At 44.2% G+C, this 72089-nt stretch overlaps 1 protein-coding gene across 1 annotated transcript; it reads left to right on the top strand.

Moving 5' to 3' along the window:
• Positions 1 to 30881: 30881 nt before the first annotated feature.
• Positions 30882 to 46147, top strand: LOC116511780 (parathyroid hormone-related protein-like). Its single transcript, XM_032221969.1, has 2 exons — positions 30882 to 30994; positions 45742 to 46147. Exons 1-2 carry the CDS (start codon positions 30888 to 30890, stop codon positions 46145 to 46147), a joined length of 513 nt encoding a protein of 170 aa, XP_032077860.1. The 5' UTR covers positions 30882 to 30887.
• Positions 46148 to 72089: the final 25942 nt, after the last annotated feature.

The following is a 72089-nucleotide window of genomic DNA, read 5'->3' as shown; positions in this document are numbered from 1 at the left end:
TCTCTGGGGCAGCCCCTCCAATATTGGAACATTGCTATCATGTCTCCCCTGGTCCTTCTCTTCCCTAGACCAGCCATGCCCAGTTCCTTCAACCATTCATCGTATGTTTTAGCCTCCAGGCCCCTAATCATCTTAGTTGCTTTTCTCTGCACTCTTTCTAGAGTCTCAAAATCTTTTTATAGTGTGGTGATCAAAATTGGATGCAGTACTCTAGGTGTGGCCTTACTAAGGCTTTATAGAGTGATATTAGTACCTCATTTGATCTTGATCCAATTCAGCTATCCAGGTGGCTGGGAAATTCTGGGTTGAAGTCTACACATCTTGATATTGCAAAGTTGAGAAACATTGGCATCAAATTTGCTGTTATTTTCCTTCTGTTATCAAACCTATCTTGATTTGGAAACTCTTCTAATCTTGAGCCTCTTGGCAAGATGGTCATTCTTAATCCACCTTGCTCTTGCTTAAAGAGCCGAGGTGGCGCAGTGGTTAGAGTGCAGTACTGCAGGCCACTTCAGCTGACTGCTAACTGCAGTTCCGCGGTTCAAATCTCACCGGGTCAAGGTTGACTCAGCCTTCCATCCTTCCGAGGTGGGTAAAATGAGGACCCAGACTGTGGGGACGATATGCTGACATTGTAAACTGCTTAGAGAGGGCTGAAAGCCCTATGAAGCGGTATATAAGTCGAACTGCTATTGCTATTGCTATTGCTTATTCAGATGCTCCCCTATCAAGTCTTTTTATCCCTTTATGCTGAACCTCAAAAGTACTAGCTACCCATGGGGGTAACTAAGACGAATGGGAAAAACCATCGCATGATGGCAGCTGTCCAGTAAAAATTATAATCTATGAAGATGCACGCTGGGATTCATAGCGTATGTTTTTCGATGGTTACAATTTTTCCAAAATTTGCTCGAGACAGAGAGCTTTCTATATTCAATCACTGTTTGGAAACATTTTTTTTTTCATTTCTACTTGGCGTTTGGAGAACGAATGTAATTTACATGCAAAACTCCACCCTCCTTCTCTATCCACCCAGTCCAAGCCAAGCAGGATCCTGGTGGTCCCCAAAATGTCTTTCATTGACTGTCAACATCCAAAGATTGATGGGGTTTACTAATTCCTCTTTTTTTGGTCCAAAGGCTTTTCCACCTCCGAGCACAAATTATGGGCATGACTGATGACCAATCAGAGCTGACCGCCCCCCCCCTGACCAAGTCAGGAAAACAACATTTAGTTCATGTTTTCTTTATAATCCAAGCAGCAGGCAAGATCTGACTATTATGTTCCTCCACCAGTTGTAAAAATGTAGAATCTCTCAAAACCTCATTTCTCATCTAAAGTAACTTTCTTGCAAGTCAAGCTGGTAAGCATCTCCTTGAGGTGTTGGGGTTTTTTTTGGGGTGGGGGGGCAGAAGAGAAAATTGTTTCTTCAGCTTCCTAGCCAATTATTAGAACCTCTTATGATCTAGGATTTCTTGATGGTTGACCCATTCAAGAGTTACCATATTTTTGGGCGTATAAGACACTCCGAAGTATAAGATGCACCTAGCTTTTGGGGAGGAAACAAGGGGGGGAAATCTCCCTCTGCCTCCCAGCATTTGCCTCCTTGCAACAAACAACAAACATTCCAGACGATATACACTGTTTGTGGTGTTACATGTCAAACTATACTTGTACAGATGCTGTTAAAATTGATGTGGCTTGCTGGAAGTATACATTATTCTCTGCTGTTTAAAAGAAGTTACAACAACACTGGGCCTCTTCAGATCAAGCATTTACTTTAAAAAGCTTCTTCATTTTATAAACTCTCTAGAAACAATAATAAAGCAGTCTTTAAAAAATAAATCTAATCATTTGAACATTCTATAGGCATTTATTGTTATTGACTTACCTCCTTGCAGCAAATAGCAAACAGCCTGATTAGCACAAGGGGAAAAAAATCTGCCTCTGCTTCCCCAGCAATTTGCCTTGTTCCAGCAAACAGCAAATTTCACTTTCAATTTAAGCATGGGCCCTCCCGATGATCAGCTGTTTAGGCTGCAGGATGCCATAGCCCACCTCCTCAAGCTCCATTTTCCTTGTTTGCTGCAAGGAGGTAAATTTCTGGGAGGCAGAGGCTGAAGGGTGGGGGCCAGTGGGTGGGTGGGGCTACATTCAGTGTATAAGACGCACCCACATTTTCATCCTCTTTTAGGGGGGGAAGGTGCGTCTTATACTCTGAAAAATACAGTAATACCTGGATTTTATTATCATATGTGGTGGACATGTGGAGAAGCAAAGAAGTATTGGACAAAAATAAAGATATGGGTAGAAAAGATGATAAAATAATGTATTGAGTTTAAACCAGAAATATGTTTGTTGGGGATCTTGTCTGAAATATGTTTGTTGGGGATCTTGTCTGAAACATGTAACAAAGAATATATATACATACATACACACCAGTGGTGGGATTCAAATAATTTAACAACTGGTTCTCCATCATAATGACCAGCTGGGTAGTCGGGACTCAGTGGTGATGTGACCCTGTGGGTGTGGCCAACTCAACATCATTCACGTCGATGGGCGCTTCACCTTAGCTGTTACAATGTATTAAGGGTTAACCGAAGAAGAAGTTTCTGTAAGCAGGGCAACAAAGATCAGGCTAGAAACAACACCAGAATGTTTCCTTCCTTCCTGCCTTCCTTACAGGATTAACCCTGTAGAGTGGAAAAAAACAAAAGGAGATTTTTTTTTCCCAACAACCGGTTCTCCCAACTGCTTGGAAAGTTAACAACCGGTTCTCCCAAATAGGTGTGAACTGGCTGAATCCCACCATTGATACACACACACATACATACAATATATAATTATTCTTGTATTAACAGTGGCTAGAATTGTATTTGCACAATATTGGAAAAGTGAAGAGATTCCTACTGAAGAGAAGGTGATTAGGAAAATATTAGAATGTGCAGAAATGAATAGACTAATGCTAGCAATTAAGGAGAAGGAACAAACTGGGAAGCATTTTACCAATGGTTAGAGAATAAAAAAGGAAAATGAAATAAATGAAGAAGACAACAAGAAGACTAGAAAATACCGTATTTTTCGGAGTATAAGATGCACCTTTTGGCCTCAAAAAGAGGCTGAAAATCTGGGTGCATCTTATACATCAAATACGGCATTTTTGTCTCCTGAAGCCCCACCCCCTTCACCAAAATGAGCCATGCATATCCTTATGAAGGCTTTCAGAGAGCTCCTGGGGGCTGGGGAGGGCAGAAATGAGCAAAAAACGGGCCGTTTTTGGGGGGCAGCCCCCAGCAGCACTCTATAAGCCTCCATAAGGCTATGCATGCATACATTAAGATAGAGATAAGAATAAACTGATAACATGAGTATGATGAGAATATTATTATTGTATTTTTACTAGAAGATATGTTATGAAGGAAATGAAAAGTTACACAAGCTGTATTGTTCAATGCATATAATTTGTGGAAGGATGTTGTACATAAATATTTGTACCCAGGCAACACCACTGCTTAAGGAGATATAAAATGTTTATATTTTTAAAATGGAAAATTAATGAAAACCTTTTTTTAAAAAAGAGTCGATTTGGTCTAATTATTTGGGAGATAAGCCAAGATTAATTAGAGCCTATCTTATCCACTTTGGTGGCAATGGCCAAGATTGAGTAGATGCTACCTTACCAACCTTGTGGCAATGCCTCATAGAGTCCCATCTGTTGTATTCTGCTTGCTAAGTTATTGAAACTGGTAGTTTTTTAATTAAGCAGAAGTAATGATTTCAAAACTAGATAAGTACCTACTTTTTAGTAGATAATCCCGGTGGTGCCCTCAGGTTGAGAAGCTAAAATTAATTAGAGTTTTACATTTTGTACTTTTACAAATGTACCTGAAGATTTTTTTTTAATGTAGGTGATGTATCATGCAAAAAGAAAGCAGCCTTCTTTGATATTTAACTATCCGTATGTCAATTTTTATAGAGAACTAGTTGATAACCTGGCACTGCCCAAGTATTTATTTAGCTCGACCCTCCTTCTATGAATGCCGTAATTTCTAATGTTGGATTTTCCCCCTTACCAGAGGGAGCCCCCTTGTGGAATACTGTGAAGTCATTACCATGGCAACTCCACTGCACTGTAAAGAAACCATTTTAAGGCAGTACAGTAGAAGCCATTTTAAGGCACGACAAGCTGTATCTTAACAAAACCACACAAGTGCAACTACAACAAATTGGTTGTTTTGTTACCTTCCCACCAAGGTGGCTCCTATTTTTTCTACTTGCATTTTTTTTACATGCTTTAGAACTGCTAGGCTAGCAGAAGCTGGGAGAATTAACAGGAGCTCACTCCATTATGTGGCCCTAGGGATTTGAACCACCCGAACTGCCGACCTTTCTGATCGACAAGCTGAGCGTCTTAGCACTGAGCCACAGCGTTTCCTGTGAATCAGTGGTGGGTTTCAAAAAATTTCGAACCTACTCTGTGGGTGTGGACTCCTTTGTGGGAGTGGCTTGCCGGCCATGTGACCTGGTGGGAGTGGCTTGCCGACCATGTGTTTTCTTTCCCCCCCCTCTCTCCTTCCTTTTTTTCTTTCATCTCTCACTTTTTCTCCCTTTTGCTTTTTTTCTTTCTTTCTTTTCTTTCTTTCTTTCTTTCTTTCTTTCTTTCTTTCTTTCTTTCTTTCTTCCTCTTTCTCTCTATCTTTCTTTCTCTTTCTCTCTCTCCCTCTCTCTCTGTGTGTGTGTGTGTGTGTGTGTGTGTGTGTGTCAGTGATGGGTTTCAAAAATTTTTGGAACCTCTTCTGTAGGTGTGGCCTGCTTTCTGGTGGAACCTCTTCTAACCAGTTCGGTAGATTTGACGAACCAGTTCTACCGAACTGGTGTGAACTGGTAGGAACCTACCTCTGCTGTGAATCAAACTTATGAAAAGAAAAATTGAGATCGTGTCCCCTTTTCTCTTTAAATAGTTTGTATCAAACAATTAGTGCAAAGGAGATTTTTTTTAAAAAACAAAACAAAACCCAGAGCTGTTCAAAACTAGATGGGGGTCGAAAAAAATATCAGGCTCAAAGGATAAGGATCTGCTACGAATGCAGAAGCATCTCTTGACATAAACAGGTGCCAATTTGCATACAACCCACAGGACTGAGCTTGTATGCAGACCATAATCACTGAAAACAATAAATTAGACTTAAAACCACAGAAAAAGAAATTAAAATCCAGTGCGGTTGTTAGCTAACGTTTCCCAATCCCTTTAGCATATGGACAACCGTTGGAACAGGTGTTACTTATACCCATGTGTTGCCTGCAAGATCTTTCTTCCTGCAAATTCCAGCTTTAAACAGAGGTGAAGGGGAATCTTAGTTCTTGGTTTCTCACCTCCCAGCCAATATAATATAATATGCCTCTTTTTCTTCTGGAATTCTCTTACAGTGACAAAATATTTTCTTCTTGCATCGCCACTTTCTCCAAAGTCCCTGGCTAAAATAACATTGTTATAAAGCTCCCAAATCCAGCCTACCTCTTATCAAGTATATTGATTTTCATCAACCGCATGGTTATTTAAAAAAAAGGAGTAAGTGGATCCCATTGTAAGGGACGCGGTGGCTCCGTGGCTAAGACGCTGAGCTTGTCGATCAGAAAGGTCAGCAGTTCAGCGGTTCGAATCCCTAGCGCTGCGTAACAGAGTGAGCTCCCATTACTTGTTCCAGCTTCTGCCAACCTAGCAATTTGAAAGCATATTTAAAAAATGCAAGTAGCAAATAGGAACCACCTTTGATGGGAAGGTAACAGCGTTCCGTGCCGCTTTGGCATTTAGTCATGCCGGCCACATGACCACGGAGACGTCTTTGGACAGCGCTGGCTCTTTGGCTTAGAAACTGGGATGACCATCCCTCCCTAGAGTTGGGAACGACTAGCACATACGTGTGAGGGGAACCTTTACCTTTTACTTTAAGTGGATCCAGGCTCCACCAACATGTTTCTCCTCACCCACCCAACTTCTGCCTTAGTTTACTTTATTGTCATTGCACCTTGTACGATGATATTAAATGCCATCTTCAGTCTACATCATAACTATAAAAATAAAAACACAAACACACCTCCTTCGCATTCTATACAATTGCATTGAAAACCCCCTATATTACATTAATATTGCACTACACTGCAGAATTCAATATAGTTGCTGCCCTGGGATAGAAGCTGTTTTTCAGCCTGTTTGTCCTTGTTTTTATTAATCCTGTACCATCTGCCAGATGGTAATAGTTCAAAAAAAAGGGGGTGGCCAGGATGAGATGGATCTTTAAAAATGTTTTGAACTTTCTTAAGGCAGCGGAGCTATAAAGCTCTCCCAAAGAGGGGAGAAGGCAACCAATGATCCTCTGGGCAATGACGTTGACCCTCTGGAGCGCTCTCCTATCTTCCCCTGTGCAATTGGCAAACCATACACAGGTGCAGTAAGTTAAGATACTCTCTATGATGCAGCAGTAGAAGGACGACAACAGTTTTCCATTCAGTTGTTTCCTGAGAAGTCTCAGATAATATAATCTCAAAATAGAATAGAATAGAATAGAATAGAATAGAATAGTATGGAATGGAATGGAATAGGATGGGATGGAATGGAATAGGATGGGATGGGATGGGAAGGAATGGAATGGAACGGAACAGAACAACAGAACAGAATAGAATAGGAAAGTATGGAAGGGAAGAAGCTAAAGAAGAAAGGAAAAAAGAAAGAAGACAGAGAGAGAAGAAGAGAAAAAGGGAAGAAGGGAAAAAGATAAGAAGGGAAAGAAGGAAAGAGAGAGAAAAAGAAAGGCTTGACTAAAGAAACAGGACATGTTAAATCAATGACGAACAAACCAGAATTTTCAGAATTCAAAGGTAGGCTAAGGCCAGTTCATTCTTTAAATTATAGGAAGGCTGATTATTCTGACTGATGACTAGCAAAACAAAAACAAGAAACCTTTGGGAAGAAGTCCATCAATCATTCAGAAAGGAAACAGGGGTTTAGGCCATTTGTGGGACCTTGCAACCTTCTTTTGAATGGTGATGACAGGATCCTGTTACTGCCTCCATCCCTTTGGTGGTGGGGTGGGGGGCATGAAATGTTGACACTGGTGGAAAGCGGGTGGTGCCTGTGCTTTAATGCTGCAACATCACTTGGGTTAGTTTGAGAGGTCCCCTCCACTTCCTCCATGGACGCTACTGGAGGGGATCCCTGGATTTAAGTGAGGACTGAGTGGTCATTTATTTGTGAAATCTTCTTTGTTAATTTACTTTGTCAAACATGTACAAGAGAGCAGGTATAAGTATAAACAGGGATATGGACACAGGAAATGAATACATATAGATGGGGACAATAGGACAGAAAGAGAAGGCAGGCTGGTGCACTTCTGCACGCCCCCTTTACGGACCTCTTAGGAATGGGGTGAGGCCAGAGGTGGGTTCCTGCCAGTTCTAACCTCCTCTACAGAAGAGGTTCTACAAATCTACAGTGCTGTTTAGAAACAGGTTCCAGCTCCCTCCCCCTGCCCATCCGCACATCATCAAGATGAAGAGCGAGAGGATTCTGGGAGAGGAGAATTCAAGTGAGGCCTGCATAGGCCAATCTCTCTTGATGAATGAGGATGGCTGATGGTGGAGAGGGTGCAATCTTGCTCAAGTCTACCCCGTAACTCTTTTCATTTCCTGTTTTTGGGACTTAGCTATCAGACGAGAAGTCAAGAAGTCATCGGAAGGTCTTCAGCCCAACACATGCACAAACAATCATCCTCAAAGTGGTTGGTGATATTTATTATAAAATAAAGCCTAAATGCAAAAGGCCTTTTAAAAAACTTTTTTTTAAAAAAAACCTGCAGCTGTAAAAGCAGTTTTAACTTGCATGGTATCGGAGGAATTAAGCAATAAAAACAGCTGTAATGAATGAAAAACAGCCCAACCCATCTGCTTGGTTTATGGTTTCCTATAAAAGGCTTATACAATGTTGTTTACGACAGAAGTGAAAATTAGGCAGAGTAAATTCCCTGATAGAGAAGATTTTAGAATGTTTCTTGAGGCAGGGCAGAGGTGGGTTCCTACCTATTTGGTCCGGTTTGGTAGCCACTCCGGCGGACACGTGGCCATACTGCTTCTATCCTTGGCAGCGCCATCTTGATTTTCCATTCTGCACATGCACAGAACAATCTTCATTGGAAACAATGTAATTTGTATTCCTTTTTAAATGTTGTGCGCATGTGCAGATCATTTTAAGTGCAAATGTGCGCCTGTGTAGAGCGTGCGTCTGGTGTGTGCACAAGGGAAGCGATCGCGCACATTGGGGGGGGGGCAACATTTTTTGGGCCCCGAACCGGTAGTAATGGCGGCCGGAATCCATCACTGCTGCAGGGGTGTCAAACTCAAGGCCTGTGGGCTGAATTGGACCCACAGGGTGCTTAGATCTGGCCCGCGGGGCTGCCCTGGAAACAGCGGCCCCTCCCTGCGGTGCCTCTGCCTGTGAAAATGGAGCTCAAGGGGGCCAGGTGTGGTTGTCCCAGGCTCTGTTTTTGGCCATGACAGCCTCCTGCAGCCCTCTGCCAGAATAAAATAAAGGTCAGGGGGTCACACATGCCCCCCCTTGAGCTCTGTTTTTGCTGACAAAGGGCTGCAGGAGGCTATCATAGCCAAAAACGGGGCCCAGGAGCCCATTTCCACGGGGGGAGTACTTGGTCCCTCACAGGCTCCCCTGACATGAGTAACGTCATGCTGGCCACACCCCTTGTTCTGTATTAGTTCTGTATTAGAACAGTGAGGCAAGACCAGAGGTGGATTGCTGCCAGTTCGGCCTGGTACGGACGTACTGGTAGTGGCCCGGAGCAGCTGAGAGCGTACCGGTATGGTGGCTCTTTTGGCCCACCCATCTGCCGACGCTCTATACCTGTTTTTATGGCAAATGGCAAATTGTGCACACATGCACAATGTGTGGTGCCGGTGCGAGCCCCAACCATCAGCTGGTTGTCACAGGGGCTGTTGGTTGTGCGTGCGTGCACAGAGCAAGTCAAACGCATGCACGAACAGGACGTGCGAGCACGTGAACAGAGTACCTGTAGTGACAGTAAGAGCAACCCGCCACTGGGCAAGACAGCTTTAAAGGCTAACAGATTTATTTCAGCTCTCACATAACATGGCTAACAAGATGGCTGCTCCGCTGACAACAACAACTTGTTGTTGCTTTAACTACCCTGACATCAACTGGGAAACAAACTCTGCACCAAGTGGAAGAGCCAACAGGTTCCTAACAAACCTAGCAGACAACTTTGTTTCCAAAAAAGTAGAGAAGGGAACAAGGGAATCAGCCATATTGGACTTAATTCTCACTAACAGAGAGGAAATGATAGAAGGTGTTGAAGCCACAGGAACCCTGGGGGCAAGTGACCATGCAATATTGGAATTCAACATTATGCAAACACAAATAGTAGAACAAAGTCAAACTAGACTCTTGGACTTTAAGAGAGCTAATTTCAATAAACTTAGAGAGAGCTTGGGAAGAAGTCCATGGATGAGAATTCTCAAGGGGAAAACAACTCAAGAAGCTTGGGAAATTTTGAAAAATGAGATTACAAAAGCCCAGTCTAGCACAATACCAATGAAAAAGAAAAATAACAGCTCCCAAAAGAAACCAGCATGGCTGCATAAAGAACTCTCTAACAAATTGAAAGACAAAAAAGATAAGTATATCATCAATGATTTGGATGAGGGAATAAATGGGGAACTCATCAAATTTGCAGATGACACCAAGCTGGCACTCCAGAAGATAGGCTTAAGATACAGAAAGATCTTGACAAACTTGAATATTGGGCACTATCTAATAAAATGAAATTCAATGGTGAAAAGAGTAAGGTTCTACATTTAGGCAAGAAAAATGAAATACACAGCTGCAGTATAGGTGGTACTTTGCTCAATAGTAGTAACTGTGAGAGGGATCTTGGAGTCTTAGTGGACAACCATTTAAATATGAGCCAACAGTGTGCAGCAGCTGCCAAAAAAGCTAACACGGTTCTAGGCTGCATAAACAGAGAGATAGAATCAAGATCAAGTGAAGTGTTAATACCACTTTATAATGCACTGGTAAGGCCACACTTGGAATCCTGCATCCAGTTGTGGTCGCCACGATGTAAAAAAAATGTGGAGACTCTAGGAAGTGTGCAGAGAAGAGCAACCAAGAGGATGAGGGGACTGGAGACCACTGTTCCCTCTAAGGTGCGCGCCTGCGCGGCCGCGCACATGAAAAGAAATCCCCGCGCAGCAGTTTCAACTGCCGCGCAGAGATTTCTACCAAAGCAAACGTGGGGAAGTCCTTTGCAGGCGGCTAGAACTGGCCGCCCGCAAAGGACCTTCCCAGACTTGTTTTGATGAGCCGCCAGTCCTCTTGCTTCTTCTCCTTCACCAGCAAAGCTCCCGCTGGCGCCTCCGCCCATGGCAGTGGTGCCTCTCCCTCCACGCGGAGCACCTGAGCTGGCTCCCGCGTTATCCCTCCCCCTTCCTCCTCTGCCGTGCTTTTGAGGCCGCGGGAGCTAGTAGGAAAGCGGCGGAGGTGGAGGCGGCGGCAGGGGTAACCCAGAGCAGCTGACTCCACTCGGAGCACCTCAGCTGGGCTCTGGGTTACCCCTGCCGCCGCCTCCACCTCCGCCGCTTTCCTACTAGCTCCCGCGGCCTCAAAAGCACGGCAGAGGAGGAAGGGGAGGGATAACGCGGGAGCCAGCTCAGGTGCTCCGCGTGGAGGGAGAGGCACCACTGCCATGGGCGGAGGCGCCAGCGGGAGCTTTGCTGGTGAAAGAGAAGAAGCAAGAGGACTGGCGGCTTTGAAATGCAACCCCCTGGTCCCGCCGGCCGCGGATTTGATTCGGTGTAAGTGGGGGCCGAACACATGCTGAGCCGACTTTGCGCAGTGAGGCGAAGTAATTCAACCCCCCCCCAAAGAACGTGTGTGTGTGTGTGTGTGTGTGTGTGTGTGTGTGATGAGAGAGAGAGAGAGAGAGAGAGAGAGGAGAGGAGAGAGAGAGAGAGAGAGAGGAGAGAGAGAGAGAGAGAGAGAGAGAGAGAATTGGATCAAAATTGGTGGCCAAAGGAGTGGAGGGAGGGAGGGAAGGGAGGAAGGAAGCCCTGCCCCCTGTGAAAAAAACTGAAGATGGAGCAGTGAATGAATAAACCATAAAAGCAACAAACAGTTAATGCGTAAGTAAGCTGAGGAGCAAGTTCTCAACTAAGGAAGAAATATAAGAAAGAAATATAAAAAGCTCAATATGCCAAACACTTATTTTAGTCTTCATTTAATTACTGTATTGTAGTCTGATGTAACATCTTTTTAAAGTTAACGTTAGTTAGAAAAGATAGGGTACAAAACTTAAATAATAAAAAAATTGTACATTCATTTTGAAAAATAAATGCAAGACTTGATTAATTTCATATCTTTATTTAAAATAGTTTTGGCATGGCGTATGATTTTATTGACTCAGTTGGAAATGATGTGGCTGTTGTATCTGATTCTGAGGTATATATATTCTTAAGTAACATAACATATAGCATATTGTCCAAACTTGCTAGACTATTTAATTGATCTTACTACTTTAAAGGGGGAGAGTTTCATGATAAATTATTTTATTACATTTATGTTGCATTTATATATTATATTTATTACATTTATATTCCACATTATATATTTGTATTGTTATTTTAGTGTATATTGTCAATTTTGATAGATATTATATTGATATATCAATACTGATTTTAATCATACTAAATAACAATTACTGCTATTATTTATCAGCATTACATATTTACAGTTTTTAATATCGAGTTAGTCATATTTTAGAATAATAGCGTTATCTTTTAATAGGATAATTGGCAAAATCTAATTCACATGTGATGGGTTGCATTCCAAAGGAATGTGAGAGGACAGGTTGCCTGCAAAATGCCAGGACCCAGGACCCTGTTGGTGCCATGTCTCTCTCTAGCCAGTCTAACAATCTAAAAGCTGAGCAGAGAGCCTTTTTTTTTTCAGGGTGAGCGGAAAAGTATAGTCTTTGAGTGGCACTTTTCATGCCTGGCATTCATCAGGCTGAAATCTCGCTCGCAATTGGCGCTTGACGCTTGGTATGTTGCGCAAATGTCCAGCAGACGTGACAGCAGTTCAAACTGTTGCTCTCTTAGGTGCTCAGGCATGAAACTGTGCCGCTCAAACACTATGCTTTTCCGCTCACACTGAAAAAAAATTAGAGGGAACATTGCTGGAGACTAAAACATATGAAGAACGGTTGCAAGAACTGGGTATGTCTAGTTTAATGAAAAGAAGGACTAGGGGAGACATGATAGCAGTCTTCCAATATCTCAGGGGTTGCCACAAAGAAGAGGGAGTCAAGCTCAAATGAAAGATATTAACTTTTCTTTAAAGTTTATTTTAGAATATTTTTGTTAAGATTTATACCTGTATTGGTTCTGGGAAGCGGGGGGGGGGGGGTGGGGGGGAGGGTAGGAGGAGGGAAGTAAACATTTGTAAAAGTTTTTTTTTTTCAAAATTTTCAATAAAAAAAAGAAGAGGGAGTCAAACTATTCTCCAGACTATTCTCACCTGAGTGCAGAACAAGAAACAATGGGTGGAAACTAATCAAGGAGAGAAGCAACTTAGAACTGAGGAGGAATTTCCTGACAGTTAGAACAATTAATCAGTGGAACAGAATTTGCCTTCAGAAGTTGTGAATGCTCCAACATTGGAAGTCTTTAAGAAGATGTTGGATAGCCATTTGTCTGAAACAGTATAGTGTTTCCTGCCTAAGCAGGGGGTTGGACTAGAAGACCTCCAAGGTCCCTTCCAACTCTGCTATTGTATTGTATTGTATTGTATTGTATTGTATTGTATTGTATTGTATTGTATTGCATTGCATTGCATTGCATTGCATTGTATTGTATTGTATTTTGTATCCACTCCACTCCACTCCACTCCACTCCACTCTACTCTACTCTACTCTACTCTACTCTACTCTACTCCATTCTACTCTATCCTACTCTATTCTGTCTTTACTCCAACGTGTGCTGCTCAGAGTAGATGACAAAACCATGAAATGAAAGGAAAAGGAGGAGGAGGAGGTGGTGGAGAAGGAAAACATTTGTATTATTGTTTGGAAGTTATAAATAATTCCTGAGCAAGATGTTCTCCTTGGTAGTTATTTCTGCTCCTGGCTCTTGATATGTTGGAGAATCTGTCTATTTGGCTGTCCCTTTGGTACTTGGAGATCCAGCATTCTAGATCGGCAAAAGCAGCATGAATGAAGACATGAAGCAGCCTTCGCCATGCCAGAAGGAATACAAGTGGTCCCTTTCACGGCTGTAATGAACTCATTAATTATGTCAGCAGCTCAAGTGATGGATCTCCAAGCGCTTCACACAGCCTTTGCTACCTTCACATTTCCAAAAGGAGGTCTTCTCGCACAGATGTTGCCCGACACAAACAGCCCTATAGATCCATCGATTCCTCCTTCAATTCCTTTTTTTTTTCTTTTGCTTTGCCTTTTAATAAAAAATAAAAATAAAACTCCAACTCCCCAGAAGTTGACCGTTTCACTGCCTCCTGTGTTGGTACCATGATGGCAATTGAAACGAACTACTTGGATCCCCCAAATATACCACAAATCACACACATAAGGCAATGCCTTCAATAGGTTGCTTTCATTTTAGTTAAAACTTTAGCCTGAGCTCCTTTCCAATATTTCAAGGTAGTTTTTAGCACCTTCCAGCAGCATTTTTTTTCTTGATGTAAACATTCACAGATGTTTACCTTCCCAGAGGCTTTGCTAAAAAAAGACTCTTATATATGAGCTAGTATCTGACCTTCCCCGAGCTGAGAAGGAATTCAATGTTTCCAGGAAAACTGAGGGGGGGGGGAAGCCAACTCTATTTTCAATTAGAAAGGGAGATAAGTTGTTCCATTACCTGTTAGTTCTACTGATTTACAGCAGGAATACTACAGAGCTCTTTCTTGCTGTAGTGCAGCCTGTATTCGGAGACTTCAACTCGTCCAGAATGCAGCCGCGCGAGCGATTGTGGGTGCACAATCAGTTTTGATCGCCACGATGTAAAAAAAATGTGGAGACTCTAGAAAGAGTGCAGAGAAGAGCAACAAAGATGATTAGGGGACTGGAGACTAAAACATATGAAGAACGGTTGCAGGAACTGGGTATGTCTAGTTTAATAGAAAGAAGGACTAGGGGAGACACGATAGCAGTCTTCCAATATCTCAGGGGTTGCCACAAAGAAGAGGGAGTCAAACTATTCTCCAAGGCACCTGAGGGTAGAACAAGAAGCAATGGGTGGAAACTAATCAAGGAGAAAAGCAACTTAGAACTGAGGAGGAATTTCTTGACAGTTAGAACAATTAATCAGTGGAACAACTTTCCTCCAGAAGTTGTGAATGCTCCAACACTTGAGGTTGTTAACTAAATGTTGGAAAACCATTTGTCTGAAGTGGTGTAGGGTTCCCTGCCTAAGCAGCGGGTTGGACTAGAAGACCTCCAAGGTCCCTTCCAACACTGTTATTCTAAACTCAGCCTATGTCAGATATCATCAAGGATTCTATGTCCATCCCATGAGAGTTCAGTTTAAAGTCCTCGTAATCAAACTCTTGTGACCAAATACATTTTTTACTCCTGCGGTGCAGCCCACTCTTGTATCACTGCCCATTACTGAAGCAACTCAGTTCATGGCCTCAGCAGCCAAGTCCCATCTGTCAACATTTGGGGCCTCCAACAATGCCAAAGCTTGCCAGGATGTTATTACTCTCGTTTATTGAACAGGCTTATGTATCCCAGAAGTCCAGAGATGAAAAATAATCAGCGAACACAATTTTATTACAAAATATGGGAGGCTAATAATATGCAGGACAATCAAATAAGAACTTGGCAATTGAGCGCAAGGAACTTAGAGCAGGACATAGAATAATAGAGTTGGGAGGAACACTGGAGGACTCAAATAGGAGATTCTATGCCACAGGTGTCAACCTTGATCGTGTCAAGGTTCAGAGGTGGGTTCCTACCAGTTCGCACCTATTCAGTAGAACCAGTTCATCAAATCTACCGAACCGGTTAGAAGAGGTTCCACCAGTGGACCCGGAAAGCAGGCCACACCTACAGAAGAGGTTCCAACATTTTTTGAAACCCACCACTGGACGGTGGGACCTATTGTGGGATGGGACCTATTGTGGCTCTTTAGGTGCATATCAGGAAAAAAAAAACCTTTCTGTGTGCAACTCCATCACGTAATGACTCTATAATCAGAACTGCAGAAAAAACAATGGCTACCAACCTGCCTTCCATTGAGGACCTGAGCAGTGGTGAGTTTCAAAAATTGTTCGAATCTACTCTGTGGGTGTGGCCTCCTTTGTGGGAGTGGCTTGCTGCCCATGTGACCAGATGGGAGTGGCTTGCCGCCCATGTGACCGGATATGAAGATGCCGATGACACTTGTCAGAACCACCTTAAATTACCTCACACACAGCACTGGCAGGCATAAGAATATGACGTAAACTTGTTTTTTAAAAGGCATCTTTGGTTTGCGTTAAAACAACTTCAACACACGCAATGTTCTGATTGCACCACAAACGCAGAAGTCATCCTTACCTTTCACAGAGGCACTGAGTTTTATAAATATGAGCATGATAGTGTAGAATAATCATATCCAAAGACCAGTGGTGGGTTTCAAAAAATGTTGGAACCTCTTCTGTAGGTGTGGCCTGCTTTCCGGGTCCACTGGTGGAACCTCTTCTAACCGGTTCGGTAGATTTGACGAACCGGTTCTACCGAATAGGTGCGAACTGGTAGGAACCCACCTCTGACCTGTATACTACACGAATCAAAAAGAGGGCTGGGAAAATATCTACAGATCCCTCGCATCCTGGGCATAAATTGTTTCAACTTCTACCCTTAAACAACACTATAGGGCACTGCACACTAGAACAACTAGACACAAGGACAGTTTTTTCCTGAATGTCATCACTCCGCTAAACAACTAATCCCCACAACACTGTCATATTACCTACTAAGACTGTATTACTATTCTTCTTCTCATCTTTCCTAATACCTATCTCTTTTCACTTATGACTATAACCATGTTGCTTGCATCTTTAAAAATTATATTGTTGTATTTGTTCCTAGTACCACTTGATTGCTTATTAGTAACCTATGACTAGCAAGAAATATTGTATTTGGGGTGGGTTCCGGCAGGCGCTACTGCTGATTTGCTTGTGGGCGTGCTGTGGGCGCATGCTCAATGCATGCTGCGTGTGCATCGGCAGGGCAATAAAGAATGTTCTGTGCATGTGCAGAAGCGAAAAAGAAGATGGCGGAGCCTATGGCACTGCCCGGAGAACCGGTTCGGGGGCGTGGCAAGCTTGGGTCGTTGCCGGTTCCAGCAACCCATGCCACCAATTTGCCTGAACCAGTCCGAACCGGTAGGAACCCACCACTGATTGTATCTTCTGATTCTTATGAATGTATTTTATTTTCCTTTTATGTACACCGAGAGCATAATCCACCAAAGACAAATTCCTTGTGTGTTCAACCACACTTGGCCAATAAAGAATTCTATTCTATTCTAAAGAAATAATCTAAAAGCACAAGTAAAGGCACAAGTAGTCGTGGGTTTCAAAAAATGTTGGAACCTACTCTGTGGGTGTGGCCTCCTTTGTGGGAGTGGCTTGCTGGCCATGTGTTCTCTCTCTCTCTCTCTCTCTCTCTCTCTCTCTTTCCTTCCTTTTGTCTCTGTGTTCCTTTTTCTTTCTTTCATCTCTCTCTCACTCTTTTTCTTTCTTTCTTTTTTTTTCTTTCTTTCTTTCTTCTTTTCTTTCTCTCTCTCTCTGTGTCAGTCTGTCTGTGTGGGGGGGGAGCAGTGGTTGGTTTCAAAAATTTTGGAACCTCTTCTGTAGGCGTAGCCTGCTTTCCGGGTCCACTGGTGGAACCTCTTCTAACCGGTTCAGTAGATTTGACGAACCGGTTCTACTGAATAGGTGCGAACTGGTAGGAACCCACCTCTGGGCACAAGGATGTATATGGGGTACATCACACACTTTTCCAAGGAAGAAAAAAAAGGACAGGCTATAAAATATAAAACAGCGCTCGAAACTAAATGGGAATTCAGTGCTAGCCCCAGTGAAGGAAAGGCATTGTGAATCAGCCTCGACAAATTTTCAAATTGACCTTACGATCAAATCCCGCTGAAAGGAACAATAAAAATATATAGCAAAGATTGTAATGCACATTGACACTATGGAAACTTCTTGCAGCAGCCATGCTTCCCAACCTTGTATTAAAACATTTTGTAGAGACCGAAAGCAGCACAAACCACTAAAATTAATTGCTTGTTTAGTATTCCGTGAGCTTGGAAAAAGACTGATGGGCTTAAGGAAGAACTAACACACATCCATGCCATCAACAATAAAAGGGAAACTTCGTAAAAACACTCACTTGCTAATCAGTTCCATCACTTCAAAACATTGCATTGTTTGTGATGTGACATTTAGCCAAGTCAGTTTAAAAAGACACTTCGATCGCTTGTTTTCACTCAATGGATCTCAAATGCCCTTTGGGGGATCCAATTATACAGGGCCACACATTCATAGGGCTAGGCCCGAGGAGAGGGGAGCGCAGACGGTACATTGTTCCAGGTCCCATGGAGCTCAAAGGAGACCCATGAAGGGGAAACTTTAATTTAATAAAGCCAAATTTTTAAAAAGAAAAACAATATTGGATCTAGACTTCATACTCTATACTTCGTGCATGTAGCAAAACTGCCTTGCAGCCTTGTTTGACATAACCTTTATAGCAATAGCAATAGCAATAGCAATAGCAGTTAGACTTATATACCGCTTCATAGGGCTTTCAGCCCTCTCTAAGCGGTTTACAGAGTCAGCATATTGCCCCCAACAACAATCCGGGTTCTCATTTTACCCACCTCGGAAGGATGAAAGGCTGAGTCAACCTTGAGCCGGTGAGATTTGAACCGCCGAACTGCAGCTAGCAGTCAGCTGAAGTGGCCTGCAGTACTGCACTCTAACCTCTGCGCCACCTCGGCTCTTTATTAATCTGAAAGTCATTTATGTAATTTATTGAATTTTAATTTCATGACTTCTTCATTTAAATTCAGTTTCATTTTGTCTACGAATGCATTTTTACGTTTCACTTCAGTTTAAGAACGGCGGTGAAATGTCATCTGAAAAATCGGCAGCTCAAAAATGCCAGGAGAAACAGGAATCGTGGGGAGATGAATAAAAAGGGGCAACAAACGCTTTTTCAATTTGGTGTTAAATGCAAAACAAGTGAAACTGACCAAAATGTCCCCCTTTTTTAATATATTTACAGGTATGTTTGAATGTAATTAATATAAGTGTATGATTATGACATTATTGCAGAGGTGAGTTTCTGCCGGTTCGGCCCAGATCGGGCGAACTGGTAGTGGTGGCGCCTGGAAGCGAGCAAACCAGTAGTAAAAAAATTGGAAACCCACCACTGCATTATTGATTTATGTGTCCATGTTTAGATGAGGGAGGAGGGGCATATTAGTCTTGTCCCAGCACTTAATAATCCTCTTGGCCGCCCTACATAGCGGTACAAAAATGCCCTTTCAGAGGGTTAAGTGATAAAATCCTTATTTAGAAAGTTATGAGCTCACATTTTTCAAAACAATACACATCCTTGTCCCCAGAGACACTTCCCTAATCCAGTTAAAATACCTCCCTCCGTATCTAAACAAATTTACTTTCTACTTAAATAATACAACATGACAGAGAAGACATAGAAAGTTCCAGCAAATCATACCTTTCTTTTACCCTCCTAGCCTTGTTAGAACCTGTTCCACTAAATTGCTAGGGGGGAAAACAGCCAGCTGTTAAAACCCAAATATGTTAATGAATTGCCCTTTCAGTAAATCTTCCTTAAAGAGAAAGTATTTCAGGATTCAGCTGATGTAGAAGAAGACATAGTGTAGTAAAGAAGGGAGTCTATTGTGTGCATGTAAAACTAAATATAAGCAAGATGCCAGAGGTGGTATTCAGCAGGTTCTGACCAGTTCTGGAGAACCAGTAGCAGAAATTGTGAGTAGATCAGAGAACCGGCAAATACCACCTCTGGCTGGCCCCGCCCCCATCTTTTCTCTGACTCCCAAGTCCCAGATGATCGGGAAGGAATGGAGATTTTACAGTATCCTTCCCCTGGAGTGGGCAGGAAAAGGGGATTTTACAGTATACTTCCTCTGGAGTGGGGAGGGAATGGAGATTTTACAGTATCCTTCCCCTGCAGTAGGGAGGGAATGGAGATTTTACAGTATCCTTCCCCTGGAGTAGGGAGGGAATGGAGATTTTGCAGTATCCTTCCCCTGGAGTAGGGAGGGAATGGAGATTTTGCAGTATCCTTCCCCTGGAGTAGGGAGGGAATGGAGATTTTACAGTATCCTTCCCCTGGAGTGGGGAGGGAATGGAGATTTCGCAGTATCCTTCCCCTGGAGTGGGGAGGGAATGGAGATTTTACAGTATCCTTTCCCTGTCATGCACACCAAGCCACACCCACCAAGCTACACCCACCACGCCCTGCCATGCCCATGAAGCCACACCCGCAGAACTGGTAGTAAAAAAATTTGAATCCCACTACTGCAAGAGGCATGGTGGCCACACAGTGGCTTAACGACATTGGAATTGGTGGACAGAAATGCTCTGCACTGCCAGTGAGACGGAGTGAGTTCCCGTCACTCAATCCCTGGGTCCTGCTGCCCTTCCAGCCGTTTGAAGGCATGCAATATTGTGAGTAAATAAATGGGTACTACATGAGGGGGAGGGAAGGAAACCTAGCTGTGTTTGTATGTGCAGAGAGTAGAAGCTGACACCAGACTCCTTGCCACGTTTTGCAGATATCGGCCTGGCAGCTCTCCAAGCCAGATAAGGTCTGTGACTCTAAATCCTCCCTTGAAAGACTTTGCTGGATGCGAATGGGAAGAATTCACAGTCAAATTAATAAAAGGGGTTTTTGTCGGGATCAAGGCGTTTGCTTCCTGCTCTTGGGAAACCTGGGTCAGAACAGCTTCTTTCTCATACTTGTGAACTTCATCTTGACTTTTCTGCCCAACTTCTATCACAGCCTCATTTTTTCACTCTTTTCTCCTCTTCTGATTTCTTTTCCAATGATATGAATGAATGATTTGCACAGTATAATTAGCAGATTTTTAACAGTTGTGGTGTTGTACAGAATTAGGCTCATATTAAAAGCCACACGGTCCTGACTTCATAGTCATTTTAGTTGCAAATAAGGTCTGTGACTGTAAATCCTCCCTTGAAAGACTTTGCTGGATGCGAATGGGAAGAATTCACAGTCAATTAATAAAAGGGTTTTTTGTCGGGACAAGGAGTTTGCTTCATGCTCTTGGGAAGCCTCGATCAGGGCAGATCTCTTGCAGGAGATCTCTAGTAGCGCATGAGTGTGTTTTCCAGAGGTCAGGACATACCAAATGAACAAAATGCTTTAATGCATACGTAATGTTTTTCGCCTCTATTAACAGTTAATGCAATTTCTAAAGTCATGGTAGCTAAAAGAAATAAATAAATAAAGTGTGGGTTAGTGTTACATTTTAGCTTGTTGTTTGTTTTAGGGGCACTTGGAAACGGTATCTAACAAGGCCCAGTAGATTGAACTGATGTTTTTCATTTGAACCCGTCTCTGGGGCAATTACCCAGAACAATCATCATAATTAGCTGACATGCAGATTGACGTATGAGATCAGCGTGCTTGGATTTTTCTCACAGTGCTCAAGAGAAAATGGTATTCCACAATCAACCTGTGTAAACCAGGTGTTCAGTTCTTAAAGTACTGAGGTATTGAGGTATTCTTGGTAATGGAAACTGTTCCAAATTGTTTAATTAAAGCACAGTTTACAGTCTTGGCTTACTGGGGTTCAGCTTAGCTTGATTTTACATGTGTTTGTGTGTCACGGAATACATGTGTGCTTGGATTTCCTATGTGGGACACAGGTGTCCTCGACTTACGACCACAATTGAGACCAACAGCTGTTGCTAAGTGAGTTTTGACCTACTGCATTTTATCTTTCCTGCCACAGTTGCTAAGTGAATTGTGCTGTGTAAAAGTGTCAGAGGTATCTGAAATAAAGACGTGGGAAAGCTTACCAGTTGAAATCTCAGGTTCTATGCCTGTTTCATGTTTTAAAATTATATACCAGTGGTGAAATTCAAATTTATTTACTACCGGTTCTGTGGGCGTGGCTTGGTGGGCTTGGCAGGGCAAGGATACTGCAAAATCTCCATTCCCTCCCCACTCCAGGGGAAGGATACTGCAAAATCCCCATTCCCTCCCCACTCCAGGGGAAGGATACTGCAAAATCTCCATTCCCATCTCACTCCAGGGGAAGGATACTGTAAAATCTCCATTCCCTGCGCACTCCAGGGGAAGGATACTGTAAAATCTCCATTCCCTCCCCACTCCAGGGGAAGGATACTATAAAATCTCCATTCCCTGCCCACTTCAGGGGAAGTATACTGTAAAATCTCCATTCCCTCTCCACTCCAGGGGAAGGATACTGTAAAATCTCCATTCCCTCCCCACTCCAGGGGAAGGATACTGCAAAATCTCCATTCCCTCCCCACTCCAGGGGAAGGATACTGCAAAATCTCCATTCCCTCTCCACTCCAGGGGAAGGATACTGTAAAATCTCCATTCCCTCCCTACTGCAGGGGAAGGATACTGTAAAATCTCCATTCCCTCCCCACTCCAGGGGAAGGATACTGCAAAATCTCCATTCCCTCTCCACTCCAGGGGAAGGATACTGTAAAATCTCCATTCCCTCCCCACTCCAGGGGAAGGATACTGCAAAATCTCCATTCCCTCCCCACTCCAGGGGAAGGATACTGCAAAATCTCCATTCCCTCTCCACTCCAGGGGAAGGATACTGTAAAATCTCCATTCCCTCCCTACTCCAGGGGAAGGATACTGCAAAATCTCCATTCCCTCCCCACTCTGTGGCCAGCCGGAAGTGGTATTTGCCCATTCTCTGAACTACTCAATATTTCCGCTACCGGTTCTCCAGAATCTTCTGAATTTTACCCCTATTATATGCCGGATACCTATGTACCTTTATACTGTGGCTGCCTGTGAACCTCCCTCCCTGCCCCCCCCCCTCCAAATGCTGATTAAATCTAGTGTCCAAATGAAAGACAGAGGACAGACAAAGTCTTCTGATCTTTCAAATTCAAAATTGGTTATAGGAACAAGAAGAGTCATGCGGAGGCTACATGAGGTTGCAGTGAGTTCTCACTCATGCTGCTTAAAGAATGCGACTCCTTTTCCAGAATGATCGCAAAGAGGACGGCTTGCTCTGCCACAGAACTTCTGTCATCACCAGTTATATCAATTTATGCTCTGTCCTTTGAAGTAAAAAAAAAAAGACATTTCCTGTGAACGAGGTTGTTAAGAGTTGCATTATGCACTACTAGTCTTTGTGACCAGAAAAAAAAAATCTCTCATACAAATTGAGAGGTACTTCTAAAGCTTCTTGGTCATGTATTAAGATCATCCTGGAAGGTTCTTTTTGTATATAAAGTTCTTTTTATTTTTTCATTTTCATAACATATAAATTATATGTATACTATTACATAGTCAACATCATATTGTATTATTAAACGTTTACATCAATTCAGCTTGCCATCAACTCCCAAAATTAATTATTGGCTCTTCTGATCTCCATATACCATATTTGTACCCTATCCATCACTTTCCTCTCCCTCTCTCCTTCCCCTCCCTACTTCCTTTCTTCCCTCTGTCAACCTTCTCTTCTCTACTTCCCCTTCCTCTCTCCTTCTCCTCTCTCCCCTTTCCACTCCTTTCTCTCCTTCTCTCCCCCCCCCCTGCTTCTCTCCTATCCCTCTCTTCTTCCCTTACCTCCTTCCTCTACTTCACACTCTTCATCTCATTTGCTTGGTGTATTTCAGCTTCTGAGCAAGCTCCATTTTATGTTGATGGTATTTATAGTTCCTTTTCAACATACATATTTAATTTAAACATATATCTTCCTCCTTCTTTTTATAAAACAAAAAAGTATACATATATAGCCATTGTGTTTTTAAACCCGCCCACCCCCCTCCAGCCTAATTTTGGCTGAGATGTAGATCTGGTTACAATTCCCAGCTATTCTCATCATTATATTTGTATAATATAATTGGGAGGTTCTTTTTTTGGATTCACGTGTCCACAATGGGACAAATTGAAGATCTACAGATTGATATCAGTCATTATGTCACTGCGGCTTCTACTGTCAAAAAATGCTTTCCCATCTTTCCTTCTCTTGAGGAATGTTGATGAGGACCAGGAGATAATAGAATAACAGGACAGGATAATAGAGTCGGAAGGGACCTTGGAGGTCTTCTAGTCCAACCCCCTGCCTAGGCGGGAAACCCTACACCACTTCAGACAAATGGTTGTCCAGCATCTTCTTAAAAACTTCCAGTGTTGGAGCATTTACAACCTCTAGAGGCAAGTATGATCAGATGCCATACTGATTTTCTTCACATGATTTCACAATCATTTCCAAACTAACTGAGAATTTCATGCTACATTATTCAACATTTGAAAACTATTGTTCCACTGATTAATTATCCTCTCTGTCAGGAAATTTCTCTTTAGTTCTAAGTTGCTTCCCTCCTTGATTAGTTTCCACTTTAATTAGTCTTTTATTGAAATGAGGACTAAAGGTTTATGTCAGTGCTTTCCCTGAAAATACCAGCGCGGAGAAGGGAATTTAGAAAAAGAAAGAAAAGTGAAGAAATGGAAGAAATTCCAAGTGGAGTAGAATGGGCACTGATAAGAGATACCTGCCCTGGTATAATAGGGTTCATCAAAGATGTGGTGTATTAAGGCCAAGAAAAATGGAGATAGCCAGTTTGGGTTCCACCATGAATACCTGAATCATCAGGAGAAATTGCTCCCACATAGTACAGCAATAAGAAATGGTTTGGATGGCGTATCTGTTCCTTTCTCAGGTAGAACCTAAATATGTTCAGCAACTAGTACAGGGGGCGGCAACCTTAAACACTCAAAGAGCCACAAAGGTCCTAACTGGAAGCCCCCCCCCCCTCAGTTCTGGAACCAACGGAAGTCCATTTCCGCCACCATAGAGTCTCCTCCTAGCGTGGCATCCTTTTTCCTCTACCTGTGCTAATCAAAAACCCTATCAATTGTGCAGCTGATTGGTGACAGAGAGCCGCAGCAGAGGGATGTAAGAGCCACATGCGGCTCCAGAGCCGCAGGATGCTGACCCCTGAACTAGTACATGATGCTCATTCCAGGGCTTCTAAAGGCTGTTATCCCCCAGGTGTCAGCCTGTTGTGGTGTTAAAACTGGAAGGAGTGATTGTCTACAACCTGCCAGGAGAAACAGCATCTGCGGATTAGCCCCGGGCTGTCACCACCATGGACAGCTCACTGGGTCTCACCAGCTGGCCCAAGGCTCGCTCGCTTGCTCTCGCTCTCTCTCTCTTTCTCCCTTCTTCCCTCTCCCTCTCCCTCTCTCTCCCTCTCTCTCCCTCTCTCCCTCTCCCTCTCTCCCTCCCTCCCCCCCTCCCTCCCTCCCTCCCTCCCTCGATGCCTCCCCCCTCCCCCCTCTCTCCTCTCCGTGTTTTTCTTGTCTGCAATTCCTTTGGGATTTTGCCATGTCCCCCAGTCTACACAATAAATGCCAACAGCACTCGGCATGCAGCTAAAAATAGAAGGGACGCGTTTTCCAAATTAAATAACCCAGGCTTTCAATCTTCCTCAAGATTGAAAGACGTTCATTGAAAGAAATGCAAGAGATACCTGGACCAGATTTTTAAAAACTTGACAAAATTCCTTTCCTTTCCTTTCCCTTCCCATTCACTTCTCTTCCCTTCCCTTCCCTTAACTTCCCTTCCCTTCCCTTTCCTTTCTTTTCCTTTCCTTTCCTTAACTTCCCTTCCCTCTCCCTTTTCCTTCCCCTCCCCCCTCTCTTATTTCCTTTCCTTTCTTCCCTTCCTTTCCCCTTCCTTTCTTCTTTCCTCCCTCCCTCCCTCCTCCCTCCCACCTGTTACGAGACATTCCACAACAAACTGTAGCTGTATGAAAACGACCATTGCGACACCGCACAGCCTCCAGCAAGTGCAGCCGGAGTCTTCACTCTTGGAAAAAAGAAGCGACCTGTTTTACTATTCAAAGGAAAGGAAGGCAGGAGGCTCTCCCTCGCGTTTACGGGAATACCGGGGGAGGTGGCAGCGGGGAAGAGCGGCTGATCACAGCGCGCTCCCCGTGGGAGGACGGTCCCTTCCTGGCAGGCGTGAGAAATCAACCAGCCTTTTCCCAAGACGCCAAACGCCCCCAAGTCAAGGATTCTCCGGTGGGGGGCGGGGGAGAGAAAGCCTAGAGATTAGTAAACCACTTTGCTTGCTTGTGTAAGGTTCTACGAATAGAATAGAATAGGAAAGTATGGAATGGAATGGAATGGAATGGAACGGAAAGAAATAGAATAGAATAGAATAGAATAGGAAAGTATGGAATGGAATGGGATGGGATGGGATGGGAAGAGAAGGGATGGAATAGAATGGAATGGAATGGAATAGAATAGAATAGAATAGAAAAGTATGGAATGGAATGGAATGGAATGGAACGGAACTGAACAAAATAGAATAGAATAGAATAGGAAAGTATGGAATGGAATGGAATGGAATGGAACGGAACTGAACAAAATAGAATAGAATAGAATAGGAAAGTATGGAATGGAATGGGATGGAATGGAATGGGATGGGATGGGAAGAGAAGGGATGGAATAGAATGGAATGGAATGGAATAGAATAGAATAGAATAGGAAAGTATGGAATGGAATGGAATGGGATGGGATGGGATGGGGAGAGAATGGATGGAATGGAATAGAATAGAATAGAATAGAATAGAATAGAATAGAATAGAATAGAATAGAAAATATGGAATGGGATGGGGTGGGATGGGATAGGAGAAGATGAGAGACGAGACGAGACGAGACGAGACGAGACGAGAGAATTCTTTATTGGCCAAGTGTGATTGGACACACAAGGAATTTGTCTTTGGTGGATAAGCTCTCAGTGTACATAAAAAGACAAGATACATTCATCAAGAATCATAAGGTACAACACTTAATGATTGTCATAGGGTACAAATAAGCAATCAGGAAACGATCAATGTCAATATAAATCGTAAGGATACAAGCAACAAAGTTACAGTCCCGCAGTCATGATTGGGAGGTGATGGGCGATAGGAACGATGAGAAGACTAACAGTAATGCAGCCTTAGTGAATAGTTTGACAGTGGTGAGTGATTTGTTTAGCAGAGTGATGGCGCTCGGGGGGGGGGGGGGAAACTGTCCTTGCGTCTCGTTGTTCTTGTGCGCAGTGCTCTATAGCGTCGTTTTGAGGGTAGGAAGGAGTCGACAACGCCGCCGAGACACGCGCTCCCACCTGCGGCGTTATCAGCCTGAGGTTTGAAACTCGGGGAAATCCCAGGACGGTGGGCTGCGACTCCTGCCTCTTTTGGGAAGGTGCTTTGCTTGAATTCAGAGATTTCCCCTCTTTCTGGCGGAGAGTGTGTGGGTCTCTTAATAGGGGCAGATCCAGCCAGGCATAATCTGTAGCAGGCGCAACCCCGGCTTCAAAATGTGGAGCCCCTTCCCCTCGCTTCGGGACGCCCCTCTGTTGGCTGCAAGAGTGAGTCCAAGCTTTGAAAGGGCCCTTCTTCTCCGTATCCAAAAGGAGGGACGGGTCGGTTTGATAGCCTTCCATCCGCGAGGCTGCGCTGGTGGATTCCTGTCCCGGCAGAGGGAAGGATGGACTAGATGGTCTCCAAGCCTCCCCCGGACCTTTCCATCGTCTAGGATTCGCTCCGGAGCCGTCCCCAGACCCGCGATTTTGCAGCGCAGCAGCAGCCTTAGGGAGGGAAGCGCCCCTTGTCCTCCCCGTCGGGACTCGGCGGCGCAGACAGGTGGAAACCCCGAAAAGGGTCCCTCCCGGTGCCAGAGCTGACGCGCCCTCGACCAATGGCCCAGCGGGAGAGCCCCTCCCTCGCGCCGCGATTGGCTGAACCTTAGCGGGGTGCGCGGGGGCCCGTTCCTCCCAAGGCTAAGGCGAGGGGAGGGTCACCCATCCAAGCCCCCACCCCCAGCCGGGGTCCTACAAAGCCAAGGATCCCCGCCCGGCTCCTCCAGTGGTTCCGAGAGAGAGCGACAAAGCGCACCTGTTCTTCTCGAGTCCCTTTCTGGAGATAGGAAGGAGAGGAGAAGACCCCCCGACGGTCCGGCGCTTGACCCAACTGCGGAAGAAACCCTCCCGCCTCGGGGAAACGCCCTGCCCTGCCCTGCCTGGCGGGCTCCGGAGGAAGAGGAGGGAGAGGAGGGACAGCCATGGAAAAGGTGAAGGCTGGGAGGGAAAAGAAGAAAAAAAAGGGGTAAAGCAGAGGAGGTAAGGGAGGGTAAGGAAGAGTAGGAGCGCGGGTAAGAAGAAGGAGAAGAGAAGAGGAGTTGGGGAAGGGAAGAAGAAAAGAGGAAGGAGAGGAGGAGGCAGAGAAGGGAGGTTGAGAAGATGGAACGTGTAGAGTTGTTGCGAGACAAGAGGAAGGCAAGAAATGACTGTGTGCTCTATAGAAAACAGCTGTGTTTTCTATAGTCATAAGAAGATTGTGGTCCATGTTAATCGCAAATAGATAAATGTTATTTATAAGAATGGATATTGGTGAATGGATATGAAAGGAAAAAATTAAAGGGAAGGCTGGAAACAGGCTGCGCGTTTCGGGAAACTTTCCGTCCCCAGCGCCAAGTGGTACCCACGGGGCGAAGGATGAAGGAAGGAATGGAGCGGGGCGCAGCGAGGGGGCTGAGACGGGAGCCGATGCCATTCGTTTTAGGGGGCGGCCATGAGCCCAGCCCCGAAGTGCCCTCGCCTTTGCGAACGGGAAAACCAAGAGCTCCATCAGTCTTGGGCGGCCCGGCTGGACGAAAGGGAGGGCGGCGTCCTTCCTTGCCAGGCACTCCTCCCCTCCCTTCATTCCTCCCTCTCTTCTTCCTTTCCTCATCTCTTTTTATTCTTCCCTTCCATCCTCCTTCCCTCTTTCCTTCCTCCTTTCTTTCCTATCTCCTTCCCCTCTTTCTTCTTTCTTTCTACCTTTCTTTCTCTTCCTTCCCTTCCCTCTCTCCTCCTCTCCTCTTCTTGTCTCCCTCAACCATCCGCTTTTCCACTCCCTTCCCTCCCTCTATTCCTTTCTCTCTTCTTCCTTTCCTTATCTCTTTTTATTCTTCCCTTCCTTCCTCCTTCCCTTCATTTCTCCTTCCCTTCCGCCTTTCTTTCCTATCCCTTTCCTCTCTTTCTTTCTTTTCTTCCTTTCTTCCTTCCTTTCCCTCTCCTCTTCTTGCCTCCCTCAACCATCCTCTTTTCCCTTCCCTTCCCCCTCCCTTCCTTCCTGTCTGTCAGGACCTACATAACATGGTCCATGGCTGTCGTGGTGGCCACGAGCAGGAGATGCCTTGTAGGGCGAGTTCACACGACCAGCAAGTCGGGCAGACCACTTTCCGGACTAGGTAGGATAGCCCCGTCCGCCGCCTCTAGGTTCTCCGGACGTTGCGCAAGGACGTGCGAGGTTCTTAGGGCAGAGAAGCCAGCCAACGTCTGAACGCGCTCCTAGAGATAAGTTGAGCTACTTGGGGGGGCGGGGGCTGGAGAGCTGCGTTCTCACGACCAGCAGGCTGAATACAAAGAAGAGCTGGCTGCGGGGATTCTCTGGGGTCATGGTTGTCCCAGAGATGCTTTTTTTCCCCCCAAGAAGCAACTGGACTTTCTTTGTTTTTTTTTCCCCTGAAGACGTTTCGCTTCTCATCCAAGAAGTTTCTTCAACTCCGACTGGATGGTAGACACCTTCCATTCCCCCGCCATCCAGTCAGAGTTGAAGAAGCTTCTTGGATGAGAAGCGAAACGTCTTCAAAGAAAAACCAGTTGCCTCCTGGGGGGAAAAAACCATCTTTGGGACAGAGAACTGCTGTACTCAGCAGCGTTCACACAATACACCCATTCCTGCACGGATGCCCACCCGCATTTTAGGCTAACCGGCCTTTCAACGATCCTCGGGCTGAAAGGCCAAGCAGGCTGCGCTAACCAGACGGCCTGTCTGACACTTCCTCAGAGTCGAAGTCTTCCCCCCCCCCCCACTCCCAAGGTTCCCAGACACCCGTGAAGGGCAGCCTGTGCTTCGCCGTGGCCTCGTTTGCCGGGGGCGCCGTGACCTAGACTTGACACCCTGATAGGGATTTTTTTTCAGATGGGGGGGGCAGCGGAGCGCTTGGGCGGCTTTTGCCCAGCCAGACGGGACCTCGTGGAAGAATTGGGCCGGCGGGGGGATGGGAAGGGACTGGCTAGTCTCCAGCTGAGCAGAGCTGGCGGCGGGGGAGGGGGGCGTAGAGGAAATATCACCTGCCGCTCCCCTCCCAATACTTTTTTTGGAGACCCTTGGAAGAATGATAGGAGGGGGGTGGTTCTGCCCAGTGGTGAAATTCAATTTTTTACTACCGGTTCTGTGGGCGTGGCTTGGTGGGCGTGGCAGGGGTTATTGCAAAATCCCCATTCCCTCCCCGCTCTGGGGCCAGCCAGAGGTGGCATTTGCCGGTTCTCCTAACTACTCAAAATTTCGGCAAAATTTCCAGAACCTGATGAATTTCACCCTTGGTTCTCCACTCCCCCCCTTTTTTTTTGCTTGGTCTCTTCGCTGGCAAGAGGGGACCCCGGAGGGCTCAGCACGGGGTGACGGGATATTGGAGGCGAGCCCCCTGACCGACCCCTCCCCCAGAATCGATCTGCTGAGCTTTGGGACGCGGGCTCCATGTTCCCCTGCCAGGAAGGCAGGAGTAAGGACTGGTGGGAGTCGAATTCATGGACGGCCACAAAGTAGCTTCTCATTCATACCCCGGTCATTCTGCGCGGTCGGCTTCTGCAGGACGAGGCTGGGGGGGGGGGGGCGGATTTAGGAGCTGCTGCTCCAGTTGCTGGTGAGGAGGGTACATCTGGCCAGGACCTTGGCAGCCACTCTGCCGCCCCCTTCGAGGACTCTGCCCTCTTCCACCCTCCCCTCCCCTCCCCCAAACGTTGGCTTTAGGGAGGCTCCATCAGGCTCGGGATCCCGCCGCTGCTGCGCTAGATTTCTGGGTGCAGGGAGTGCGCCTCGAACACCCAACCCTGACGGCCAGCCTCTCCCCAATGCCTCGCTTCAGCCAGTCCGCCCGGGTCCTCAGCGTGAGTGCCAGGGCCGAGTAAAGAGCCCGCTCCTGGGTTCTTCTCCCCCCCCCCCCACCTCAAGGGCTGCGGGTGGTCCCCCTCCCCACAGTTACCAATGCCCCATGGGGGCAGGCAACACTGGGGTGGCTGCTTTTTTGGCTTCCCAAGCTGGCCTCCTCCTCCTCCTCCTCCTCCTCCTCCTCCTCCTCCTCCTCCTCCTCCTCCTCCCCATCCCGTGGCAATCCAGAGGGAGGAAAGGGAGGCAGAAAGGCAGCTGCGGAGAAGCGCAGCCGGGAGAAGCTCGGGACCTGAGCAAGGTACGGGACGGGGGAAGTCCTCCTGCTGGCCGGAGGGTCTCCTCCTCCTCCTCCTCCTCCTCCACCTCGAAGGGGCGTCCCACGCGCCTTCCGCCGCGCTCCCTGCTCCACGCCTGGGAGGTTGGCTGGCGCTTGGGGGCGGGGAGCCCACGCCTGGCGCCCTCCCTCCCTCCCCCCCCCCCAACCCTTCCCCGGTCTCCTGGCGTCTCGCTCCATTCGCTCAAGCGCCGCTTCTCCTTGCAGGTCCCAAAAATCCGCCGGAAAGCCACCATGTTCCCCAGGCACTTCCAACAGTGGAGTTTCGTGGTCTTCTTGCTGAGTTACTGCCTGCCGTCCTCCGGCCGATCCCTGGAAGGCCACGCGAACGGACGCCGATTGTGAGTGGCTTTTTTTTTCTTCCTTCCTTCCTTCCTTCTTTCCTTCCTTCCTTCCTTCCTTCCTTCCTTCCTTCCTTCCTTCCTCCCTTCCTCTGTCCCGAGACGCGGGGAGGGCTTCGGGCCAGCCCCTCGACTTAAGAGGTCCCCCCAAAAAACGACGGGGCAGCCCCTGAATGGCTTTGGCTCAACTCCTGAAGCGATTGGCTCAAAAGACTTGATTTCCTCTGTGACATGAAAATCCGACTGATTGATTGATTGAATGAAAGAACGGATGGAGTAGAGAGGATGACTTTCGGACGCCAAATCCTGAACTTCTTAATCTTTTATTCTCCCCTTTTCCTTTCTGTCTCCTTTCACTTTTTTCCCCCAATTAAGAAGGTTACTTGGCGGGCGTAGCATTTATCTTTAGAGAAGCGGAGAGGGCTAAAAAAAAGTGAGCGTCCCAACCGCTTGTTTGTATTGTGTCAAAAGTTTAGTTTAGTTTAGTTTAGAACAATAGCTTGTCCTTAAAGGCGAGTGTGAAGGCGAGAGAGAAAGTGGGTTGGGAGGAGTAGAGCCTCAAGTGTGCATCTTTCCACGCGCTGGGAGATTTGCGGGGTGTTTTTTTTTTTTTAATTGCAAACGACCATAGCAGGCACATTATATAGACTTCGGATGCTAAAGGACGGCCGTGGGCACATTGGCACGCATCCCAGAAACGAGGAGAGGAGAAAATACAGAGCGCTTCAACCCTCCGAAGAGGGTTCCGTGCCAATGAGCGTTGAGACGCTCGACTTTTGGGTTCAGCCGCTGACGGGGGAGACACGAGAGGCGGTTGACGGGGAGAAAACAGGAGAACTGAGATCCTGAGATGCTCAAATGCCCCCTCCGCGCTTGTTCATCACACCCGCCGGATGGCTGGAGCGTAGGATGGAGCTAACCAGATCGATACAATACCGCCCTGCGGTGCTTGGATGCGCGGATCCGAAGTTCTGTTACCTCCACTTCACTCTTTTTAAAGGTGACTCAGGAAGATGGGAAGAAAGCTCCCAGTTTAGGAGAGGAATCCAGGAAGTTTATGAAAAAGGCTAATCTTGAACAGGTTTTCCTTTCGAGGCGAATTAGTTGAAGGGTTAGGATAGGCGCTCCCTGCGCTTCTTTGGTTTTCTTGCAGACGTTACGTTACCCAAACTAGGTAACGCGAATGCAGGCTGGTTCTCACGAGGCAGAAACGCCCGGTTGCAGTTTGCATTGATTCTTTCCCTGGGGCGAAATATTCTGGATTTAGAAGGAGGTCTGCAAACCTAGATATAGGCTAGATTTAACCACGTAGTTAACTACCATAACCACGTAGTTATCAATAGCAATAGCAGTTAGACTTATATACCCCTTCATAGGGCTTTCAGCCCTCTCTAAGCGGTTTACAGAGTCAGCATATTGCCCCCAACAATCAGGGTCCTCATTTTACCCACCTCGGAAGGATGGAAGGCTGAGTCAACCCTGAGCCGGTGAGATTTGATCCGCTGAACTGCAGTCAGCTGAAGTAACCTGCAGGGCTGCATTTAACCACTGAGCAACCTCGGCTCCTCTCTCTTCTACCTCTCTTCTAACCACGGTTTCCAAATCTACCCTTGTTCCCGTCGCATCCCTACTGAAAACCCACAGGCTGAACTTCTTATTCTTGGACAGGGACCCGACAGAAGTCAGATGTTGTCCCCCAACAAAACATCTGGCTTTGACCGGAATGGATGCTGTAACTCAGCATCAATCCACCGAGGCTCATAGCAATAACTTCCTAGCGGGGTTTCCACCCTGCCCACATTCTGGAAACAAAGCATAACTTGTTGGGGGTGGGGGTGGGCACAAGGCAAGCCAATGAACTTGGAAATGCAGAAGGTAGTTTTACAATGCTGCAAAGAACAGTAAACTTAAAGGTACCCCTCACACATATGTGCTAGTCGTTCCCGACTCTAGGGGGCAGTGCTCATCTCTGTTTCAAAGCCGAAGAGCCAGCACTATCCGAAGACGTCTCCATGGTCATGTGGCCGACATGACTATCGAAGGCACAGGCAACATTGTTAAGCAAAGGTGCTTCCTATTTTTCTACTTGCATTTGTACATGCTTTCGAACTGCTAGCTTGGGCAGAAGCTGGGACAAGTAACGGGAGCTCACTCCATTACGCGGCGCTAGGGATTCGAACCGCCAAACCGTCGACCTTTCTGATCCGCAAGCTCAGCGTCTTAGCCACTGAGCCGCCGCGTCCCCTTCAAAGTACAGTAGCCTTTCTTAAGTCCTTAAACAGGAGGGAGGGAGGGGAGGAAGCAGCGCGAAGGAACAGACTACAGAGAGCCATTTCTGTTGAAGTTACGGCAGATCAAGATGTTAAGAGTGACCACTATTTAGTGAGGGTTGGTTAACCAATGTTCCCTTTGAGGATTAGCAGTTTAGCCCCAAGGCCGTGGGGATGATGTTTTCAGGCTTGTGTATACAGGAGAGTGAATTATAAGTCTGTGAACCCGTACAATGTATACAGTAATTTGTGTGAGTGCTTTTGGGCAGCACGAAACCATTAAACTCTCAAGCCTTCACTCAAAATTGCTCACCGCACCGCATGTTAGCATGGCATGAACTGCCTCTGGTTTGGGGTCAGTCAGCTTTTCATTGCAGGCTGGAAAAGGACCCCTAGCGGGATAGTGAAAACACTTCCCAAAAATAAAACATAAAAAAAAAAAAAACTTTTCAGTCTTCTGGGCGCTATTTTTAGAAATGGTGTGTTTCTTCCACCCCGTTAATCCCACTCTGGTGATTGGGTTTAGCTCAAAAGTTTTCTCCGGTTCTCCCTCCTCCCGGTTGCAGGAGGTGGAGGGGAGGAAGAAAACAGGAGATGGATACTACAAGAATATTTGGGCCTCTTAAGGGCCTTTGTAAGGGATGCGGTGACTCAGTGGCTAAGATGCTGAGCTTGTCAATCAGAAAGGTCGGCAATTTGGAGGCAGTTCGGATCCCTAGCGCCGCGTAATGGAGTGAGCTTCCCTTACTTGTCCCAGCTTCTGCCAAGCTAGCAATTCGAAAGCATGTAAAAATGCCTTTTTTGGGTGGGAAGGTAAGAGTGTTCCGTGCGCCTTCGGCGTTTAGTCATGCCAGCCACATGACCACGGAGACGTCTTCGGACAGCACTGGCTCTTCGGCTTTGAAACGGAGATGAGCACCGCCCCCTAGAGTCTGGAACGACTAGCACAAATGTGTGAGGGGAACCTTTACCTTTACCTAAGAGCCTTTGTAGATTGGTGGTGTATATTCCTGCGTCTCCCCCATAATAGATATTTGCGAAACGATTAGAATCTTGCCGCCTGAAAGAATGAGGTGGAATTGGGAATTTTTATTTCCCCGGGTGCTCCCCAGGTGCATTCTGAGATTGGTTTGTCCTGATGATGTTACCTAATGGGGTAATAAAAAGTCTGCCATAAAATAACCAAGCTCAGAGAGCACCAAGGACTCCACAGTTCAACCCTGAGCAAGAAATATTCTTTTTTATCTTTTCACCAAACAGGGGGAGGCAAGGTTGCACTTAGTCTTCTCAGTGAAGGAGGCAAAGAGATTTCCCCTCCCCTCCCTTTCTACTTAGTCTCATTCCAAACTTTCCTTAAGGAATGGGGGGGATCTGAGACCACCCTCTTGACTGAAGTCATGACACACCGATCATGCCACTGGTTTGATTTGGTTAATTAGATTTATATGCTTCTGTCTTCATGATCATTCCTAATCCTGATGCAACATGTTTAATCGCTAAACAGCGCCCCCACTAGAATAGTTGGATAAAGGAACTTTTCATGTACATTTTTTTTAAGCATGTAGCTTGATAGGGATGGGGTGGCTCAATGGCTAAAATGCTGAGCTTGTTGATCAAAAAGGGCGGCAGTTCAGTGGTTCAAATCCCTGGTGCCGCGTAACGGAGTGAGCTCCCGTTACTTGTCCCAGCTTCTGCCAACCTAGCAGTTTGAAAGCACGTTAAAAATGCAAGTAGAAAAATAGGAGCCACCTTTAGTGAGAAGATAACAGCATTCTGTGCACCTTTGGCATTTAGTCATGCTGGCCACATGACCACGGAGACGTCTTCGGACAGCGCTGGCTCTTCGGCTTTGAAACGGAGATGAGGACCGCCCCCTAGAGTCAGGAATGACTAGCACATATGTGAGAGGGGAACCTTTACCTTTACCTTGATAATATCTATAGACAAAATCTTCCTCTTCGAGAATAGCATCAGGTATTGTGATACAAACTTTTTTTAAAAAAACAATCCAAAATGTTCATGCTAAGGAACAGAGAGCTTTCTGAATTTGGTTTATTGAGATTTGTTTTTAAGTCGCTCCACTCCCAAACTATTCTAGGTGGCTTACAAGTAAAAATTTAATATGTAAAATTTAATATGTAACATAGCCTGCTAGAGCCTTAATTGAGAAACATGCATTACTCTTAGTCTGTTAAGAATGCTGTTTTCTCCTATTATTGAAATAATTGATTGTTAATGACTTTGAGTCAGCTTGACTGTCGGTAATTATATGGGTAAATCAGTGGTGGGTTTCAAAAATTGTTCGAACCTACTCTGTGGGTGTGGCCTCCTTTGTGGGAGTGGCTTGCCACCCATGTGACCGGATATGAAATTATGAATTAGTACTTAGGTCAGTCCAAGTAGCTATTCAGAAACTCTGGCATTGAAGCATGCAAGTCTTAAAGCTGTCAAGTTACAAGATCCTAACCCTTTAGAAAAAAAACCTAGGGGTCTTCAAACCTGACAGCTTTAAGACTTGTGGACTTCGACTCCCAGAATTCCTCCTCCAGTCACGTTGGCTCAGGAATTCTGGCATTGAAGCATGCAAGTCTTAAAGCTGTCAAGTTACAAGATCCTTGCACCCCTAACCCTTTAGCAGTGGTGGGTTTCAAAAAATTTTGGAAGCTCTTCTGTAGGTGTGGCCTGCTTTCCGGGTCCACTAGTGGAACCTCTTCTAACCGGTCCGGTAGATTTGACGAACCGGTTCTACCGAATAGGTGCGAACTGGTAGGAACCCACCTCTGGGGTAAATCCAGGTGGTTTTCTTGGTCATCTAGTTGTGTTTAAAGGAGGATTAGAACTCCCAAAGGAATACCCCATACTGCCCTCTTGCTATTGAATTTCGCACGAGTCCATTTTTAACCATGGCATTTATTGGCACGGTTAGAAACATCTTAAAACCCCATAAGAGGCTCTTGTGACAAAAACAATTAATCCAAATCAAATTAAGTGCACATCTTTTGTAGAACGAGAGACTGAAAGATGAGAAAAGTTCGCTCATCACAAAAAAAAAAAAAAAAACATCGAGTGTGTTTTAATTGCTATCTGGGTAAGAGAGGGAGGGGAATGAGATTTGAGGGTTTTGTATGTATCGTATGGCAGCAGGAGGTTTACAAATTTATTCAGAGTTCAAGATAGAGTAGAGCAGAGCAGAATAGAATAGATTGGAATGGAATGGAATGGAATGGAATAGAATAGAATAGAATAGAATAGAATAGAATAGAATAGAATAGAATAGAATTCTTTATTGGCCAAGTGTGATTGGACACACAAGGAATTTATCTTTGGTGCAGATGCTCTCAGTGTGCATAAAAAGACAAGATACATTCATCAAGAATCATAAGGTACAACACTTAATGATAGCCAAGAATTCAACAGGTGATGAAAGGAATCATTCACTGGTAAATACATTTTGAGAAAAATGAACAGAACTCTCTATAAAGAGTTTGATAGCCATGATATCAAATAGCCTAAAGTCATACAGCACCAAAATAGTGGCCTAGATAGGGAGCTCTTACCTCACAATCAGTAGGCTGTAAGTTCCATCTCTTTCTGGGCACATTGAGAATATGTCTACTGAACAAAACTCCGCATTGGCGACAGGAAAAGCATCCAGCCATTAAACACTCTTCAGTTACCCAGACTCCACCCCGCAAGGGGTTGTTAAAAGAAGATGATACAGCACCACAATATTCATCCTGACAAAAAGCTAATCCATTCAAAGAAGAGAGTGGCAATCTTAATTAAATGAGCAAAGGACGAGGATAGGGTGGGTGTAGTAGAAATGATTGACTTAAGTCGTTTTTTTAAAGGGTGGCATTGGAGGTCTAGAACTCGATGAGAGAAAGTTCCTACAGGTGCAGAAGTGACATAAGTTGCATATATAATTTTAATTGTCTAGCACAATATTTCCTCAAACTTAGCAATTTTAAGATATGTGTACTACAACCCCTAGAATTCTGTGAGTTGTAGTCCACATCAGTGGTGGAATTCAATTTTTTTTATTACCAGTTCTATGGGCATGGATTGGCTTGGTGGGGGTGGCAGGGGAAAGATTCCCACCCCACTCCAGGGGAAGGTTACTGCAAAATCCCCATTTCCTCCCAATCAGCTGGGACTCGGGAGACAGAGAACAGATGGGGGCGTGGCCAGCCAGAGGTGGTATTTGCTGCTTCTCCAAATTACTCAAAATTTATGCTACCGGTTCTCCAGAACTGGTCAGAACCTGCTGAATACCACCCCTGCTCCACATATCTGAAAGTTGCCAAGGTGGAGGAACAGTGGTCTGGTGGATATGTAAGATGAACCAGAATGCAGGAATGAAGATATCCTTCCAGAACAACTGCTGGAGAACATAGCCAGTGATTTACTGAACTATTGTGCACTCCTGAATATGGACACAATCATATTCCTGCTACTTTTTTGCATGGCATCTGATAGCACCCTTCATTTTCACCCCAAAGCATTTGAATGCTTTTTCATTGGAGAACATCAACTCTCTTTCTAGCCAGCTGGTTTGTCTAGCTGGCTCATGCCACAAATTTCAACAATCTTCCACTAACCAGAACTGTGCCAAGTGCCCTGGAAAGAGGCCATTCGTTTAGGCTGAAGTGGCATTTTGCTGGACAGACCACGGACCAACAATGCCAACATCTACAAGGGTGGGTTTCCCCCTCCCCCCGTGCATTCTCTTTAACATTGGGATAATTTCCATGGATGAGCGAGCTGTGAAACAATCATGAAAAACACATATCATTTCTTGAACTGCTCAGAAGAATGTATAGGTCTCATTTCAATAACCTGCATCATCCTGAAGGGGAGGATAAGCATTATTATTAGGAAAAGTGAGTCTCAGTGAGATTTGAGTTAAGGTCCCAGTTTTTAATTCTGTCCCTTGGCCATTAAGAGGCTCAATTCTAACACAGAACACCAAGTTTTTGGTATGTGTGTGCGTGTGTGTGTGTGTGTGTGTAATTGGGCATACCAGGTGCCTTGACAAAACATCTAATCATTCCCCTGGCTCAGCTAACAAGGGAGGAGAGCTTGTAGCTTAGAGGTTAACTGCCTAATATGTAAAATTCAAATCCCAGTAAGGTATGGGTAGCTGATGAGAGCTAAATAGCTTGAAATAGATCTATACTAGTCTCCCTTCATTTATTTATCAGAAAAAAATACACACACACAAACACACACACAAATATATATATAATTATATATAATTTATAAGCATTTTTGAATACAGTTTATGAATACAGAGTATGTCAGTTACACAGACAAAGACCGGGGGCGGGGGGGGGGAGCCATGGTAAATATTAACACATGAACTCATAATAGTGACTATAATGTGATAGCACTTATATTAACTATAATCCTAATAGTACAACCAAATAGTTTAAGCTATTTTCTTATATCTTATAAGAAAGATATTTTTCTTATATCTTGGCCTATTTACATCTTGTACATTATCATACTTATGATTGAAAACCATCTCTATTTTAATACCGACAGTCTTTTTTTCCCTCTAATTCCTACCCAATGTCTCTAGCCATTCATAAAAAAACTGTTCCATATCGGGTAGTATTCTGAGTCTTCTTTATCTTTAATTTTAAAAGTTAGCCTATCCGTTTCAGACCATTCTAAAAAATTTCGTATTACTTCCTCATCTGGCGGAGTGTTTTCATTCTTCCAGTATTTGGCAAATATAATCCTTGCTGCTATCAGTATATGTAAGACTAAATATGCGATCCCTTTATCGTAACCCTCTGGTATTATTCCCAACAGATATAATTCCGGCTTCGAATCTATATTCTGTTTAGTTATCTCTTCTAGCCAATTATGTAGTTTCTCCCAATATTTCTTGCTTTGCTGCACGTCCACCACATGTGATAGTATGTGCCTGGGGACTGACTGCATTTCTAGTACTTTTTAGACAGGTACATTCTTGTCAATCTTGCTGGGGGTAGATGCCACCTGTAGAACATTTTCTATACATTTTCTTTATAGACCGAGGCCATAATCAATTTATAATTCCGCCAAGTTTTTGTCATCTTTGATTTATCTTCAGATGCAAGGCTCCTTGTAAATTACTTCAGATTGCACCATAACATCTCAGCTCTTGACTAATCAAGTTATATCCACCCCAATTTGTTTTATAGAAGCTGCTATTATAAATCAGAAGGGACTGAGCAATGTGGTAATAACCTTGTTATTTGGACTGACTTAACTTTAAGCTTGTGTTCAACTCTCAATGATTTTTTGAAATGGTTTCCTTCTATCCTTGATACGTTTCACTGAAATCATATTAGCCTCACATCAGAAGGAGTTTGCCCATGATACTAAGGGTATCGTCGACATGTCGAACCCTACAGGTAGTCCTCGACTTATGACAGTTCATTTAGTGACTGGTCAAAGTTACAACGGCACTGGAAAACAGTGACCAATGACAATTTTTTTCACACATACAACCGTTGCAGCATCTCACATGTTCAAAATTCAGATGCTTTGGCCACTGGTTCACATTTATGACAATTGCAGTGTCCCGGGGTCACGCCATCCCTTTTTGTGGATGAGCAAAGTCAATGGGGAATCCGGTTTCCCTTAACAACCATGTCACTGACTTAACAGCTGCAGGGATTCGCTCAACAACGGAGGCAAGAAATGTTGTAAATGTCGTAAAATGGGACAAAATTCCCTTAACATAGCAATTCCCTCGCAGAGCAACAGAAATTCCGGGCTCAATTGTCATCTTAGGTTGAGGATGATCTGTATTGTCACTTAGCTGTAAATAATTAGAGCAGAAACATCATGTCCTTGTGTGCAAAACTAAACAGGGACCTTAGCTCTAGAAATGGGGCTTAGCACATCCTGCTGCTGGCAGGATGGACAGACAGGTATCCACTGGAATAAACTACAATCCCATCTGTTATTTTATCCCTGCAACTGACAATGCATCCACCTTACCCTGAGGGCCAAGCACACCTTTTCCCATCAGTAATTATTTCCCAGGATTGACTTCTGGAGCACAATGTTTTGCTTTGTTTTCCGGACTATGGTTTTCTATCATCCTTGTTCTTCCAGTATGGACTGATTGCAAAATGCCATTGCTTAACTATCCTAAAACTGAGAAAGCTCGAGCAGCTCATACCTGTGATTGAGGTAAACATCAAGAAGGTATTAACTTGTATCTGGAGAAGAAAGGTATTGAGAAGATGTGAGTCCTATTAGTCCTGTCATTGATCAAAAACCCTAATAAGAAGAGTAGAGAAGAGAAAAGAAGAGGAAGAGTAGAGTAGAGTAGAGTAGAGTAGAGTAGAGTAGAGTAGAGTAAAATAATGAAATGGAATGGAGTGGAGTGAATTGGAGTAGAGTAGAGTAGAATAGAGTAGAGTGGAGTGGAGTGGAGTGGAGTGGAGTGGAATGGATAGGATAGGATAGGATAGGATAGGATAGGATAGGATAGGATAGGATAGGATAAGATGGGATAGAATTCTTTATTGCCCAAGAGTGATTGGACACACACGGAATTTGTCTTCAGTGCATAAGCTCTCCATGTACATAAAAGATATAAGAAATAAATCATGTTCATAGTTGTCATAAACACATTCATCATGAATGATAAGATACAACACTTAGTGATAGTCATAGGATAGGAAAATCTTACTAGGAAACTAAATAAAACAATGCAAATCATAAAGCAACAAGGTTATAGCCTTAAATAGAAAAGGAGAGAGGTAGTAGGAAGGATGAGGAGAATAATAGTAGTACAGTCTTAGAAAATAGTTTGACAATGTGGTGGGAATTAGTTGTTTATCAGAGTGATGTAATTTTGATCTACAGCAAATGGCTGGTCTCAGGAAGTGAAGCAGGGTTCAGCCTGGTGAGAACTTGGAAGAAGACCGCTAGGAATATCCAAAGCTTAGCTTAGACTGGAAAAGAAAAGGCAATTCCAATAGCAATAGCAGTTAGACTTATATACCGCTTCATAGGGCTTTCAGCCCTCTATAAGCGGTTTACGGAGTCAGCATGTTGCCCCCACACTCTGGGTCCTCATTTTACCCACCTCGGAAGGATGGAAGGCTGAGTCAACCTTGAGCCGGTGAGATTTGAACTGGCGAACTGCAGCTAGCAGTCAGCTGAAGTGGCCTGCAGTACTGCACTCTAACCACTGCGCCACCTCGGCTCCTATGACCTTCTGTATCAATGACCTTCTATATCAAGAAAAACTAAGGTGTCACGTGGAGTTGAGCCCAACTTGAAGGAGTCTTCCTGTTTAGCGATCTAGAACCCAAACAGACCAAAGAGTATGTCCAGGAGCAGTCAATCACAGACCAATTATGGAGAAAAAGCTCTCCAAAGACAGGGGCATCAAGAGCTTTGCTTGCTGGTCAGTGCCGGATTTAGATGAAAAGAGGCCCTAGGCTATTCCACTTATGAGGCCCTTTCACCTCCCATTTTTAAGTTTGCAAATTACATGAGAGACAATAAAATACATCATTACTGTGATATATATCAATATATATCAATATATATAGCTGGCCTCCCGACGGAGGGCGGCTCTGCTCTGTGGCAAAGGCAGTGAGGCCAGCCGCCTCCCCTGCTGCGCTCAGCTGCCCGGCTCGGCCCCCTCGCCCTCACCTGCCTGGCCGCTGGTGGGCTCCGCGTCGACGGGGCGGCTACTGGGAGCAGCCGTGCCTCTCGCCCGACCACCGGTGCTGGGAACGTGGGCGGCTCCCCAACTGCCGTGGCGCTGGAACAATCTTAACCAATACATTTTTATGTTTGTTTATTAGTCATATGCGTAGAATTTCTCCTTATTTTCGGTTCAGTGTTTTAGTGTTCACTGTTTTTAGAATAGTGTAATTTTAATTTTGCTAACAATTTGAATGTAGGCCCCTCTTGATCTTGAGGCCCCAGGCTGAAGCCTAGTTAGCCTATAGGAAAATCCGGCCCTGTTGCTGGTGGAAAAAGAAAGGGATATAAAAGACAACTAACATATTGGAATTGGAGGCATTTCTCTAGATGTTTAGGTTGGGGTCATGCATTTAGCATTCTCCTCCGGGGGTAGATTGTGGGAAACTGGGAAATAACACTAAGCAGCTCACTTAGCAAACTTTGAAAACTCGTCTTGTGCTCTAGAACATGCAGCTCCCACTGCGAACACAGAGGTTGTCCATATTTATCCAAACACTTCTAATCATTCCCATTTATTTGCTTCCCCGACCATATGATTTCTATGCATTTCTTTGGCGAACTGGAATGTAACAAGGCAGATGTTTTCAAAGCTAACACAAACAGCTCCTATCTGAAAAAGCTTCAAAGCTGCTTAAGAATCAGTGGCTCTATTGAACGGGCCTGTTCGGGTGTAACTTTGACGTGACCTGTCAAAACCGCGGTCCACAAAAGCGCGCTTGACGAAAGCGCGCATTTGACGTCATCACAGCGCGACGAAAAAAATTAAAAATTGAAATAAAAATAAAATTAAAGCAAGCCGATTCACATAAAGGTAAGGGTTAGGGTTAGGGTTAGGGTTAGGTTAAGGGTTAGGGTTAGGTTTAGAGCGTTAGGGTTATGTTTAGCGTTAGGTTAAGGGTTAGCGTTAGGTTTAGCGTTAGGTTAAGGGTTAGGTTTAGGGTTAGATTTAGGGTTAGGTTAAGGGTTAGGTTTAGGGTTAGGTTTAGGGTTAGGTTTGGGGGGGTTAGGGTAAGGTTTTCCCTTTATTTTTACATTTTTCGATCACAGCGCGACGAAAACGTACGCGCTTTCGTCGAGCGCGATTTTGTCGTCCGCGGTTTTGTGGTGGAACCTAACTTTGAAAGTTCGGTTCTAGATTTATGGTGGCTTCTTTGAAAGGCTTAAAATGAGGAGAAGCTAGGGTTGTTGTTTTTTGTTGTTGTTGTTTTGACAAGTGGAGAGTGTTGACCTAAGAAACAGCCAGGTTGCCAGGTACACCAATGTGATCGTGGACTTGTGTTTTAGCTCATCTTGGTCCAAGATCATCCCCATAAATTCTTTTTGGTTAAGCAAGCTGATTTCAAGCCCTGCTTTTCAATCTTGGCGACTTTAAGGTACCGTATTTTTTGGACTATAAGACACGCTGAAGTATAAGATGCACCAAGATTTTGAAGAGGTAAATTAAAAAGAAACGTTTTTGCCCTCTCTGGCCCACAGGAGCACTCTGCAGGCCTCCCAAACCTTCTGTACGCCCCGTTTTTGGTGGAAAATGGGGCATGCAGAGAGTTTGGGAGGCCTGCAAAGTGGTCCTGGGGCCAGGGAGGGCAAAAAAGTGATGCGGGGGGTTTGGGGAGGTGAAAAATGGGCCCACTTTTCACAAAAAATGCGGCGTGCAGAGAGTTTGGGAGGCTTGTAGAGTGCTCCTGGTGGTTTGGGAGGGCAAACACACACACACACCTGTTGTTGTGAAAAATGGGCCCATTTTCGCTCATTTTTGCCCTCCCCAGCCGCCAGGAGCATTCTACGGGCCTCCCAAACCCTCTGCACGTCCATTTTTGTGAAAAACGGGATGCGCGGGGCGGGGCTTCAGAAGGCCAAAAATGCTGTATTCAGTGTATAAGACGCACCCAGATTTTCACCCTCTTTTTTGGGAAGGCAGGGGGAAGGTGCGTCTTATACTCCGAAAAATACGGCATGTGGACTTCAACTCCCAAAATTCCCTATCCACATATTGTAATTCACATATTTGAGAAACACTGCTCTGAGGCTGAAGGCCCCCACCCTCCTAGCAATTATAGGTGGTCCTCAACTTACAACTACAACGGAGCCCAAAAGTTCCGTTGGTAAGCGAGACGGTTGCTAAGTATGCTTTGCCCCGCTTTACGACCTTCCTTGTCAACAGTTGTTCAGGGAATCACCGCAGTTCTTAAGCTAGTAGCATGGTTCCCCAGTGACTTTGCTTGCAAAAGATGATTCCATGACCTCGGGACACTGCAACCGTCACAAGTATGAGTCAGTTGCCAACCCCCTGAATTTGGATCATGTAACCATGGGGATGCTGGAATGGTCATAAGTCTGAATCACAATCAATCATGAGTCTTTTTTTTTTCAATGCTGTTGTAACTTCAAAAGGTCATTGAAGAAAACTTTGTCAGTCAAGGGTCATATACCAGCTTACTAGCAAACTATTTCAAATTCCGCTTTTCTACCACAGTAGGGAACAGCTAGAAAGTTGCATTGATTCCAGATAAAATGTGGGATACGCGGGACTCTTAAATTATGCTGTACAAAGAGAAGACTGGGTTTTTTTGAACAGGCTCGACAAATAACAGAATAATACAGTTTAAAAGGACATTGAGGATTTTCTATTCCAATGCCCTTCTCAGGCATACATCACTTCAGACAAATGGTTCTCCAATCTCTTCTTAAAAACTTCCAATGTTGGAGCATTCAAAACTTTTAGGGGGAGATTTGTTCCACTGATTAATTGTTGTGTCAGGAAATTTCTCCTTAGTTCTAGGTTGCTTCTCTCCGCGTTTACATTCCATCCATTCTTGTCCTGCCCTCATGTGCCTTGGAGAATAGCTTGACTCCCTCTTCTTTGTGGCAACCCCTGAGATATTGGAACACTGCTATCATGTCTCCCCTAGTCCTCCTTTCCATTTAACTAGATGTACCCAATTCGGGCAGGGACGCGATGGCTCAGTGGCTAAGATGCAGAGCTTGTCGATCAGAAGGTCAGTAGTTCAGCGGTTCGAATCCCCAGCGCTGGTTAACGGAGTGAGCTCCCGTTATTTGTCCCAGCTTCTGCCAACCTAGCAGTTTGAAAGCACGTACAAAATGCAAGTAGAAAAATAGGGGCAACTTTGGTGGGAAGGGAACAGCGTTCCGTGCACCTTCGGCATTGAGTCATGCCGGCCACATGACCATGGAGACGTCTTCGGAGAGCGCTGGCTCTTTGGCTTTGAAACGGAGATGAGACCGCCCCCTAGAGTTGGGAATGACTAGCACATATATGTGAGGGGAACCTTTACCTTTACCCAGTAGTGAAAGTCATTTTTTTATTATTGGTTCTATGGGTGTGGCTTGGTGGGCGTGGCTTGGTGGGTGTGGCTTGGTGGGCATGGCTTGGTGGGCGTGGCTTGGTGGGCATGACAGTGGAAGGATAATGCAAAATCTCTCACCCCACTCTGCGGCCAGCCAGAGTTGGCATTAGCCAGTTCTCCTAACTACTCAGAATTTCCGCTACCAGTTTTCCAGAACCTGTCAGAACCTGCTGGATTTCACCCCTGCGTTTACCCAATTCCAGCGATTGTCTTTTTAATATGTTTTAGTCTCCAGTTCCCTAATCATCTTCTTTGTACTAGAGTCTCAACATCTTTTTTTTAATATTGTGGCGGCCATCATGAATGAATGAATGAATGAATGGGCATCTTTTCAGGTCCATTAATATCTGGATTTGCTTCTTTTTTTCTCTTTTTTGAACAGCAAAAGGACCGTCGCTGAATACCAACTCCTTCACGACAAAGGGAAGTCCATGCAAGACACCCGAAGGCGTAACTTCCTGCAAAATCTCATCGATGGGGTGAACACGGCTGAGATACGAGGTGTAGCAGAGATGTCATCCAACCCGAAACCCGGCGTGGGTCTGGGCAAAATCTGCACTGTCAGCGTTGGCATCGATGATGAAGGCAAAAACCTGACCCAGGAGACCCACAAGGAACCTTACAAGGAGCAGCCTCTAAAGACCCCCGGAAAGAAGAAAAAAGGAAAGTCCGGGAAACGTAAAGATCAAGAGAAGAAGAAGAGGCGAATTCGTTCGGCCTGGCTCAGCTTAAAAGGGTCCGGCAGTGGGATGGACATCTTGCGTGTTGCACCTATTAAGACAAGGTAAGAAGGACCCATATTTCAGTGGTGTCTGTCCCCTCCAAAATTAAGGGTCTATTCTGCTGTAGAGTAATGTTACACCAGAGAGACCTGGTGGCTCAGTATCTAAGACGCTGAGCTTGTCGATCAGAAAGGTCGGCAGTTTGGCGGTTCGAATCCCTAGCGCCACGTAATGGAGTGAGCTTCTGTTAATTGTCCCAGCTTCTGCCAACCTAGCAGTTCGAAAGCATGTTAAAAAATGCAAGTATTAAAATAGGAAGTACCTTTGGTGGGAAGGGAACAGCATTCTGTGCCCCTTCAGTTTTTAGTTATGCCGGCCACATGACCACGGAGACGTCTTCGGACAGCGCTGGCTCTTCAGCTTTGAAAGGGAGATGAGCACCACTCCCTAGAGTCGGGAATGACTAGCATATATGTGCTAATTACCTAATGTTGCACCAAGGTTAGGTTTCCTTGCGTCTTTAACGGTGGAGACCCATGGAAAACTTTGAGTTGCTTTTAATCTCAGGACAGAACATGGATAGTGTCTCTATCCCATGTTTGCCAAAGGTATAAGGCAGGAGTGTCCAACCTTGGCCACTTTAAGATTTGTGGACTTCAACTCCCAGAATTCCCCCAGCCAGCTGGCATGGCTGGCTGGGGGAATTCTGGGAGTTGGAGTCCACGGGTCTTCAAATGGCCAAGGCTGGATATCTCTGTCTTAAGGACTTCTTAGTTCAGTTCCAGAATAAAAAAAATTCTGAAAAATTATTCCAAGGGTAGAGAAAATCATTTACATCCTATAGGACTGAGAGTTTTCAAGGAAGTAAGATCTTGAGAGCTGCAATTTTGTCTAAAACTTTTAATAAAAGTTAAAAAAAATTGAGAGACAGACAGACAGACAAACAGAGAGACAGAGAGACAGAGACATGCAGCTACCCTTCCAGTTGCGTGAAGCCCTCACACACTGATCTGTTGTTTGGGTACATGCTGACTCTTTCCACCCTTAGGAGATTCCGAGTAACCTTCCAAAAGCCTTAAGCAGAAGAAACTTGCAGAGTTGAACTGATCTCAAGTGTAGCTGGTGATATGGAAAGGCGACCATGAACCTTCGAGCACAGGGGTATCAAACTCGAGGCCTGTGGGCCGGATCCGGCCCATGGGGGTGCTTAGATCTGGCCCGAGGTGGCATCCTGAAAACAGCGAAGGACTGGCCCGCGGTGTCCTCCTAAGCTCCATTTTCAGCTGCAAGGGCCTCCTGAAGTCCTCTGCCAGGGACAACAGAGGTTGAGAAACATTGGCATAAAGTAAGACTACTATAGGTCAATTAGCAAATTCCAAGCCAGAGAAGAAGGTCTTGAGATGTTTGTCGCAGACAGGGAATTTCATTAATGTCGCAGCTATCTGGAATGCCTCTTTCTACGCCCTTGCTACATATGCCAAATACACTGACTTGTATCATATATTTGCCAAAAATGCTAGAGCCCTGTCAGGAGAGCAAACTATAGGTTTAATTTAGGATTCCCCCCCCCCCCCCTGGCGTGGGCTAAATTAAAGCCCAGTTCCGTTTACAACATGGAAGAAAAACAAGATAAAAGCAAGGGGATTTTACAGCAGACCTCAAACTTTGCAATCTGTTGTTTCATCCAACTTCCCATGGATTCCTAGATAAGAGCAGTAGTGGGATCCTACCGGTTTAACAACCAGTTCGGTGATAGCATGCTTCACGCATGCACGCACCTGAGGCGTGTGCAATTTTGAGAAAACTTACCTGCCGCATTATTGCTGGGGAGGAAAACAGCTGACGCGCGGCCATCCACTCTGCTGCGCGACTCAGCTGAGAGGATATAGGTCAGTAAAACACAAAGGCAGGTGGGCACGCCCAGCTGATCATCACAGCTACCAGTTAATACAAACCAGTCCCAACCTGTAGAATCCCACCCCTCGATAAGAGTCCTCTTTGGAGGGTTGTGTCAAAGCCCTGGGTGCTTGGTGGGATAACAGGGTTCCCAGTGGTGGGATTAAAAAAAAATTACTACCACTTCTGTGGGCGTGGCTTGATGGACATGGCAGGGGAAGGATACTGCAAAATCCCCATTCCCTCCCCACTCCAGGGGGAGGATACTGTAAAATCTCCATTCCCTCCCCACTCCAGGGGAAGGATACTGTAAAATCTCCATTCCCTCCCCACTCCAGGGGAAGGATACTGTAAAATCTCCATTCCCTTCCCACTCCAGGGGGAGGATACTGTAAAATCTCCATTCCCTCCCCACTCCAGGGGAAGGATACTGTAAAATCTCCATTCCCTTCCCACTCCAGGGGGAGGATACTGTAAAATCTTCATTCCCTCCCCACTCCAGGGGGAGGATACTGTAAAATCTTCATCCCCTCCCCACTCCAGAAGGAGGATACTGTAAAATCTCCATTCCCACCCCACTCCAGGGGAAGGATACTGCAAAATCTCCATCCCCTCCCCACTCCAGGGGGAGGATACTGTAAAATCTCCATTCCCACCCCACTCCAGGGGGAGGATACTGTAAAATCTCCATCCCCTCCCCACTCCAGGGGGAGGATACTGTAAAATCTCCATCCCCTCCCCACTCCAGGGGGAGGATACTATAAAATCTCCATTCCCTCCCCACTCCAGGGGGAGGATACTGTAAAATCTCCATTCCCTCCCCACTCCAGGGGGAGGATACTGTAAAATCTCCATTCCCTCCTCACTCCAGGGGAAGGATACTGCAAAATCCCAATTCCCTCCCCACTCCAGGTGGAGGATACTATAAAATCTCCATCCCCTCTCCACTCCAGGGGAAGGATACTGTAAAATCTCCATCCCCTCCCCACTCCAGGGGGAGGATACTGTAAAATCTCCATTCCCTCCCCACTCCAGGGGGAGGATACTGCAAAATCTCCATTCCCTCCACACTCCAGAGGAAGGATACTGTAAAATCCCAATTCCCTCCCCACTCCAGGGGAAGGATACTGTAAAATCTCCATTCCCTCCCCACTCCAGGGAAAGGATACTGCAAAATTCCCATTCTCTCCTGATCAGCTGGGTCTCGGGAAGCAGAGAATAGATGGGGGCGGGGCCAGCCAGAGGTGGTATTTACTGTTTCTCTGAACTACTCACAATTTCTACTACCGGTTCTCCAGAACCGGTCAGAACCTGCTGAATACCACCTCTGACAGTCCCTCAAGCCCCAATTAGGTATGAGAACCTAGACCCCAGGCTGGTAGCTCATTTTTATCAGCCAAGATATCAAGTGTTATAAAAAAAAAAAACACGGATATAATTTAGTGTTCTCTCTAGCTCATCCATGTCCTTCAGAGGAACGTATTCAACCAGCTGCCTTAGTTCTCTCCTGCAGTCAGAGTGGGAGTTTCTTCTCCATTCCTCCATTTGCAAATCATGAGTTAATCCACTGGCCCTGGAAATAGGTTTGCTAAAATGGGCTGGATGGTGGCTTTCCAGATGGGGAAACATGCCTTTCTGATGAATATTTGTAGCTCAGGATTGAAATGAAGGGCCCTTGAGACTCTCTGAGTGCGATGGTTTTCTTGCAGATGTTTCACTACCAAACTAGGCAACGTCATCAGTTCTTTTAGAACATGCCCTTCTAAAATATACCCAACAAAGGTCATAGCACTAGAAAGTGTTCCAATATTTGAGGGGCTCCTACAAAGATGAGGAGGTCAGTCTATTTTCCAAAAGCACCAAAAGGCAAGACAAGAAACAATGGGTGGAAACTAAACAGGGAGAGAAGCAACTTAGAACTAAAGAAAAAATTCTACATGGTTAGAACAATCAACCAATGGAATAACTTGCCTTCAGAAGTTGTAGGTACTCTATTACCAATCATTGTCTGTATGCTAAACACACCGATCCCTTTAATTAATCATCACAGAATTCAGCCTCCAAGACCCTTGTCAGATCTATTCTCATTTGTAATGACAAGTCTCGAACCCAAGGTGAGATGGACTTTGAACATGGATAGCAATAGCAGTAGCACTTAAACTTATATACCGCTTCACGGTGCTTTCCAGCCCTCTCTAAATGATTTACAGAGTCAGCCTCTTGCCCCCAACAATCTGGGTCCTCATTTTACCCACCTCGGAAGGATGGAAGGCTGAGTCAACCTTGAGCTGGTTAGAATCAAACTGCTGGCAGTGGGCAGAATTAGCCTGCAGGGCTGCATTCTGACCACTGCACCACGAGGAAGGAGAATGAGAAAGGGAGGGAGGGCGGAAGGAAGGAAGGAAGGAAGGAATAATAATAGTACTTACACTTATATACTGCTTCACAATGCTTCCCAGCCCTCTCTAAGCAGTCAACCTATTGCCCCCAACAATCTGGCTCCTCATTTTACCGACCTTGGAAGGATGGAAGGCTGAGTCGACCTTGAGCCTGGTGAGATTCGAGCTGCCAAACTGCAGCTAGCAGTCAGCTGAAGTAGCCTGCAGTACTGCACTCTAACCACTGGGCCACCTCGGCTCTATAAGTATCATCAGTCAGAGAAAACAAAGCATGCAGAGAACTTTAGCAGCCTGGTTTATATTTTTAGATTTTTCAGCTTTGTAAGCTATTCTTGCCTGCTGGTAGAGTTAAGATTACACTTTGAAATCATCAGGTTTCTTTTTCCAGATGTTGTTAATCATTTGGTCCACATCTAGGCTACCTTCCACTCAGCATTACTAATATGTGAAGTAAAATGTGACCCATACAGTAATTAATTACTATTTGGGAAGGAACCACGTTCGTGCAACCTGTTTAACCAGATCTAGTGCCTGCAGCCATGTTAAGTTTGAGACTGGTTTTGTTTGTTAGTTCATTGATTGTGATACAAACCAAAGCCATCCCATTAGGAGCCCTGGTGGTGCAGGGGTTAGAGTGCAGTATTGCAGGCTCACTCTGCTCACAGCCTGGAGTTCAATCTTGAAGGGACTCAAGGTTGACTCAGCTTTCTATCCTTTTGAGGTTAGTAAAATGAGCAGCCCAGGTTGTTGAGGGCAACATGCAAATAATGCTGACTCTCTAAAATGCTTAGAGAGGGTGTAAAACACTATAGGACAGTATATAAGTCTAAGTGCTATTGCTATAAGTGCTATTAGTTTATGGTATAATCTAATGTACCCAAACACTGAGTGACTTCAGTAGCTAGTTTGAGCATGTTAATCTAATCACAATAAATAGGGTAGGGTAGGGTAGAAGAGAGGAGAGGAGAAGAGATGGGGGGTACGTTGGAGATCTTTCAGTCCATCCCTCTTGCTCAAGCAGGAGACCCTACACCAGTGTTTCTCAACCTTGGCAACTTGAAGATGTCCGGACTTCAACTCCCAGAATTCCCCAGCCAGCGAACTCAACCTTGGCAACTTGAAGATGTCCGGACTTCAACTCCCAGAATTCCCCAGCCAGCATTCGCTGGCTGGGGAATTCTGGGAGTTGAAGTCGGGACATCTTCAAGTTGCCAAGGTTGAGAAACACTGCCCTACACCATTCTGGACAAATGGATCTCCAGTCTCATCTTAAAAGCCTCTAATGATTGTTTCAGACAAATGGCTGTCCAACATCTTCTTAAAGACTACCAGCGTTGGGGCATTCGCAACTTCTGAAGGCAACCCATTCCACTGGTGAATTGTCAGGAAATTTCTCGTTAATTCCAGTTTGCTTCTCTCCTTGATTAGTGTCCCTCCATGGCTTCTCATCCTAGATGTTGGAAGAGTGCTATCATGTCTCCCCTAGTCCTTCTCTTCATTAGACTAGACATACCCAGTTCCTGCAACCGTTCTTCATATGTTTTAGCCTCCAGTCCCATAATATAGCATAGCCTTTATTGTCATTGTACATCAGTGTATACAACAAAATTGATTAATCATCTATGTCTATGTGTGGGCGCACTCACCCACAAGGAAACTACTTCTTGGAAGATGTTTTCCATCACACTGTGCTTTATTAATTTCCTTGTACTGGCAACCATAAAAACGCAAGAGACTAGCTGGCCCGAGATCCTTGGACTGATTGTATGTTGTCCATCAACTCTTCTAAGAAACTCAGAAATTTTTTTTTTGATGAGACTATTCATGCTGTCCAGTTATTTGTATGGGAAAATAATTCTCTCCTTTTTTTTCTTTTCCTTCGCAGGAGGCGTTGACATCCTCCGCTAAGATTTTTTTTTTATTGGAAAACTTACTCAAGTGTTCTGTAATTGTGAACATATGGAAAGTATTTATTATCTGTAAATATTGTAAATGATTCAAAATAAAACCTTGGTTGCAGATCTTCTCCAAAGCTGCACCTTTGAACATTGTGAATACTGGGAGGGAAATTTTGTACTTAAAGACAATCCTTGTTGTCACCTTTACCATAATTTATTGTGTTGAATAATGTATTTATTTCCATGAACTTTTATCTTGGTGCTGCTGACTTTTCTAACTATCTATCTATCTATATTTTGTAACATAATGCACTTTAGATATACATTATGTCTTATGTTGGTAAGACATAAATAAACAACTCCTGCTTTTGGATTGGATTTCATGAGTCGCCAAGGACAATTATACAAAAAAAAAAAAGATTTTTTTTTCCTTCTGTACATACATAAAAAGGGACGTATTTTTTACAGATTGTTAAAAAAAAAAGGAAACACAAAAGCCTCCAATAAAATGTAATCTAATTAAAAGAACACCGTGACTCAGAAGGAAAAATGTGTCCTCTGGGATTTAATGACAAGGAACAATAATTTTCCCTTTACAACATCTGAAAATAGTCTTTAAAAACTTAACGTGTTTACGTTGGTAGCAGTTCCATTTTTTCACATTAGTTTTTAGTTAAAAATCATTTACAATTCTCGCGCTCTGGTAGTTTGGCGAAGCGGAGAAGGTCCCTCCACAGGGAATGCTGTAGACTTCCTTGGCAACTAAGTGGAAGCTTTGAAGGCAGATCACAGGGCAGGGAATGGGGCTGGGAAAAGCTGTGATTTCCCTTCATCTGCTTAGCAACACAGTATGAGACATAACTGGATGTAGGCTCTTTAATTGGTGGAAAGAAAGTTGTTTTTTTAGCAATAGCAGTTAGACTTACATACCGCTTCATAGGGCTTTCAGCCCCCTCTAAGCGGTTTACAGAGTCAGCATATCACCCCCACAGTCTGGGTCCTCATTTCACCCACCTCGGAAGGATGGAAGGCTGAGTCAACCTTGAGCCGGTGAGATTAGAACCGCTGAACTGCAGATAACAGTCAGCTGAAGTGGCCTGCAGTACTGCACCCTAACCACTGCGCCACCTTGGCTTCCTTCCCTGCAAGGAAAGATGAAAAGTAGCTAAGGAGATATTGGCTTTCCCCGCCATGAAAAGTTTCAGAAAACGAAGTCAGAGGCCTCGATCCTGCACTCTACTCAGAAGTTGCTCCTCCGAGCAGACCTTTGAGTTTAGAACAGATCCAGCCCCGAGTCATCATTCATGCCATTCAGCGATGTGCAATTCTGCATCTGAAAACGGGATAATTCCTCCTTGTTCAGTACTGTGAGTAGTTACAGATAGGACTCAACTTAAAACCACTTGATTAGAGATGGTTTGAAGTTATATTGAAGATTGCATTGGAAAAAAATGACTCGGAACTGGTCCTTACACTTATGACCGATGCAGCATTCCTCCCCTCCCCCCTAATCACTTGATCAAAATTCAGGCACTTGGCAACTGGCATGTATTTACAATGATTTCAGGGTCCTGGGGATCATGTGAAGGCTGTTTATGACCTTCCCAGTGTTTTGACCCAGTTCCCCGAACACAACAAACCATCGGAAGTGAACTCAAAAGATTCCTTTATTAGGAGCGCCGGCATTCCCGGCAAAAAGTTTCTCTCTCAATGCTGGCTAACAAATCCTTCTGTCTGGAAGATGAATAGTCTGCCACATCTATTCATCTCTGCCCCCTGCCTTTTATCTCCAGAGCTAGGGTAGGACTTCACTAGCAGCAATGGCTCGTCTGTCCCAAGGACCAGCCCATAGATTTCCACTGCTCTCCTCTCCTCTGCCACATCTATTCATCTCTGCCCCCTGCCTTTTATCTCCAGAGCTAGGGTAGGGCTTCGCTAGCAGCGATGGCTCTTCTGTCCCAAGGACCAGCCGATAGATTTCCACTGCTCTCCTCTCCTCTGCCACATCTATTCATCTCTGCCCCCTGCCTTTTATCTCCAGAGCTAGGGTAGGGCTTCGCTAGCAGCGATGGCTCTTCTGTCCCAAGGACCAGCCGATAGATTTCCACTGCTCTCCTCTCCTCTGCCACATCTATTCATCTCTGCCCCCTGCCTTTTATCTCCAGAGCTAGGGTAGGGCTTCGCTAGCAGCAATGGCTCTTCTGTCCCAAGGACCAGCCCACAGATTTCCACAGCTCTCCTCTCCTCTGCCTTCTGTGCATTCGTGCGGCAGGCACTGGACCCAGCTGTTCCTCCTCTTCCTCATCAGCCACCTCTAGACCTCCATCTGAGGGCCGGCGGACGGCCCAGACTCTCCATCTGAGGGCTGGCGGATGGCCCAGACTCCGCCTCTGTCTCTCTCTCTCTGCCAGCTCCATTCCCTCTTTCCCCTCGGGCCTCCCAGGTTGCCTTGATGCTAGCCCTGACTCCCACACCTCCTCCTCCTCTGATTCGGCTGCTGTAGGAACCAGCGCCCGACAGGCCACAACACTCAGATGGCTTCTGACCAGCAAAGTACATGGGGAAGCTGGATTTTCTTAACGACTGTGTGATTCACTTAACAGCCGTAGTGATTTGCTTAGCAACCACTGCAAAAACATCATATTAATTAAGCATGTCTCATTTAACAACTGCCTTGCTCAGCGATGGAAATTGGGGTCCCGATTCGGTTTGTAAGTCCAGGACTGCATGTAATTTCTGGAAGGAGCAGAGATTAGAGGAGAAAAACCATCTGAGTTAAAAAGAAGCAGCTTTTCCTTTTGCCTTTCAGCAGCCTCTGTTTCTCCAGAGTCGACTTTTTTTTTGACATTTCTGATGCAAGTAAAGATTATGAATGTTCAGTTACAATTCATAATGGTTGAAATACCATATAAGCCCAATAAATAAATAATGCCTCCAAGAAATTCTTGGAAAAGGATAATTTGCAAGCAGGTAGAGATATATAATCCCCCGCCAAAGCAAGTATCAAAAGTTAAAAGGTAATGCTGGATAAATAAATCTATTTCTTTCTTTCTTTCTTTCTTTCTTCTTTCTTCCTTTTAATTTTTTGTCTTTCCCCATTTCTTCCTTCCTTCCTTTCTCCCTCCCTCTCTTTCTTTCTTTCTTTCTTGCTTTCCATTGCTCTTTCTTTATTCTTTCTTCCTTTTAATTTTTTTCTTTCCCCTTTCTCCTCCTCCCTCCCTCCCTTTATTTCTTTCCTCTTTCCATCACTCTTTCTCTTTCTTTCTTCTCTCTTTCTTTTAAAATTTTGTCTTTCCCCATTTATTCCTTCCTTCTTTCCTTCCTTCCTTTCTCCCTCCTTTCTTTCTTTCCATCTCTCTTTCTTTCTTCTTTCTTTCTTTTAATTTTTCTCTTTCTTTCTTTCCAGCACCCTTCCTTCCTTCTTTCCTTCATTTCTTCTTTCCATTGCTCTCTTTTTCTTTCTTCTTTCTTTCTTTTAATCTTTCTTTCTTGTTCTTCCTTCCTTCCCTCCTTTCTTCTTTCCATTGCTCTCTTTCTTCTTTCTTTCTCTTAATCTTTCTTTTAATCTTTCTTTTAATCTTTCTTTCTTGTTCTTCCTTCCTTCCCTCCTTTCTTCTTTCCATTGCTCTCTTTCTTCTTTCTTTCTTTTAATCTTTCTTTCTTGTTCTTTCTTCCTTCCCTCCCTTCTTCTTTCCATTGGTCTCTTTCTTCTATCTTTCTTTTAATCTTTCTTTCTTGTTCTTCCTTCCTTCCCTCCTTTCTTATTTCCATTGCTCTCTTTCTTCTTTCTTTTAATCTTTCTTTGAATTTTTCTTTGAATCTTCCTTTCTTTCTTCTTTCCATCACTCTCTCTTTCTTCTTTTTAAAATTTTTTTAAATCTTCCTTCCTTTCCTCCTTTTCTTCCTTTCTTGTTATACTTCTTTAGATTGGTCATTCTCCAAACAGGATACTTGACTCACTTGAGATATTTGGGAAGCTTTAAACATTTCCTTTTGCTCAGAATTGAATTTTTATTTTCGTACAAAAGGAAAGTGGCAGATGTTTAAAAACGATGGGTGTTGCCTTAAAAAAACAATGGCTAAACAAGATTAAATTATTGAAAACCCACTGAGCACAACTCGCTCGGGTCCAAGTTTATTTCAAACATTGCTTTCCTATGAAATTTCTTCCCATTCACACCCACCATCTGCTCAGAGAGCTGCAGGAGTCTTGCAGAAGATTTTGAGCAGCGTTCCAAAAGTCACTGGCTACTTTGATATTCTATGGCAAAGGAAGGGATTATGTATTTCTCTCAGCACTGAAGTGAGCTGAGGACAGCACTTCATGCACAACTGTTTTTTAAATCCAGAGCCATCATGGAAATTTGTTTTTAATTGGCTAAAAAAAAAAAGCTGTCTCCAAAGAAGCATCGGTAAAACAAATTGTAATTCTTTCTTCTCAATTTATGATTTGGAACTGCATATTAGAAATTATGGCTCCCTCCTAAAATAACTAAGGGAGTTTACCAGTGGAACGGCTTGCCTTCAGAAATAGGTGCTTCATCACTGGAGGCTTTTAAGAAGAGACTGGACAGTCACTTGTCTCACATTGTATGGGGGTCTCCTGCTTTGAGCAGGGGGTTGGACTAGAAGACCTCCAAGGTCCCCTCCAGCTGTATTCTGATTAATTAGTTCTTACTCCGGAGTGGGTTCCTGCCAGTTCTAACTTCTTCTATGGAAGAGGTTCCACAAATCTACCGTGCCATTTAGAACCAGTTCCAGCTCCCTCCCCCCGCCCGTCCGCACCACGCTTGCCCTGCCCACTGCTCACTGATTGGCTGGCTCACCAATCGCCCCTCCCACCTCTAAGAGTCCTCTCTAAACCTTAAAGTCTTAAAGCTGTCAAGTTTGAACACCCCTGGGGTTTTTTTTCCCTAAAGGGTTAGGGATGCAAGGGTCTTGTAACTTGACAGCTTTAAGACTTGCACACTTCAATGCCAGAGTTCCTGAGCCAACATGACTGGATGAGGAATTCTGGGAGTTGAAGTCCACAAGTCTTAAAGCTGTCAAGTTTGAACACCCCTGGGTTTTTTTTCTAAAGTGTTAGGGGTGCAAGGGTCTTGTAACTTGACAGCTTTAAGACTTGCACACTTCAATGCCAGAGTTCCTGAGCCAACATGACTGGATGAGGAATTCTGGGAGTTGAAGTCCACAAGTCTTAAAGCTGTCAAGTTTGAACACCCCTGGGTTTTTTTTCTAAAGTGTTAGGGGTGCAAGGGTCTTGTAACTTGACAGCTTTAAGACTTGCACACTTCGATGCCAGAGTTCCTGAGCCAACCTGACTGGAGGAGGAATTCTGGGAGTTGAAGTCCACAAGTCTTAAAGCTGTTAAGTTTGAACACCCCTGGGTTTTTTTTTTCCCCTAAAGGGTTAGGAGTGTGAGGGTCTTGTAACCTGACAGCTTTAAGACTTGCATGCTTCAAATGCCAGAGTTTCTGAGCCAACATGTTGGTTGCTAAGCAAGAGCGTTGTTAAATGAGTTTCATCACATTTTACAAGTTGGCCACGCCCACTCGGTCACATGGCTGGCAAGCCACTCCCACAAAGCAGGCCACACCCACAGAAGAGGTTCTAAAAAATTTTGAAACCCACCACTGTTCATACTCATTCAACATAATTTACTTCAAAGAGGACTGAGCTGATTTGCTGCCCCTTTGTTAGCAGACACATATAGAGAAAAAGCAATTTCCTGAAAGTTAGCTGTCCGTAATCTGTTTTAACTCCTATAAAAGTCGCATTGCTCGGAGACAGAAAATCTGAAGGCACGAAGAAAAGGAAACACTGTTTTACTCACCAAAAAGGAGGGCCTGAAAGTGAAGCAGCATATATACATCACATTGTATAAATCATATCTGACTTTGAAAAAAAGATACTGAGCCCTCAGTTCTTTGAGATTGGAAAAACATTAAGGAGTAGAGATTAATTAATTTATAAACATACCTATGGCCTTAATACCCCTCACGAGAGATTTAAATTAAGATCACACTTGGGAAGTAAAGAATTCTATGTCTCAAAGAATATCAACATAACATCCTAGGAAAATTAAAACAGAAGGAAAATAGTTTAAGACCATAGAACAAAGTTAAAACACCATCGCTGGAGGCTTTCAAGAAAAGAATGGACAACCATTTGTCTAGAATGGTATAAAACAATGAGGGCTAAGTTATTTGTCACCATGTTGTGAAACCGTGTGTGCCCACAACAGCGCCTGTGCATGCCCGCACCCATAATGCAATGCGGCATGACCCCTCACGTGACCCGCTCCCCTGGGAGTGCGCATGTGGTCCCCCCTTGCACTCCCCACCCCCGTGCATGAACACATGACCCTCCCCATGCCCCATTTTGGGCTTAGTTAGGCCTCCCTGCAGCCTCCTGGGAGCAAAAATGGGCAGCGGGGGGAGGGGCGTGCCACACCCCTTCCCCCACACCCCATTTTGGGCCTAGTAGGCCTCCCGGCAGCCTCCTGGGAGCAAAATTGGGCTGTGGGGGCCGCACTGCCCCCTCACGCTTCTCCGCGCATACGCACGCATCTCCCGCATGCGCCCCCAGTGGTGAAATTCAATTATTTTACTCCCGGTTCTGTGGGCGTGGCTTGGTGGGTGAAGCAGGGGAAGGATACTGCAAAATCCCCATTCTCACTCCACTCTGGGGCCAGCCAGAGGTGGTATTTGCCGGTTCTCTGAACTACTCAAAATTTCCGCCACCGGTTCTCCAGAACCTGTCACAACCTGCTGAATTTCACCCCTGCCCTCTCCCCTTGCATTGGTGGCAGAGACCCAAAAACGAACTGGCTGGCGGGAGGCGTGTGAGCACGCATGGTGAAGCCGAGCTGGGCGACGGCTCGTGTGCCCGCAGAGAGGGTTCTACATGCCACAGGTTCGCCATCATGGGGATAAGATTTCCTGCCTTTGGCAGGGGGTGGACTAAAAGACCTTGAGGCTTCCTTCCAAGCCCTGTGATTCCAAAATAACTGGAGCTCACTAAAGCATCAGAAAAGTTCTGAACAAGAAGTCCTTTCCAAGGAAGAAATATCAGAATTAGGTTGGTGTCACCGAAAAAGGCTTCTTCTGGGTTTCCCTGAATCTTAATTTTTGTTGGTTTGGTGATACCTAAGAAGGTATTCAAAACAGAGGATTTTATTGTTGTAAAGCCGCCTACAGTAGCTCCAGTAGATAGGCAGGAAATAAATTTAACAAATAATAATAATTGTAATTACTGTATTTTTCGGAATATAAGACACAGCGGAATATAACACCCACAAAGATTTTGAAGAGGATTAATTAAAAAAAGGTTTTGCACTCTGCAGACAGGGGTGGGTTTCAACCGGTTTGCGGTGGTCCCCGCGAACCGGTTGGTAACTTCCGGGAACGGCGAAGGGCCCACCCGCCCACCTGCACTCCTTACCGGTCTTGAAGGCTTCTCCGCTTTCACGCAGGCTCATGGCACATACAGCGCCTGTGCGAGTCTCTGCGAGCAGCTGGATGGCACATACAGCGCCTGTGTGAGTCTCCGCGAGCAGCTGGAGCATCGCGCAGGCACTAAGACGCATGCGCAAACTGCGCGCGTGCACGAGGACGCCACTGGCCCCGTTCCAACCAAACCGGTTGGAACGGGATTAGCAACCCACCCCTGTCTGCAGACCTCCCAAAAACTGCCCATTTTTTCAAGAAAAGGACATGAATAGCCTTTAGGAAGCTTATAGAGTACTCCTGAGGGGTAGGGGAGGTAAAAATGAGCAAAAAACGGCCCATTTTTCACAAAAATGGACCCATTTTTTGTCAAAAAAATGGGCATGCATAGCATTTAGGAAGCTTATACAGTGCTCCTGGGGGTGGGGGGCAAAATTGAGCAAAAAACAGCCCCTTTTTCCGCTCATTTCTGCCCTCCCAGCCCCCAGGAGCACTCGGGAAGCCTCCTACAGGCTATGCACGGCCATTTTGGTGAAGGGGCAGGGTTTCTGGAGGCATAAAATGCTGTATTCATTGTATAAGACACACCCAGATTTTCAGCCTCTTTTTTGAGAGGAAAAGGTGCGTCTTATACTCCAAAAAATACAGTAGCTGTTCTATGTGGTATACAATGACACTGAGACCACTTCTCTAATTCCAAGTATCAGAGCTGAAGCTGGAATAGACAGCTCTGCTTCATTGTACCGGCCAGGCATAAGTTAATCTTTCAATCACCCAGTCTTGTTGTTCCAGCAAGTCATCTTTTTTTAACAACCCCATAATCCCTTGTGGGTTGGAGTCTGGGCAACTGAATGGAGCTGGGTGTTTACTGGCCAGACGCCCTTCCTGTTGCCAATGTGGAGGGTTTTTTTTTTCCTATTCTCAGTGTGCCCAGAGAGAGAAATACCTGCCTCTACCTAGGATCGAACTAACAGCCTTCTGATTGTGAGGTGAGAGCTCCATCTCTAGGCCACCACACCACTTTGTTGTTGTTCCAGCAAGTGCACCCCATAAATCTTCACTTATCTTGCCCAAGGCTTCACTAAGATTTTGTTCCAAGGAAGGTCTACAGCAGGGGTGTCAAACTCAAGGGAGCTGGATCCGGCCCACAGGGTGCTTAAATCTGGCCTGTGGGGCCACATTGGAAACAGCTTGGCCTTCCTGAGCTCCATTTTTGCTGGCAGAGTATTCAATTCAATTTCAATTTATTGAACTTGAATGCCGCCCTATTCCCGGAGGGACTCCAGAGTACTGGAGCAGGCCATCATAGCTGAAAACAGAGTTCAGGAAGAGCGTGTGTGGCCCTCCCGCGCTCCATTTTCGCTGGCAGAGTGCTAGCAAAACAAACTTGTTTGCTCTCCACTGTCTAGGGCAATGGGCAGCCTGCACTACCGTCCAGGGGTCCTCCATGTGGCCTGAGAGAGACGGCGAGGCTTCTCTGAGGATAAGGGTTTGGCACTTTCCCTGGTCTTGCCTTCCTACACTGGAGACAATGGATCCCTCCAGCCTCTCCTGGGCCACCACAGATGTCCCCCGATATGAGGGATGTTCAGCTGGCCATGCCCACCCTTGCCACACTCACTCAGCCCCTCGAGGTTATAAACAACCCAATGAAATTGAGTTTGACACCCCTGTTCCACAGTGTCCATCATCTGGCCCAGAGAAGTTCTGAAGTCACAACCCTGTCGTTTCCTGTCTATTTTAAACAACCGCACCAGCTTGTTATCAGCCAAGAAAGTGTTTCCTGGCTAGTGATTAATTCGGTTCAAAAATTCCAATTGCACTGTTTTTTGCTCTGTGGTGGGTTTCGAATCCCGTTGCAACCCATACGCTGCGACGGAGCCAGGCATCCATCTCAGGCATCTGCGCTGCACATGCATGCACATGCCACTGCCCTGAGTTGCTCCAGCTGCTCAGCAGAGGTTGCGCAGGCGCCGTATGCTGCGCGCACATGCGCAAATGACCTGGTTGGCTTAAAAACAAGTAAGGAACAGGGGCTGGTGGGTGGGCCCACCGAACACTGTTCCAGTATGGTGGCTGATACTCCCAGCTGCCACCGGTACGCCCCTACCGGGGTATACCACCCGGAACCCACTGCGGTCCCAGACCAAAGCAGACTGAAGAATTGTTGACCAATTACATGGAAGGAGAGCAGAAGCCAGGTGCCCTCTGAAGCAGCAGAAGAGAGGCTGAACTCAAGGGCATGTTAAGATGGCATCCATTTTTATAACTTTCATCAGGGGTGGATTCCTGCCACCATTACTACCAGTTTGGCACCCCCAAAAAATTTGTGCACGCGCACTCCCTTTGCTCACACACATGCCAAACATGTGCTCTGCGTGCATGCACATTTGCACTTAAAATGGTCTGCGCATGTGCACAACATTAAAATGGGGGGGATTACATTTTCTTCAGTGAAGATTGTTCTGCGCATGTGCAGAACAGAAAATCAAGATGGCGTCACCGAGGATAGAACTGGTACGGTCACATGTCTGCCGGAGTTACTATGTTGTCCTATAACTCCTTGTGTAGGTGTGGCGGTCACCCATGGCCCAGTGCATAACAGGGCATGCAGAGCCACGCTGAACCACACAGGAAAAAACAAACTCCTAAAAGACATAACATCCTGATAGTTCACTCTAGATGTGCCTTACCCAACGACGCCCAGGATTTGACCATATATAGACAGAACTTCCCTGAGCAGTAGATTAGCAATTGTAGTTTGACAGGCTGTCTTAAATCACATGCTGATTGCTCCTCTTGCCTTTGTCCTATCTCAATAAAAGGGGTTCCTAGACCCCAAACTGGGTCGCCTCATCCCGAGAAAGCTCGTGTCCGTGTCTTTTCTCAACATTGGCCTCATGGGTGAACCACGGGTATTTTACATTACTACTGTATTTTTCAGAGTATAACACGCACTGGAGTATAAGACATACCAAAATTTTGAAAAGGCAAATTTTTTAAAAAAGGTTTTGCACTCTGCAGACCTCCCCAAAATGTCCCCTTTTTTGTGAAAATGGGCCCAAATTTTGTCCAAAAAAGGGCATGCATAGCCTTTAGGTGGCTTGTAGAGTGCTCCTGGTGGTTTGGGGGGGGGGGGAAGGAAATGAGCACAACGCCAACTCCTTTTTTGCAAAAATGGGCCCTTTTTTGTCAAAAAAGGGGGGGCATGCATAGCCTTTAGGAGGCTTATAGAGGGCTCTTGGGGGCTGGGGGAGCAAAGGGGTCATTGTTCATTTTTGCCCTCCCCATCCCCCAGGAGCACTCTGGAAGACTCCTAAAGTCTATGCGTGGACATTTTTGCAAAGGGGGTGGGGTTTCAAGAGGCCAAAAATTCTGTATTCATTGTATAAGATGCACCCAGATTGTCACCCTCTTTTTTGAGGGAAAAAGGTGCGTCTTATACTCCAAAAAATACGGTACCTATTCGGCCAAATCTGACCATATTGGTAGGAACCCACCTCTGACTTTCATACTTCCCTCCCTTTTAATTTGTTTTGCACAGGGAATTCTTCCTTTGCCTACACACAATCCAGCAGTTTGTAATGTGATAGTTTTCCATCTTTCCCAGCCTGGAAAAGCTGACCAAGACGAAGACCTGTCTTTGATGGAAGCTATGCAGTGAACTGCCCACACAATGTGTTGGGAGTGTGTGACTTCCCTTCTCTGAGCCTCTTTTGATCTATTTCCTGGACTCTCATTCCACTCCCCCATCTCACAGTTCAGCTAATCTTTTCCTCCTCCTAATTGTCTGTGGAAAATATCCATTCATTAAGCCTCTCCGGGGCCAGCCCTCCAAACAAACAGCCACCCACCCAGGTTATCTGGGAACGTTTGACACAAATCATCAGTTTAAAGGCAGGAGTCATCTCCTGCCACGGACAGGTACCCATCACAGCTGAGGGTGTGTCCACATTTCAAGCTGTAGCTTTTACCACATGGGTGGGTGCCCACATCCTATGCTATCGGTCCTGGCAGAACCGGAAAATCATTTCTTAGCACTGGGCATTGAGACAGATCAAGAGGTCACCAGTTCTGCCATTGTCTTCCAGTTGGTTGGAAGACCTTAATACAACAATGGAGAGTTTTATGAGTCTTTTTCTTTCCTCTTTCCAGATGTAGTTTTGCTGAATCGCTGTCACTTTTAATTCAGAAGTCTTGAAAGAAATTCCGCTCAGTTCAAGCCAATCCCAAGGCAAAATGCAGCCGGTTCATAAATAATGTTTGCCGTTAAACCAATCTCTCTTATAGCCTGCAATCAGTAGCAAGACCAAAGGAGAGGGACATAGATAAGGCAAAAAATAATATAAAATATTAAAAAATATAAAATATTAAAAATATAAAATATGAAACATACAACATACAACATAAAATAATATAAAATAATATAAAATAATATAAAATAATATAAAATAATATAAAATAATATAAAATAATATAAAATAATATAAAATAATATAAAATAATATAAAATAATACAAAATACAAAATATGAAATACAAAATATAAAATAATATAAAAAATCATATAAAACAATAATATAAAATAATATAAAATAAAGAAAATAATATAAAACAATATAAAACAATATAAAACAATATAAAACAATATAAAATAATAATATAAAATAATATAAAATAATAATATAAAACAATATAAAATAATAATATAAAATAATATAAAATAATAATATAAAATAATGTAAAATAATAATATAAAATAATGTAAAATAATAATATAAAATAATATAAAATATTGGACTATGAAATGATGAAATATGAAATGAAATAATATGAAATAAAATAATAAAGTAAACTAAAATAATGAAATGATAGGATAAGATAGGATAGGATAGGATAATAGGGTAGGGTTGGAGGGTAGAGTAGAATAGAATAGAATAGAATAGAATAATAAAATAAAATAAAATAAAATATAAAATATAAAATATAAAATATAAAATAATATAAAATATAAAATATAAAATATAAAATATAAAATATAAAATAATATAAAATATAAAATATAAAATATAAAATATAAAATATAAAATATAAAATATAAAATATAAAATATAAAATATAAAATATAAAATATAAAATATAAAATATAAAATAATAATATAAAATAATATAAAATATAAAATATAAAATATAAAATATAAAATATAAAATATAAAATATAAAATATAAAATATAAAATATAAAATATAAAATATAAAATATAAAATATAAAATATAAAATATAAAATATAAAATATAAAATATAAAATAATATAAAATATAAAATATAAAATATAAAATATAAAATATAAAATAAATATAAAATATAAAATATAAAATAAAATAAAATAATAAAATAATAAAATAATAAAATAATAAAATAATAAAATAATAATAAAATAATAAAATAATAAAATATAAAATAATAAAATAATAAAATAAAAAATAAAATAATAAAATAAAATAATAAAATAAAATAATAATAAAATAAAATAATTAAATTAAGTTAAATTAAATTAAATAATTACATTAAAATAAACTTCTACTTGACTGTGCAACCCACAATACCTGGTAATGCACGAATTGAAGATAAGCCGCAAGAAAAAAATCACAAAGTACCGAGAGTTGCAAATTGAAGCTGAGTGACTGTGGAAAAAGAAATCGTGATTGGACACACAAGGAATTTGTCTTTGGTGCAAATGCTCTTATTGTCCTGGGGATCAAGTGAGGGCTGTTTGTGACCTTCCCAGTGTTTTGACCCAGTTCCCCGAACACAACAAACCGTCAGAAGTGAACTCAAAAGATTCCTTTATTATGAGCGCTGGCATCTCCACCGAAAAGTTTCTCTCTCAATGCTGGCTAACAAATCCATCTGTCCAGAAGATGAATAGTTGTCTGCCACACTATTCATCTCTGCCCCTGCCTTTTATCTCCAGAACTAGGGTGGAGCTTCATTAGCAGTGTGGCTCTTCCATCCCAAGGACCGGCCCATAGATTTCCATTGTTCTCCTCTCCTCTGCCTTCTGTGCATCCGGGACCCAGCTATTCCTCCTCTTCCACATCAGCCACCTCCAGACCTGGGGGTGGTGATTTTCAGAGTGCTCCTGGGGGTTGGGGAGGGCAGAAATGAGCAAAAAAACAGCCAGTGTTTTGCTCAATTTCCCCCCTCAGCCTCCAGGAGCACTCTATGTCTCCTAAAGGCTATCCATGCCCCCCCCCTTTTTTTACAAAAAATGGGCCCATTTTCACAAAAAACAGGCCATTTGTGACTCATTTCTGGGGGGGCACCAATTTCTTGTAGGAGCACACTACAAGCCACCTAAAGTCTATTCATGCCCTTTTTTGGGGGGAAAAACGGGCCCGTTTTCACGAAAAACAGGCCGTTTTTGTGAGGTTTGCAGAATGTAAAACTTTTTTTAAAATTTGCCTCTTCAAAACCTTGGTGCATCTTATACTGTGATGCATCTTATACTCCAAAAAATATGGTATACAATACCAAAAGCAGGTTTTCCAATGTGATAGCAAATACAAGCAAACACGGGCAGAGGAGAGAACAGTTTCAGTTTCAGTTCAGAGCAGCAGACTAGTTTTGCAGCTTTAGTACAGAACAGTTGAACTAAGCCACACCCAGGCTCCTTGCTGTCTCCTTGTTTCTTACACAGCAAATACTGTTTCAGTTTCCAAAGAGCCCTCATTGGCTGACTTAGTTGCTATGACTATTCATTGGCTGACCTTGTTACCATGTCTCTGCCAAGTCATGAACCTCATACACTGACAGAAGGCTTTTTTGGAAGAGAAGCGAAATGTCTTCTTCTTCCTCAAGGGGGAAAAAAACATAGTCCAGTACCCTTTTGAAAAGGCACCTTTGAGAAAATAGTACAGTGAACATCAAGAATGAAGATTTCCCAGGTTATGGTGGGTAGGAGAAGGAGTGGCAGAACCTGGAGGCGGAGTTAAGAGAGGGTTCAGCCTAGAATCGCTGCATAGCCACAAATCTAAGTCCAACTTCCCATGAATTCCACTTATTTAACTCCTAGCAGGTGCTGACTGTTAATTGAGAAGATCATAGGCATACGTAGCAATAAATCAGTTTAATTGGACCTACCCTTGTGGACCTGATCTTTCACAGCTGATAATTGCAGAGTTGATTCAACTTCAAGTGGAAAAGATAAATTAAACAAAGGCACAAAGGGCATTCTGAAGAATAACTGGAATAACTTTACTTTGCCCAAGTCACGTACACTCCATTGCAGTGGTGAAATTCAACTTTTTTGCTACCAGTTCTGTGGGCATGGCAGGGGAAGGATACTGCAAAGCCTACATTCCCACCCCATTCTGGGGCCAGCCAGAGATGGCATTTGCCGGTTCTCTGGACTACTCAAAATTTCTGCTACCAGTTCTCCAAACTACTCAAAATTTCCACTACCAGTTCTCCAAACTACTCAAAATTTCTGCTACCGGTTCTCCAAACTACTCAAAATTTCTGCTACCGGTTCTCCAAACTACTCAAAATTTCTGCTACCAGTTCTCCAAACTACTCAAAATTTCTGCCACCGGTTCTCCAAACTACTCAAATTCTCACTACCGGTTCTCCAAAAAATTTCTGCTGCCAGTTCTCCAAACTACTCAAAATTTCTGCTACGGTTCTCCAAACTACTCAAAATTTCTGCTACCGGTTCTCCAAACTACTCAAAATTTCCGCTACCGGTTCTCCAAACTACTCAAAATTTCCGCTACCGGTTCTCCAAACTACTCAAAAGTTCCGCTACCGGTTCTCCAAACTACTCAAAATTTCCGCTACCGGTTCTCCAAACTACTCAAAATTTCTGCTACCAGTTCTCCAAACTACTCAAAATTTCTGCCACCGGTTCTCCAAACTACTCAAAATTTCTGCCACCGGTTCTCCAAACTACTCAAAATTTCCGCTACCAGTTCTCCAAACTACTCAAAATTTCTGCTACCAGTTCTCCAAACTACTCAAAATTTCTGCCACCGGTTCTCCAAACTACTCAAAATTCCTGCTACCGGTTCTCCAATCTACTCAAAATTTCTGCTACCGGTTCTCCAAACTACTCAAAATTTCCACTACTGGTTCTCCAGAACCTGTCAGAACCTGCTGGATTTCATCCCTGTTCCATTGCCTTAAATCTTAGACTTGTTCCTCTCAACTTTGGCAGCTTTAAGTTGTGTGGACTTTAATTCCCAGAATTCTTGACTTGACTTGACTTGACTGGTTACATACTCAAATCTCCCTTGCCACTGCCTGAAGGATACTTTCTAGGCATTTGTGTTAAATCCATCAGTGGTTATTTCTCTTTTTATCCCTCTTTGCAAATTCCCAGCTTGTTTATGGCTTTCCAGCATCTCCAGTGCCAACGGCACTGATTGGTTTTCCAGCAGCAGCGACAATCTGCATGGAAAACAGGAGAAAGAGAGGCTGGTGGAATCCATTGAAGTTGTACATCAAAAGCTGTCGGAAGTGGTCAAATTTCATCTGCTTCTCCTCCAAAAAAAAAAAAGGCGGGGGGGGAAGAGATGATTAGAAGAGCTGATTCAATGCGGAGGAAACACAGCAATGAGAAATTGGAAAATACAAGAGCCAAACTTGACATGAAATGAGAAAACCATAAATTGGAGCTTCTGCAAGCAGGGCAGGACTGCGATGTGCCATGTTAATCTCTTTGTCTCCACACTGTCGCAAATGAAATTTCCTTCTATGGCTAATTGTTGGATCCGTATTTCCCAGATTAAATGAAAATGATAGATACTGTAGACATAGATGGATGGATAGATAGATAGATAGGTAGATAGATAGATAGATAGATAGATAGATGATAGATAGATAGATAGATAGATAGATAGATAGATAGATAGATAGATAGATAGATAGAGATAGATAGACAGATATAGATAGATAGATAGATAGATAGATAGATAGATAGATGATAGATAGCTGATAGATAGATAGATAGATAGATAGATAGATGATAGATAGATAGATAGATAGATAGATAGATAGATAGATAGATAGATAGAGATAGATAGATAGACAGATAGAGATAGATAGATAGATAGATGATAGATAGATAGATAGATAGATAGATAGATAGATAGATAGATAGATAGATAGATGATAGATAGCTGATAGATAGATAGATAGATAGATATAGATGATAGATAGATAGATAGATAGATTGATTGATTGATTGACAGATGATAAATCGATAGATTGATTGATAGATGATAGATAGATAGATAGATAATAGATAGATAGATTGATATATTGATAGATGATAGATTGATTGATAGATGATAGATAGATTGATTGATTGATTGATGATAGATAGATAGATAGATAGATAGATAGATAGATAGATAGAGAGAGAGGGAGGGAGATATAGAAATGAGATAGAGAGTGGGAGGGAGAGGGAAGGAGAGAAATGAGATAGAGATAGAGACAGATATGATAGAGAGATAAAGATAGAAAGATTTTGATCACCACAATATAAAAAGATGTGGACACTCTGGGAAGAGTGCAGAGAAGAGCAACAAAGATGATTAGGGGACTGGAAGCTAAAACATATGAAGAATCATTGCAGGAACTGGGTATGTCTAGTTTAATGAAATAGGGGGGAGAGGGAGGGAGAGATAGATATGAGATAGAGAGAGGGAGAGGAAGAGAGGGAAGGAGAGAAGTGAGACAGAGATAGAGACAGAGATGATAGAGAGATAGAGATAGAAAGATTTTGATCACCACAATATAAAAAAGATGTGGACACTCTGGGAAGAGTGCAGAGAAAAACAACAAAGATGATTAGGGGACTGGAAGCTAAAATATATGAAGAACCATTGCAGGAACTGGATATATCTAGTTTAATGAAAAGAAGGACTAAGGTTAATATAATAGGAGTGTTGCAATATTTGAGGGGCTGCCACAAAGAAGAGGTGGCCAACCTATTCTCCAAAGCACCTGAGGGCAGGACAAGAAGCAATGGGTGGAAAGTACTCAAGGAGAGAAGCAAGTTAGAACTAAGGAGGAATTTCCTGACAGTTAGAACAATTAATCAGTGGAACGACCTGCCTTTCGATGTTGTGGGGGCTTCCTCATTGAAGGTCTTTAAGAAGAAATTGGACAGCCATTTGTCTGAAATGGTATAGCGTTTCCTGCTTGAGCGAGGAATTGGACTCCAAGGTCCCTTCCATCTCTGTTATTCTGTATAACATTCTATTCAATGAGATGGATGGATGGATGGATGGATGGATGGATGGATGGATGGATGGATAGATAGATAGATAGATAGATAGATAGATAGATAGATAGATAGAAAGAAAGACAGATAGAAAGATAGATAGATAGATAGAAAGATAGATAGAAAGATAGACAGAAAGACAGACAAACACAAACTTAACAGGTTCAACAACTAGCCTTAGAATTAAAATTGATATAGTGGATAGCTTCTAAGATCAACTATCAACAATTAAGGACTAGCAATCAAGAAATATGGTGGAGCTGGTAGAGCAGCAATGAAGGAAAAGATACACAGAGGTCCTTATATGCCTCTGTCTGCAAAAAAAAAAAAATCATCGAGGGGGGCGTGAGGGGATTTTTTTGTTTCCTGAGATGCCCTGTGGAAGCAAGCCTCAGGTTTGAAGCGGCAAAATAGAAAGAGCATTGACACTTCTGTTCTTTGAGTTTGGAGAAGACTCCTGGGCAGAGAGCCCGGACAAAGAATCTTTAGACAAATCAACTGAAAGTTCTCACTCACTTGGATGAGTGAGGTTTTCTTTCTTCTTTCTTTCTTTCTTTCTTTCTTTCTTTCTTTCTTTCTTTCTTTCTTTCTTTCTTTCTTTCTTTCTTCTCTCTCTCTTTTCTCTTTCTCTCTCCCTCCCATCCTCCCTCTCTTCTTCCCTCCCTTTCTCTCCCTTCCTCTTTCTTTCTTTATTTCTTTCTTTCTCTTTCTCTTTCTCTCCCTCCTTCCCTCTCCTCTCCTCCCTCTATCGCTCTCCCTCTCTCCCTCCCCCCCTCTCTCTCTGGATAAGTCATCTGGAGGAGTCTTCACACAGTAGTGCAGGTTAATTCTGCTACCAGCAGTTCCACAGTTCGATTCTCACCAGGCTCCAGGTTGACTCAGCCTTCCATCCTTCCGAGGTTGGTAAAATGAGGACTCAGATTGTTGGGGGGCAAGAGGCTGACACTGGAAAGCTCTCAGGGAGGGCTGGAAAGTGGTATATAAGTGTAAGCGCTATTGCTAGTGCTATTGCAGCAACCCCATGGTCATGTGATCAAACTGAGCAAGTGGCATGTATTTGTATTCATTAGTTTGTCAAACATGTACAAGATAGCAGGTATAAATATAAACTTGGACATGAACGAAATAAGTGAGTACAAATAAATGGGGACGTAGAGTAGGAATGGAAGGCACGCTGGGGGGCTTATGCACGCCCCATTTACGGTAGACAGTTTGAGGTTGAAGCTGTGGGGGGTTTGAGGATGTAACAATGGAGTCAGGAAGAGCATTCCAGACATTGACCACTCTGTTGCTGCAGTCGTATTTCCTGCAATCGAGTTTGGAACGGTTTACTTTGAGCTTGTATCGATTGTTTGCCCGTTGACGTTGAAGCTAAAGAAGTCGTCGACAGGTAAGAACATTGTAGCAGGCAATTTTGGGGCCTACGCTTAGATGATACCGCAGGCGGCGCAGTTCCAGATTGTCCAAGCCCAAAATTTCGAGCCTGGTGGCATAAGGGATTGTACTGTGAGTACAGGAGTGGAGGACTCTTCTCGTGAAATACCTCTGGACTCACTCGATTGTATTAAAGTCCGATATACAGGGTGGATTCCAGGCAGACGAGCTGTATTCAAGAATTGGTCTGGCAAAGGTTTTGTATGCTCTAGTTTGCAGTACAATGTTACCAGAGAAGAAGCTTCGCAAGATTAGATTGAAAACTCTTAATGCCTTTTTTGGCAATGCCATTACAGTGGGGCTTAGATCATTTGAGATGAGTCCTCCTAGGTTCTTGACAGAATGAGGGTTGTCTACAGTGATATGCGGTCAGCTTTATAGCTGGTGAGGCACTTTTTAGACTTGTGGACTTCAACTCCCAGAATTCCACAGCCAGGCATGCTCAGTTACGATTTAAAGCGACAGTATTTTCCCCCCTTGCAAAATAAGTTTTCCCCTTTTTTTTCTTCTCTCTCCCCCTCCTTCCTCCCTCTCTCCCTCCCTCCCCCCTCTCTCAAACAGATACACGCACACAGAGAAATTGGATCCCTCTCTCACTCACACACTCAGTCTCAAACAAACACAAACATAGAAGTTGGATTGGAT

The sequence above is a fragment of the Thamnophis elegans genome, chromosome 7, assembly GCF_009769535.1.
Source record: "Thamnophis elegans isolate rThaEle1 chromosome 7, rThaEle1.pri, whole genome shotgun sequence".
NCBI classification, from domain to species: Eukaryota; Metazoa; Chordata; class Lepidosauria; order Squamata; family Colubridae; genus Thamnophis; species Thamnophis elegans.
Note: the sequence above shows the minus strand (reverse complement) of the source record. Positions and strands in the feature narration are given on the sequence as shown.

Coding starts and splice junctions, on each gene's coding strand:
- LOC116511780 (XM_032221969.1), top strand. CDS start 30,888: ATGTTCCCCAGGCACTTCCAACAGTGGAGTTTCGTGGTCTTCTTGCTG. Junction 30,995..45,741: donor CACGCGAACGGACGCCGATT/GTGAGTGGCTTT, acceptor TTTTTTGAACAG/CAAAAGGACCGTCGCTGAAT.